Genomic DNA, 72089 nt, shown 5'->3' on the forward strand with positions numbered 1-72089 from the left:
TGAGTATCTTGTATTATAAAGACCCGGGCTGAATGAATCATGTAATCCATATCCCCGAACTATAGGGGATAAGTATCATGTATTATCAGGACCCGAGCTGAATGAATCTCGTAATCCATATCCTCGTAATATAAGAGATAATAAATGAGTGTCCTGTACTACAAAGACCCGGGCTGAATGAATCCCGTAATTAATATCCTCTTACAATAAGGGATAGTAAATAAAAATCCCTTACTAAAGGGGTGAGCTAAGTAAAGCTCGTAAAATTCAATTCCTTTACTAAAGGAGTGACGACCTGAGTAAAGTTTGTATAATTTATTCCCTTACCAAGGGAAGATTACTCAAGGGTACTAAAAATAGTACCCAGAGGCAGAGCACCCCAAGAGAAGATTACCCAAGGGTACCAAAAATAGTACCCATAGACAGAGTACCCAAGGATACCAAAAATAGTACCCAGAGGTAGAGTACCCAAGGGTACTATGAATAGTACCCAGGGCAGAGTACCCAAGGGAACAGTACAAAAAAAAAATGTTACTGTTCATATGAACAGTACCCGCGGGTACTATTCCCAGGACAGGGAAAAAAAAAAAAATTTTGTTACCGTTCATATGAACAGTACCCGCGGGTACTGTTCCCAGGGCCAAAAATATATATATATATAAAATTCTACTGTTCATATGAACAGTACCCACGGGAATAGTACCCGCGGGTACCGTTCCCAGGGCAAGGGAAATATATATATATATATATATATATATATATATATATATATACTCTACTATTCAATGAATAGTGTCGGGGGCAAAAAAAAAAAAAATCTTACATTCCCAAAGCTAGACGAGCAAACTTGGGGAGCAACTGATAGGGAAAAATAAACATATCTTGACCTAATGATAGAGGCAACCAAGTGTTGACCAACCCCCAGATCTTTTCGGTAATCAACGATCATATTTTGTTATTAGGGGTAACAATTTCCATGGATAAGAATGATGACAAATCTTATGCAGGATACGATTTCCATGGGGATGATGACAAATCTTATCAAAGATAAGATTTTCATGAGATAAGTTCCATGAGATAAGGATGATGAAATTCCCTTATTGAAAATAAGGGAAGCGACGATAAATAGGACGACGACTCGGGAATAAGATACGACGAAAAAACTATTATTAAATTCCTGACTTCTTTTTAGACCTCCGGTGACTAATTTGACAGTCGGAGAGCTCTTGGCAGGCATCACACCGGTGCCGTCAAGATTTATCGATCTTCTCCTCTCTTCTTTGCAAGAAAATAGTGTTATATCAGACTGCGTGAATTTCACCCTCAACAGAGATATTATCCTTTTTGACCAAGCATGACTTACTATTGCAAAGGCAAAAGTGAAAAAGGTGAAATGAGATAAAAATAGACCCTTTGAATAATTAACTGTATATATGCATGTGACAATTTTTGACAAAATGTCTCATTTCCTTTCTCTTCCTGCATTACTCTAATCTTGTTATTGATACAAATATTGTTTTTTTTTTTGACAAAGAACAATTATTGAATTCTATTTAAATAGAATTGTTAAAGAAAATAATAGTACATTTTAGTATTACTTTTTATAAATTATTTAGTTACAAAAAAAAGTTCCCTCTGTTTGCTGGTTAGAGACTGTTGCCTCTTGTTGTTTGTTCTTTGGTCTCCTGATCTTTGTTTTCTTGCCGACTTTTGTTGGGCTTGCCCTTTCTACATCTCTTTTTCGTTAATAAATTGATTTACCCGAAAAAAAAAATAATAATAAAAATAAAAATAAGTTCCCTCAGAAAAGAAAAGAAAAAAAAAAGTTAAAAAAAAAATAGGAGACTAACGTGAGACATGACGTAACCAAGCAAACATAATTACGTGATGTGATATGCAAGGACACCGTTTGGATCAGTACAAAAAGGTCAACCCCGTGGGCCTACAAGACCTTTGTTTTTTGTGGCCCGGTGAATTGGGTCCATATGGATATTCTCAAGCCTGTGACCTTTTAGATCATCATCCCGAATCACCACTTTATAAAATTTAAATTTTTCTTAACAATTGTGCTATATTATTATTTTCGAAAAAATTACATTTTAATGTTCAAATTTATTAAAAATATGTTATAAAGTATTTGAGAAAAATATCGAATACATTCGAAATATTTAAGAAATGTTTGAAACGTATCGGAAACGTGTTAGAAATTAAAAAATATATTTTAATATTATTGATACATTTAAAAAGTATCAAACACGTATCTGCGAGTATTCGTAAAATATCGGTATTCGACATATAATCAATTACATTTAATAAATAACATCCACCAAGGGTAGTAGTCCAACGATGTATTTTCTCTTTCACGTTTTAAAATGGAAGGAAAAATTTTACTAAGATGATAAACTCCAATTTTCCTTACAAATACGTATTCCCAATTAATTAAGTTCATAACTCTGTACTAATAATTTCTTTTTCAATTTCTCCCCTATTGAAATACATTTATGTTGCGTCTTGGAATCGAAATTAAAGGAAATTTAATTTAAATTTAGTCCATTCGAATTTTAAGGCGCCGATTTGATACTTCAAAAACATAACATTAGCTTCGCTTTTTTTTTTTTTTTTATCTATTTATTAAACAACTTTTCAACAAAAATCCGTACTCTCTTGATTCAATTTTTTTATATACCATAGTTTAAAATGTACACAAACAATTTGGAAAATTCATTGAATTTTCACAATATAGTACTGCATGAAATATATTATACACTTGAGAAACTTTTTAAATTATGAATAGTGTAACTCAAATAATTTGTTGCTTCTTTTTTTATTTTTTAATATTGCAAAGTCTGGTGGCAATTAAAAATAGAAAAAAATTACAAGTCAGTCCTCCTTTTTAATTGCAAGGACAAAAATCAGAATCAATGAATTCTTCCAATTGTTTTCAATATTTTCTACTTATGATTTTTTTTAAGAACACGGAAATTTCAAAAATTAATGGTAAATTTATGTTAATGTTATAATATATATATATATATATATATATATATATATATATATATATAATTTTTTAAACACTGCACATGCTAGTATTAATATTTTTTATGTGGTCCATTTAGTATTTATATTTTTACGTGGACATTACATTCTAGCATGGACCACATAAAATTATTGATACTACTACATACTAACATGTGTATTGTATGAAAATTTAGATCACTCAAAAGTGGTCGGTGAGAAAGTGAGAGGACATAACATGATAATTTAGAGATAAGGATGAAATGAAATAAAAAAATGGCCATCAACAATACCGTCCTTTGAATCAAACTAATTTAATGGTCATGATCAGTCTCTCATAAAAATAGATTTAATTATATGTTTCGTATATTAAGAAAGGAATAATGCAAAATTTTCTAGCCATCTATATCATGGTGATCTTTATACTAACATAGTTAGAAGGTATATGTAACAAAACACTTAATGTATTTTAAACTTACTCATAAATAATATATTAATTGTATTGGGTGAAAAAAAACCTTTAAGTTAGAGTCTTAAAATAACGACTTTGTAAATATAAAGTCCAAATTTAGGACTTGCATGCTTGGTCTGTGTTTTGCTTGGTCTGTGTTTTGTTTGGTCTGTGTTTTGTTTTAAGAGATTTGAACTTGCTTGGTCCGTGTTTTGTTTTAAGAGTTTTGAACAGTAATCGAAAGTATGTTAATTTGGCAACGTCTATTTGTTGCAAGATTTTTAGAAGTAAAAATATGAAAACATATTTGGTAAAAAAATATTATAAATTTGAAAAATATAATGATTAGTTTAAAAATATAATTTAAAAGTTTTTTTAAAAAAACAAAATTACTGTTCATCAATACTATATCAAACATTGTAGTGTGGAAACATATAAAAATATCAAATTGGTATTTTAATTTTTTGCCATTATTCACAAAACGTTTCGACACTGTGCAAAATAAAATAATTTTTATAAACATTTTTCACTGTTCACCACTATAGTATCTTACAAAATCAAAAACACCAAAACAAAACGCTACCAAACAAGTCCTCAGTCTTCAAAACTATAGAGAGGATAAATTTGAAACAATAACTCCAACAAAATTAAGATTTCAAATTTTAAGCGAAATAAGTGTGAATTATTCATCGGTAACCAGAGAGAAGTTCATTCACATGATAACTAATTTTTGAAATGAAACCTAATGACCATTTAGTTATTGCATTTGACCATTAAGAGTGCCATCCGCCATTCGTTAAAGTGTACCCTATCAATTTAATAAATTTGAGTAAATACTTGTTACAGTTTTTAAGACGGACGAGTATTCTGGAAGAGAAAAAGTAATAATAAGTAAGGTAATGGACACTCCTACCGTCCTCAATTATTTCTTAAATTTGATTCCTCTCTCTCTCTCTCTCTCTCTCTCTCACACACACACACACACACTTTCTCTCTCTCTCCACATTTCTATAAATAGTGGGAGTCAGGCTAGCTGCACTTCTCATCTATTCCTTGAGCAGAAGTACTTTTCTTACAGTGTAGTACTCTTCATTTCAAGGAGATGGCTTACTCCAAGACTTCTCTTTTTTTTCTTGGACTTGTATTTGCTATCATGCTTGTCATATCCTCCCAGGTTTCAGCTAGAGAACTAGGTGAGTTCATTCCTCACTTTTAATTTTAATATCACATAGATAGGTATTAAGGTATATATATAATATATATACACACACACACATTAAGCCGGACAATGAACCTACATTCATTGTATTAAAGAACATTTGGCCTAGCAGTATACTATAGTCTACCCATCATAAGAGAGGAGGAGAGGGGTTCAAGCCGAGCGTCTGACAAAAGAGTGCATATGTGCTTGTTTTACCATTAGAGATGTATTAAGTTTTCTCACAGATCAAATTCACACACAATCCCATCCACTTGTTGAAGTTCGTTACCATCCATGGTAACTCAACCCTTCGAAATATATTAATTTTTCTCATGGATCAAAATCACCCACACTCTCATCCACCTTCGAGATATATTTTCTCTTGGATCAATTCAATTTACCCACGCTCCATCCACTTGGTGAAGTTCGTTACCATCATTGATAACTCAACCCTTCCGACGATGATGTATCCTTAGGCTATTGTTAACATCAATAGTAACTCAAACCTTTCGATATATCAAGTTATTAAGTTTTCAAGTTTTCTCATGAATCAAAACCACCCGCGGTCCATTACTATCAACAGTAACTCAAGCCTTCCATTTTGGAAGACAAAGATGTATCGATAGACTACCTTGATAGTTACTATAATGGTGTAAAATACACTCGAAACGTAAATAGTTTGAAACTTCACTCATATCACACCATAAAAATAACATGAGTTGCTATTAATGGTGACAAATTTCACCAAGTGGAGGAGAAGATTTTGATCCTATTATCACCCTTTCCCAACAACTTTTATCTAAATTTATTTTTCTTACTTCAACCATTGAATATATACATACATATATACATGTTTGTTGTCTATACGTTTTTTTATTTTATTTTATGTATTTATGTTAGATACCAATATTCAATGTTATATGTACACATGTTACATAATATTGCAATCAAGTTAGTACCCTTTACTTTTAATTTAATACCATGCTCTCCAATCATACTGTGCCATGTCAAAAAAAACAACTCGAATATTATTGCTGGGTTTATTTCCTTTAAGTTAGGAATTTCAAATTGGGGCTGAATTTATACTATATAACTAAAATTTGAATATATAAACATGTATGATATTATTGTTGTTGGCCGTCTAAATAAATAAATACTCCTAGGACTCATGAATGGAGATTGGTATATTATCATAGATATTTTTTTTTGTAAACACCATTTTACAAATTAAAAAAAGTGTTTTATAAAAAAGTTTCATGTGTTTTTATTAAACATGAGAAAACATTAGTATTTTTTTAAAATGTTTGACAAAAAAGGTTCATGCAACAAGGTAGTAGATATTGTACATGAGTATATATAAATGGTATAACTGTGTGTTGCGGCAAGGACTATAATGGTAATGAACTTAAATTTTTGTTTCACAATTTGAGTTTTCAAGAGTATAACTAGAAGGGTGAACCTAAGTTAAAATTTTCTATAAGTTACAAGGAGAAACTAAATTTATTTTCAAACTCTCTATTTCGGGGTTATTATATAAATGTTTTGAAAAAAAATTAGTGAACCAATTGAATTTTTAATGAATTTTAGAAACACTATTTTGAGACTAATTATGCTTTACAGAGGAGAATGTGCAAATGGACGGTGTGGAGGAGGCCAAATATCACAGGCACGGGCACGGGCACGGGCACGGGCACGGACACGGCCAGGGCCAGGGCCACGGGCACGGGCACGGGCACGGGCACGGACACGGACACGGGCACGGACACGGACACCCCGGACATGGTGCTGATGAAACTGAATCCAACGAGAATTAGATAACTTCTGTGCCCAGTGGTACTTGTACGCGTGTACCGCGAAAACTAATTAATAAAGTATGCATGAGGGACAAAAATAAGAGGTTTGAACCCCTAACCTCCTTTTGGAAAGTAAATGTCTTGAACCGTAAAGCCACAGGCCGGTTGATAATAAGCCTAAAGTTGATGATAATAAAGTGAGAATGTAAAAAATAAAAATAAAAAAATTATTAAAAAGAACAATAAGGTCACTTGGATGTGAAAAAATAGATCTACTAAAACTTTCAAATGTGGGTCACATTAATCTGCCCAATTTTCTGGTGTGAGCCTAAGCAGATTTAACGTAAAACGACATCAATGAATCAATGATCGAACTACAAGACTACATGGAGAGTTGACATAAATCTTACTAATGCACCAATTTATGAAATCATGTACCATATCATTTTAATCATCGAATACAGCTATGTAAATGTATTAAGGACAACACCATGTTGTTTTAAGTGCGTTCAATACAGTTAAGGCCCTATTTGGCTGGGCTTTCTGAATCCCCAAAACGGACTTCTAAACTCAAAAAGCCCGTTTCACAATAAGCCTCTTTGTTTGAAAAAATTCGAAACCGACTTCCATAAAATTTGGCTCCTTAAAAGCCCGTTCAGCAAAAGTAACTCATAGTTGTTTTTACAACCCACTTCCCCAACGTGAATAATCGTAATTGTAAAATACAGTCTTATCAATTATCTCTGTGAATTTACCATTAACGGCTGATAACAAAATAAACTGGCCACCACCGAACGAACACCACCCGATCAGGTGGCCACCACCACCACTACCACTCCTTCCTCTGCCACCTTGTCGCTGGCGACGCGACTGCACAACCCTTGATATCACTTATGTACAATGTTATGCTTCTAATCTGTTATTCAAATATGCAACAGATCTGAAAAATTAGTACATAAGAGAAGAGGGTAATGAGAGAGTGGGAAGGGGCTTCAAATGGTGGTAAATTTTCGTAAACTTTTTATATAGACATGGTGGATCTATTTGCACACGTGTTAAAAGATAAAATTTATATATTGAGGGTTCTTTTAGAGATTGAAATAGAGATGAAAATTATGCGGATGAATGATGAAGACAATGAATTTTGCGTTTGGATAATTTCAACGCTGGTTACCGGAATTGTCTATTCTCAAACCACTTTAACAGTAGACTGCTTTGGAGCTTCCAATTGATAAAAAATAAAAATAAACACCCATCTATAATTTTATATATATATATATATATATGCATCGATTGGTCTTCTTGCCATTGTTGGCTTAGTGAGAGAGTGAGGAGGTTAATGGGCTTAAAGGGAGATGGAGGAGTACGATTTTCTTTTTTATTGTGTTTACTGCATTCTCATTTTGTTGGTCATAATAAATAAATATATATGTGTATATATATATATATATTGAGTAAAAAGGAGATGGGTATTCTTGTCAAATAAAAAATTATTTAATTGTTGAATGACTTGTAAGACTTGTAAAAAGTAGACTCACCAAACCTAAATTCCTTTGGACAAAATTCCTTATAGGAAGGAATTATCAACAAAAAGATTTTTAGTGTCGAGAAGCTCCCAAACAAGGCCTAAATCTAGTTTCAAAATACTATTACTTCTGTGAGCACCATTTGCGCTGCACATTTCATATTACACGGAACGACTCGCAAAATGTTTCTTGATTTGTCGCTTAAGAGTTCTCAAGAACCATATTTTTTAAGACCTATAAAAAACAATTCTTTAAAAACAAAGTATTTTTTTATAACTGAGTTTTCAAAAAACAGATTTTAAAATACTGAACCAAAGAGAATTTTTATAAAGTTTTCTAATTTTCAATTTTCTAAAAATATAGAACTGTATAAAATTATTTTTTGAGTGACAAACGAAGTAGGCCCGACTGTAATCAGCTATACAATATAAAATGTCATAACAAATTATTCGGAAGCAAAGATGACAGCCACGACAAATAATGTCTTAGCCGCAACATAATATTCACAAAAAATAGTAAACCTGTTACATCAAAAAGCATATGCTAGACAATCTACTCATTGAGCCAGCCTGATGAGTTCCGTTGTGAATAGGAGCCGTAAGGGCCAGGGGCGAAACCAAGTGTGTCAGCTCCATATCCTGGTCGGGGAGCTAGAGGGTCGTAGCTGCCATGCCTACGCATCATAGACAGATCAGGCGCTAAGGGGTTGGCCCTCGTGTGGTTTAATTCATCCAGTCGAGGTGCATATCGCTGCATTGTGGATGTGCCCATTGTACTGTAAGATGACTCAGTTGCCAAGCCTGGTTGCCCAAAGGAAGATTGAAACCCAGGATTCTGACCTGCTAAATAGCTGCTGCTTAGACTTAAAGGATCATGATCTTGTCGCCCATAAAATGGGACCTGTGACCGTATATCTGGCTCCATTCCATACCTACCATCCATCTCACCGATGTAAGAAGATCTGTAACCGTAGTTATCTGCACTCTCTCTCTGGTAACCGGGAATCCGTTCCTCTGAATTCCTAACCCCGTAATCAGGAACAGGACTAACACCGCTTGAATATCTATGGGTTACACCTGTATAACGCTCCTCGGTGTTCAAGCCATACCTCCTTCCCATGTCATCAGCCGAAGCCCCAGCGTATCCCGTCTGAAACTGTGAACTGGATCCAGCACCGATTTGGTTGTACTGCCTTTCGTTGCCAACCTCTGTATGCAAGGGTATTTCAAGAGGTTTGGATGGGTGCCCATCCAATGATTTAGCACCAGTCACCTTGGGTGGGGAAGGGCGAGCGGAAGGGCGACCGGAATGGCGAGGGGAACGGCGAGCAGAATGGTGTGGGGAATGGCGAGCCATTCCCTTAGACATCACACCCACAGATGAACTACTACTTTTTTGTCTGTCTTCTGGGGCAATCTCACCTGAACCTTTCCCATGCTTTCCTTTATCACGCTGTCTCTTTTTCGGATTCTCGTTAGATAGGTTCTTACTAAGGTCATGATTCTTCTGGGCTTCTCTGTCACCATTATTGCAAGGGCCTTCTTTATGATCTGTAGTCACACTTGCTCTTTCTTGAACCTGTTCTGGTTCTCCATTTTGAAAAGAATAATCATCTATCACTATTGAAGTTTCAGCAGTAAGATCATGATTCTCCACTGGATGAAAATCATTGGCCAGCATTTCGTGCTGATTTTCATTCAAACATGACTCCTCCCGTACCCTGGATGAGTGACCATGCTGTTGAGCAATTGCCTTGTGCTTAGCAGTCCAATCAGGGCGACTCCAAAGATAGAGTGGTGGTGGGCTCACATTCCATTGATCTATTTGTTTGTCATTTACGTCAACAGATCCAGGTAAATAAAAAGACTGGAAAGGAAGAAGACACCGGATAAGCCACCAAACAAACTTGAATTCTAATAATAATATAAAATAAAATAAAATAAAATATAGCCACAAGGATGCCTTATTTCACCTTGCCAGCAAGCAACTCATCATCCTCCCACACTAGATCATAGGGGGGTTCCTTCTTATCCAACCTGGGCAGGCAAAGAGCGATGCATCAGAGAGAGAGAGGTGAACAAGTATGCAAGCAACTACCTTTCTGCTCCCGTGGAGCAATAAGGATGACCAAGTTCTGGGTGAGAGAGAGAGAGACACAGAGAGAAAGAGAGAGAGAGATGAACACAAGTATGCAAGCAACTACCTTTCTGTCTCCTGTGGAACAATAAGGATGAGGAGTTTTGGCTTAAACTCAAGTGCCTTACTAATGAACTTGTTTGCTAGGGCTGCATTAACTCCAAAAGGAGGATTTAACCCCATGATCTAGTCAAGAAACAAGAAATATGGTGAAGCAATTGTGAGTTGACCAAGGACTTCAGATAACTGTGTATTATATGAATTCAATTTTTCTCACCAACTGTGACCCTGTAGGCAATTCCTTTGGACGGACACTCATCCAGTCTCTCTTCTCAAAGTTAAAATCATTCTACAAAAAAGAATCATGCAGCACCAAATATGAGAGAGAGAGAGAGAGGAAACAAACATTAGGAAGAAAAACCAACATTATTATACCGCTACCCAACTCAAATAAGGTCATTTTAGTAAATATTGCAAGGATTTGACATCCCCAATCATATCCACAAACAGTACACATTTACTCCTAACCATTCAAGCATATCAATATACAAAATAGAAAGGTTATGCTTCGGACAATATTTATATGAACACAAGCCGGGATCATCCAAAAAGAAGGGAAAACCAGAGCTACAACCCAAATGGCAATGGGTAGAAATGTACCAATATGGGAGAGCATATTGGACCTACCTAAGCCAAACATCATAGCCATCATGATAGTCTTAAAGCAAATCACACTCCAAGAACAAAAAGTCCAAATTCCCAATAAGAAATTATTTGAAGTCCAGCCGTTTTCATTTTGCTATAAACCTCTTGTATGTCATTGTATAACCATCATGGAATCAACACCACTTGATATAAAGAGGTATTCATCCAAATATAATAAATTGTATGATATAATATGCCATTTTATGCCTTAAAATTACAGGATAGCATTATTCCATGTAAAAAATCAGATCAAAAAACCTAAATAACTCTTCAACAAATTAATTGTGATGCACCAAGAACTCCTATATAACCACAGTTGGCAATTGTGACATGCCAAGAACTCCTATATAACCACAGTGGGAGCTTACGACACTTCTTGCCATGTGTCTGCCCATCTCCAACACTGATTAAAACACTCAAAAAATAATTGAGCTTTACCCGTTCAAGAACTCTCGTGCACCAGACATTTTATGCAGATGCATAGACATACAAACACTGATGTTTCAAACACGCGCATATAGAACTGTTTTCAAAGACCAGTTTGCCTTTGGGATATATTATCAACTTCTAATGACCCATATACATACCACAGTGCAACTCAACAACATCAAGAACAGTGACGGACCCAGAAAATTTGGTGAGGGGGGGCGAATTTTTAATTTGTGGGTACAAAATTATATGATAGGTTCATTTTTGTAATTTTAATAGGGTTTTTTTTTCATAAATTTTTAAAAAATTTAAGTATAAAATGAAAAAAAAAAATTCAGTGGGGCAAATTATAATTATAGTGGGGCATCTTCATAAATTATCAAAATTTGAAGTATAAAATGCTAAAAAAAAAAGAATCCAGTGGGGGCGAATTGTAATTTTAGAGGGGCATTTTCATAAATTTTAAAAACATTAAGGTATAAAATGAAAATATTAAAAATTCAGGGGGGGCAGATGCCCCCCCTAGTCCCCTGCTGGGTCCGTCCCTGATCAAGAACGTGTTATAAATAACAATAAAGAAAAACAGATCAGTTAAAAAAAAAAAAAAAAAAAAAATCATATAATTGGGAGATGACAAGCTGAAAAACTTATTATTAGGAAACTGGGGGTCACCTTTGTCTGTAAAACATCATAGTTTTTGTATGAGCACTTTTTTCCTGTCTCATCAAGCTTCTTTTTCATAAGGCAACTGAAATCGTTAGCACCGCAACAGAAGTCGACAATCTGTTAACAGGAAAAGTAAGCAGTCAGGTACTAAAAAATTAAATTAGTACCTATATATAATAATATACATGCAAACACACACATATCATAATAGAATTTACAATTTTAATATAACATATCTAGAAAATGAATTCTGAATAAATCAAGAGGAAGAAAATCCAAATGCAACATTTCAGTAGGGAGACATCTATTCAGGCCACCAACGTTATAGTAAACAAAGAAGAGTATCTTATGTTCAATTTCATATCTATAGAGAGGGAGGGATCAAGCAGAAGCCAGAAGGATTAGTGGCTCACAAAATAGAATGAAATGGAAAGGATGAAGAGAGTGTGGCAGAAGGGAGAAAACTTGGGCAGGACAATTGCTCAAGACGGCACTGAGTCCCCAGGCCAAAAGAGGTGCATCCTCATGTCGCCTTGGCTCTGGGATTTATAGGTCCAAGGCATGTGCCGTGGAAAAGATTATTCAAGGGAAGCAGCCACAGAAGCCTTATGCTCGTCGTACAAATACCAACCACAGCATAGACACTCCCCAGTCACCAGATCACGAGTAGTGGTCTACAAGTGCCCACCTACACCCCCACACAACAAGGTGCTCTCCAATCCTCCGTAGCACAACAAAAACAACCATCCCATTTGGGATCATGGTCCCTCACAACGAGCATCACACCATGTTGTGATACTTGCACGAGCCAACTTGTCCCTCGACTTATGAAAGTTTCCCATGGTACCGCAGTATACACTGGAGACACATCACTAATGAAACTAAAAGAGCCTCAATACTTGTGCTGTTGAATAGTGGATGTGCTTCCTTGAGCTGGGATCCTCTTCTGTGGTGCCCAGCCTTTGCATGTGTGAATGCTCATCATGTGTGTGCTGGGATCCGTCCAATGCGGTACAGCACCAGTGCACCACAGCACAAGATCCTTGTCAATGCTTCCTTACCCATTTCCCGAGTGGACAACCAATGTGGCTGTTGGGATGTGTTGATTAGCAAGGCGTGAGACCCACTATGGATGTTTTCGTATGCCTTAGCGAATCCCGATAAAATGCCTCCACCCTCATTTACGTTGAGGACCTCGCATTCTTGCATTTCATGTAACAATCACCCTTCTCTAGGGCTTATATCTTTTCCCTAGGCAAATGACTCAATAATATAACAGCCTTGATCATATCATTATCACAACTGAAAATTACAGAGAGGTTAGATGTCATTGCTTCAGAATCATAAAAAAATTCCTAAGATAAAGAAGGCAATAATAGCAGTGAAAATCAGAGTATATATAAAATAAAATAAAAATGAAGAAAGAAAAAGATGAGCACAAATTCTTACCATGTCACCATCTTGTACGTACAAATGGAGCATATTAACAATCTGCACATCCAAAATCAGACTTTCAGCATTCAAAAAGGAAAATAAAAAGAAATAAAATATAAAATAAAAAGGTTTGAGATAAGTGGTTAAAGATAATTCATGCTCAACAATTATAAAGAAAAAATACAATATGCATATCCAAATAAAAAGATGGAGAGAATATGATATAAAAAACTCAAAAAATGGTGCATTCTCTCACCAAGTGGGGGCTTTTAATCAATTCAAACAACTTGTCTCCCAAGTATAAATGACAAAAATTGAATCAAAATCACCATCCAGATTGAGAACTCGAGCAATCAATATACATTCTTTTTAAACTTTGATGTAATTAGAATCAGTGTTATTAAAGGCCCAAGGCGCACAGAGGCGCTAGAGGTCCTCTGAGCCTAGGCGCAAGCCGCACCTGAGTGAAGCAAGGCGCACAATTGAAAATTTAAACTACCATAAAAGCATTCATATCTCATAAGTCATTAATATTCTAAAAAAACCGCATAGACAGAAGAGGGAAGAGAGAAAGGTAGACGAGAAGAGAGAGAAGCTGTTTAAAGAAAGGGGGGGGGGGGGGGGGGGGGGGAGGGAGATAGAAAAGATAGAGAGAGAGAGTAGACGAGAAGACAATTGACCTGGCTTCGTCGTTCGTCTCTGCAACATAGGGCTTCGTCTCACTCTCTCCCGTCTTTCTCTGCTCGTCTCACAGCCTCACTCTCTCATGTCTTTCTCTGTTGGTATTTGACTCTTGACTTTCTTATTCGTTTAGTTCACTCTTGGCTTTCTTATTTGTTTATTCTTTTGAACAAAAGTTCCAGAAGTTGCCAAAAATTCCCTTTTTGGCTTATAAAAATATAATAATCATTTAAAATATATACACATCAGTCAGGCGTGCCTGACGCCCAGGATGAGGCACAGCCCAGCCATGCACCTAAAAGACATCGCTGCACCTGGGCTACCAACAGGCGCTGGACCTGCACCTGTGTTCGCCTCACGCCCAAGCACACCTTTAATAACACTAATTAATATCACATTTATTTCAACGAGTTGGACTAACATTCAACAAATCCATCTTCCTCCCCTGCCGCCAACGCTTCCCCAGCCTCCTTCTCTCACCTCCCTCCTTTTTCCCCTCTCCAATGGCTCTCTCTAATGGCAAATGCGAAGATCTCATTCTTTTTCTTCTTTTTTTTCTATTGAAATTCTTTAATATTTGAAATTATAGAATTAAAATACAACGATTTACTAAACGATCCTGGCAAGCTTAAAAACGAGCCTAAACTCATCTAAACACAAGCTCAGTTCATAAACGAGCTGAACCGACCACAAGATCAGTTTTTCAAGCGCAACACGATCCCAAGCCAAGTCTGAGCTGAGCCCATAAACGAACAAACCAAGCCTGAACAGTCTAAAACTCGGCTTGGTTCATTTGCAGCCCTACCTGAGGATGACCAAATCCTTGAGAATTCAACTTACCAATTCAGTGCTATTCTCAATTCAAGTGTACTGGTCATCTCATTTCATCCTTCCCAAAGCAGTTATTCACGGCATTGACCAAATTCACAGGAGATTCCTTTGGAAAGGCTTCACTCTGGATAAAGGTAGAGCTAAAAGGTCAAATGGAGTAAAAAAATTTACTAAGGAAGGTGGTCTGGGCATTAAGAATATTCATGCCTGGAATAAGGCAGCCATTGTAAGATATATAAAGCACAATCTTCAACAAACCTCAAGTTCTCTCTGGGCTCAATGGGTCAAGGGATTTCTCATCGAGAATAGGAACTTCTGGACTATTCCCATTCCAGCTGATTGCAGCTGGAGTTACAGAAATGCCTTAAATCTCATATCTGAAGTCAGAAGCTTCTTTGTCTGCAAGGCTGATGGCAGAAACATTTCTCTGTGGATAATTGGATACCTCAAGGATCTTTATGTTGTCTAAACAAAGCAGAATTATCCATCTCCCAAATCTTGGCTCTCAAGCTAAAGTTCCTGATATTATCCTCAATGGCTCTTGGTAATAGCCTGCAAGAACCTCTTCCAGATCCACAGCTGGTCAACCCCATCAAAACAGTGCAGATAAAATCCAATGGACACTAATTCTCTTTCATTCTTTGGCTTATGATCCTGAGCAATCTTATAACTTTGGAAGAGCTAAAGGAATGGAGAATTGTGAAACAAGATCCTTGCTTATTTTGTAGGACTGCTACTGAAACCCACTCGCCTTTTCTTTGAGTGCAGGTATAGTGCCTCCACTTGGAACTCTATCAAAGCCAAATGTGGCCTGAACTGGCCTGCTGGTAATTGGGACCAAACATTGCAGTGGGCTGCTTAAAACATCTCAGGCAAAAGTTTCTCCAAAATGCACAACAAAGTTGCTCTAGCTGCCATAGTCATGGCTTATGGAGGGGAGAGGAACGCCAGGGTTTATGAGAACTGCTACCATGATCATAACCACAACCTGGATCTGATATCTGAATACATAAGGTTGAAGTTGTTCTCTGCTATAAAGGTCAAGTGTTCAAGGTCTAACATTTGGTTAGCTCGTGAATGGAACCTCCCGGCCATTATCTTTGACTAAATTTTCTATGCTGCTCATTTTGCCCTATACATTATTAACCCTCATCTCACCTCTTGCTTTTGGTGTTGCTTTCCTTAACTGGGATTTAATGATTTTTTTTTCTGCCACTTAGTTTATCCCATGCTTGTTGCTCAGCTTAACCGCTCCGTCTTCCCTTGACACACCATTTGTTACACTCTCAATTTTGTTGCAGTTCTGTGAATAAAATCCCCCCTTTGCTCTATGTTAACCACCATCTACTCTAAAGCTTAGACATTTAGAGAGGGTGTAAATTTAATATTTAAATCCTTCAACACACCCCTCGTGTGTGGCTTTCTTTTTGGTCCAACACGTGTTCCAATTTAAAATTAGGGTGACGGTCAAATTTGAACTCAGAACCTTGCCTGCTCTAATATAATTTTTAACTACCATCTACTCTAAAAACTTAAGTTGTGGTAACCTTGTGGGCAGGTGTGCGTGGGCGGGTGCGAGGAACTGGTAGGCTACCATGCTGGCAGGCTACAGGTGCACAATCCAATATTGCCTGGGTAAGGTGAAGATGAAGTGCTTATATGTGCTGATGCTATCTCCAAATGGTATGAAGCCTTTTTGGGTAAAACCCAAGAACAAAACCGAACTCAAGCCCAAAGCGGACAATATCATACCTTGTGGTGGAATAGGCTACTACAAATGGTGTCAGAGTTAGAGCCCAGCCGGAAGTGTGGCCAACGACGACGTTGGGCCCCCTAAGGCGGGGTGATTGTGGCGATCTTGTGGGCAGGCGTGCGTGGGTGAGTGCGAGGAACTAGCAGGTTACAGGTTAACTTCCACATTGCCTGGGTAAGGTGAAGGTGAAACCCTTCTATGTGTTGGTGCCATCTCCAAATGCTACAAGGTCTTTTGGGGTAAAAATCAAGAACAAAACCATGCGAGCTCCAGCTCAAAGCGGACAATATCATACCTTGTGGAAGAGTGGGCCATTAAACAAGCCATTCAGAGAGGGTACAACTTTATTATTTAAATCCTTCAACACACTACATTGTTTGCTTTCCTCTATTTGAGGTTTTCTTTTTAGCTCTTTGGTTGCATAGTTGGATCTATGTTGACCGGTGGATGTAGGCTATTTTTTTTATCTTTTCCATGTGATTCCAGGGGCATGCCCCTTGTAATCGTTTATGCCTTAAGCTTGCTCGTATCAGTATTACACTCTCTTACTAATCACACAAACAAAAACATATTTCAACACCTTACTTAGTGCAAGAAAATCCTTTTGAACGCTTTCTAATACATATTTACTTATCAAAAAAAAAAAAAAAACTTAGTGCGAGAAAATGTCAAAACTTGAATTGCTAGTAATTATGAAGAAAAAGATAAGCATCAAAATGAGAAATCACCATCACGTTCAAGTTCAAACCTTCAACTAAATTTAAAGAACTTACTTTTTAACTAAAATCCCTTCATGGACAAAATATTTGGGAAGTTGGAATCAACACATATGTAGTTGCTTTAAGACGGGACAAAGTTTTCTACTTAATTGATTCCAGTATCTATTCTAACCATTATATCAAACAGAATAAAGAACTTTTTATAAACAACTAAAACTACGAAGTGTAAGATTTGGGATTTTTCGGCATTGTGATTCAACATGAAGCACAACCGGATGCAAAGGAAAACGGGAAAGAGAATTGACTGAATATTCAAAATTCTTCTTTGATAGGAATCCACTTTAATAGGAGCCATTAGTTTGGCAACATGATCTTCTAGTGTAAACGAAGGCTTCCAATCTCAAATATGATTTAAGATGATTGTTTCTCTGTATGCCTAGTATCTGATCCTTTTCTCATGGAAGAAAAAAAGACTAAGAAAGGGGCTAGCCACATGAATTCTATTCTATCATTTTATTCTATTACACGAAATGTCTCCTCTTTATTTAATTTTAAAGTCGTTTCAAAGTGTTTCATTCCAAGTTAGTTTTGGCCTGATTCCTAGTGCTATAACAGAAACTGCCCTTAACATGCAAATGAAAGCCCCCACAACACTCGGTACCTGCTTTGTTCATCTCTAATGATTTTCTTTTTCAATAGCCAAAAACTTGAGTTTCAGTTCTGTGAGAGGTCAATGTACTAGGGCACATGCCCAAATAGGAGCTTTCATATATGATTTAAGATGATTGTTTCTCTATATGCCTAGTATCTGATCATTTTCTCAAGGAAGCAAAAAAGACTAAGAAAGGGGTTGGCCACATGAATTCTATTTTATCATTTTATTCTATTCCACGCCATGTCTCCTCTTTATTTAATTTTAGTGTCATTTCTAAGTGTTTCATACCAAGTTAGTATTGGTTCGCCTCGTAGACTAATGCAAACTAATCTTCCTTGTCTCATTAGTGCATCTGTGAGGCTACGTTGTTTGTGTTCATACCAACTAAGGGCTTTCTCTAATTTTATCACTAATAGGGGCTAACTACTATTCCTAAACTCTCTCACACTTTGATTGGTACACTTATTTCTTCTAGTCACTCCCATCCATCTCAGCATTCTCATTTAAGAAGGAAAAGAAGGGGGGGGGGGGGGGGGGGGGGGGGGTGGGGTTTGGGGGAGAGAGACAAACACACACACACACACACACACTAAAAACTATTCATTTATAATAGAATGTTGGTGATTTGGAAGTTTATGCATAGATTCAACGCCCGCGGATTGTTACTTCTGTTTTCAGAATTCAATTCAAAGCATGCGGTGGTTAGAGAACTTCCAAATTTCGTTGAATTACCCAGGTTGATATGGAAGTATTTTATGCTTTAAGAAACCAATTGTAGTTTATGACAGTACAAATTTTAAAAACAATAATAATAACAATATATTTGATATTGTGATGTTTACAACAAAAATGTTAATTTAGTACTTCATATGATTGACACTAGGCAAAAGCCACATATTTCATTATCCACATAGCTAATTAAACTAATGTCCATCAATTCTTCTAAGCTGAGCTCAAACAATTGAACAATGAAATAGGCAAAAAGTTTTGAAAAATACAGTGTTCCAGGTGACCCTACTGCACAAGACAAGATGACTTTGATTGCATCTACTGAATTGAGTACATGCTTCCATGAAAAATGATTGTATGAAATTAACTCACCTCTTTCAGCTTGTCCACTTTTGTAAAATGGCGACCAAAAGATGTGTAGCGCATGCCAAAAAGAAATGGTGCAAGGTACACTTTTAGCTTGTTCTGTATCAATAAAGAGCAACAAAATCCATCAAACCATATGTAATGTCAAGTGCCGAAAAGGGAGTAAAATAATAAATAAATTAAGTAAAAATAAAAAACTACAAATATAAACAAGGATAAGTGGTCCTGGATGCAAGAATATTGCACACACTGGTGCAATGAACTTCTTCAGCATATGTCCAAAAAAATATTATACGAAGCAAGGACAAATTATTTCAACCAAGATACTTCTTCTTCCACAACAACTATATAATAAGCATCTAAAATATATCCACATAAATTAAAATGATAAAAATAACACCGCTAATATGTACAAAATTGACAATCACAATAATCTCTTTTGAAATTAATAATATTTTACTGACGATAGCCATCTAGAAGATAGTATAAAGGGCAAGGGCATTCACCAAGCAGAGAATAAATTATGATCTATCACAAATCATTCCCTAAGCAGGACGGCAATTGCCAAAACATACATCCACTTCTCTCCTATCATAAGATTCACAATAATTTTTGAGCTAACAGCATTCCCCAACAGCAGCATAATTTCATCCTATGATTGAATTTAGGAGTACTAACAAGGTGGAGAAGAGACGACTCAGACGAGAATCATTTTGGACAAAAAGCTATGCAGGAGGTGGATAGTGTACATCAAATCTTCAAAGTTGCAAGATAAGTCCAAAATCAAACCTACAACACCCACCCCTCCCCCACCCACACCCCCCCCCCCCCCCCCCAAAAAAAAAAAAAAAAAAAAAAAAAGATAGGAAAATAGTTCATTTGACAAGGTACCATACTTCACAGTCAAACTAAAAATTATAAACATATTTGTATCACCTATAGATCCAATAAACATCCATTCAAATGAACCATAGGTATTATGGGGATTTTTCTAAGCTCAGATGCATCAAATCTGAAAAACAGAGTCAAATCTGCAACGCACATTAACAAAAGAAAAAAATTAAAGTAAAATAGAAAAATAAACAGCTCCTCATTTAATTCTAACTACAACAAAGCGCATGCGACATGCGAGTATTCCATACCCCATCATATTTCTTCCTGTTTTTTTCCCATATTCTAATTTGACTTATTTACTCATCACTCATCAGAATTTCTCTCGTATTGCTAAGTGGTAGGATTTGTAAGAAAAACATACCAAAGCATACCAAACAGACTAAAAGGGGCCTTCCTCTTTATATAATAGAATAGATTAAATATGAATGTTTAAACATGACAAACAAATTTCAAAACAACTGGTCATGAATGAATAAATCAAGTTGAAAATCACCTTCCACTTAACGATCTGGTTCAGAAGCCCAGGCTCACAAACCGCCTTTGCATCTTCAATACTGCCCCCTTCTTCCAGCTTCTTTAGAGCTGCCCGCAGAGCCTGCATATGTATAGCCGACCATGTAAAACACTCACAACAAGAAACTTCAGATTGAAAATGATGCCATTTACAACCACGATGAGCACTACGAATTATAAAAAGATACCTCAATAGAGCCCTCCACTTTTCCCATGGTAATGGTCTTATCAACAACATATCTTGATGAGTATGCATGGGTTGTTGGCACCTTGTGCTTTTTTATGATCTGTTCCAGTGTTATTGACGATGAAGCATCTTTCCACACAGACATTATTCTGCATGCGAGATATAAATGTTAATATGGCACAATCTACTGTACGCACTACCAGTTGAGAACACTGACTTCAACTAAAGAGAAGCAACACCATAAATCACATTTAATCTAGAAATACACATACGCGTGCACACTGTGTGTGTGTGTGAGAGAGAGAGAGAGAGAGCAAAAAGGATGTGAGTGCAGTGATGAAAGAAATGGGTGACACCTTCTCTTGGTATCAGCATCTAGAGGCAGTGAACTGGTTGTTTCCTTTGCAACAGGCTTCAGAGTCACATTTTGGTTGGGTTCACTGTCAGGTGTGCCCTCCTTCTTCGACTTAACTGCCTCAGCACCCTTTTCAACCAAGGCAAACAACCTTTCACCCAAGGAGGGCCCACTGTCATTGGTGGAGACTTTACTGAACTTTGCAGAAGCACTCTTGTTCAAAGGCTTTCTGGAAGTATCCATCATTTTCTGTTTCTTCACGAAATCAGATCCGCTTGATCTTCGCTCACTCTTCTTGAAAAAATCACCCTCCTTATTAGCAGAAGACAGCTTTTCAAACCCTTTTAGTGTCTTCCCAACAGTTCTCTTCCTGGAAGCATCTTCCGAAGCCAGATTACTCTCCCTTGATGCAACTCTCTCTCTGGTCGAGAGCAAATCAGATGTACGTCTTTTCTTATTTTCTAAATCCTTAGGGAATTTTATGTGGTTTCTAATAGGAGTCCCAATTTCATCATTAATTTCATGTTTTCTGGTAACAAGAAAAAAATAAAATAAAACTAGTTAAGTTAATAGTTTGCAAGTTACTGATGGGCAAAAAACAAGAAGAAAAGCAAGACATGAAAAAACCAACGGGAAAAGCAAGACATGAAAAAACCAACAAGATAAGCAAGACATATGTAAACACTTACAAGCAATATATCAGAATACGGTTGGGCAGAAGATCTTCCCAAGCCCTCTGTATGATGTCCTCCTCCTCCAGGTCTTCAAAAGCAATCTTCCTGATAAAAGTTATCCAAACATCAACCATCAAAACTACTAGTCAAGTTTAAGCCATACAAGTTGATCAAAATATTTAAAAAGGAAAAATGTAGAAACAATTAAGGAATACCTAGGCAAACATTTTCTGTGGTACGATTTTGGACAACGTCTACAAACAGCAAATTGCAATTCAGGAACCATCTTATTTTCTCCCTGTTTACATACATGGCATTTATGGACAGGACAAGTGAAAGATTCCCCTGCAGAAATCTTTTTCTGAAGCTCCGCTGCATCAGTTTCACTCTCACGGTGGAGCAATTTTGCAACACAATGTGGATGGTAAAAATAACCACAGGTAGCAGAAACGCAAGGAAAGACCTGATAAAAATTTGCAAATCAGAAAGTTCGAATAGAACGGATGAAGATTGATTTATAACAAGTAACCTGAAGATACACCTTGACAGCACACTCTGGTAATATATAGCATTGCCATTCTTATAGTTGATCTCAGTTAGACAATTCTAATCAATTGTTTTCACAACAAACTATAGAAACCAGTGTTGGGACTATTGTTATTAATTGTAAAATTCAAATGCACCCATGAGAGGAATGACGAAAGTTCCTGATTGCCAACTAGTCATTACCAGATCTAGCAAAGCTATTGTATATCAACTAGGATTTTGTAAAGCTTAAATGGGGAACATGAACAACCAACATTATAATAGCACTAATGTTTTTTCGTACCTCAGCACCAGATGATTTATCAGAAGAGCCCAATTCCCCACAAGAGAAGCACTGGTGCTTCTTGTGCTGACAATTCTTGCAGAAAAAATTTTGTATTGCCTGCAAAAAGCATAATATAACTCGAAAGATACTAAAAATCTGACTGAAAACATGACCCCAACTAGAACAACCGCATATACCCAGAAAACAAAAAACAAAAAAAAGTGAAGAAGAAGAAAGAAGGGGAACAAAGTATATGAAAAAAAACTCATACTTCCACTTGTTCATCAGAAAAGCCGAGTGATTTACACATTGATTCAGAACCAGCTTCAACAGTTGCATGAAACGACCTCATGCATCTCCCTTCACAACTGTACAAGATCACAGATGACACCACGACTTTTTAAATGAAGTGATTCAAACTATAATGAATTTCTCCAATGACAAACCATTACGACAGACCTTCCGAACAAAGTCAAAAGAGAAAAGAAATATATAGTAACTCACATATTTCACATATATTTACAAGAATTATCCAATTTTAATACACTGCATAAGTAAACAAAGGCAGTAAACCATGTCAAGTTTATCTTTGAACAGACACATTTAGTTATCAGATAGTGGCACATAGAAAGGCAAACAAAATTTACCAGTTAAATATACAGCCTATTTTATATAAACACATAAATGATACTCAATCAGTCAATCCTATTGAACTTAATGATATCTAAATGCAGTAGTTTATAAGTCAAGGTAACACAAATCAAACCAAATTAACTGATTCAATCAAAAAAGTTGTGTTCACTTGCAATCCTAAAATGCTTTTCATTCAAAGAACTGCACTGAGAAAGCTGAGAAACGTTTCACAAGATTATCATCACCCCTTAAGATAAGATTATTATACCCCTTAATACTCTACTGTACATAGTTAGCACACAGTTTCCTCTTTGCTTTCTCAAAAAATGTTTCATTATTAGCACAAGTTCATAAATCTTTATCTGTACATCTCTTAGATGAGAAAAATAATTCCTCTTAATTATGCAACTATAAGCATGAAACAATATTTGTCATTTGAGGCCGAAGAAATTAACATTAAAAAATAGTTTTTAATAAATATTAATAGTGCCCAGAATAATTTTAATTTTTTTGATAAGTATAAACCAAAGAGGAAAAAGCATTTATAATTATAATTGTTATCATTTACAGTCATAGCCGCAGGAAAAGCAATTAAAATGAAGATGACATTAATGATGACACGCAAATCTTTAGAACTAGTGTAACTACTGATGATCTTGACTGATATGCAATACAAAAAAAGTCTTAAAAGATCATGTGTGAGGAGGGATAAAACAAAAAGTAGAAATTTGTACCACAAAATGTTGCCACCATTGTCGCAAATTGCACAAACAGAATCAAAAAGGTCTTCCTCTTCATCGGAACCATCTTCTTCATCTCTCTCAATCATATCATCATCTTTATCAATCATATCATCATCAACTATGAAACCAGACTTTACAGTATTTTCCACATCCTGCCAAACCAATAAACACACTCAAAATAAAATGATTGATTAATTTTGCTGTGAATATAGAGGAAAATAGACAGAGAGAGGAGCAGAATATAACCTCGTCAAAAAATTTCCTCTTCCCAGGCTTCTCCTCAAGAAATTCAACTAAAAACTGTTCAACACGGATTTTCATCAATAATTAAGCTAACTTAAACATTGAATATTTATAAGAAAATCATAGATCAATCCTAATATATTTTCAAGAAAGAAAATACTTCGAATATATGCTCCATTTGTTCAAAATTTACGTTTTACATAGGAATATCCTTTCAACGTAAAACTTATACACCATGGGAATCAATTAAATCTCATTCTCTAGTGTTTAGTTACCTATTTTTAGAAAAGCAGAACAAGCACACACTTAAAAACAGACACCTTTATTATTTAGTGTTTCATAATGACATTTCTACAGATCAATGCATATGCATCTATATGACCATAAGTTTATTGTGTGCAAGACACGTATTTAGTGTTTCATAATGATGTTTCTACAGTTATATGAGCATATGTTTATTGTGAGTAATTTGGCTGTTCAAAAAGAAAGTGATGCAATATTATGCCTATGGTGAACATGCATTAACTCTAGCGTTTCACAACTTATGGTGATCTGTTCAAATGAATTCAATTTATATATATATATATATATATATATATATATATATAATATATATCATGTTCATCTACAAGATAGTATATTTGAAGAGTAAACTTTCTACCAAATAATTCAAAATTGTACTAATTACATGATCTCCCAACTTTTACTTTCTTTTTTTTTCGGAAATTAACAAAGAAAGATGAGATAACTATAGATGCATAATATAAATTTATCATACATAACAGAAAATTAGGTAAAAGTTTCCAGAAACAACCACAAAAGAATCCTAAGAAGTCTTGTAATGTTTCTATTTTTATTTTAATGGGAAAGCAATTCAAACCTTGGATTTTGCTAAGGTATCATCCCTTTTGACAGCTTCACTGATTATATTTATGTGATCTACCAGATCATTCCCTGAAGGTCTGACTTCATACAAGCTGCAAAGGACGTAAAATGTAAATTGTGCACTTAAGATGAACCAAATGAAAGATGAATAGGTAGGGATATTCAAATGAAAACCTAAAAACTTTGGACAAGTGATCCCACAAAGATCTCCCGGACTTTTCAGGATTATTCTTCACAAAGTGTAGGCAATGGACAGTGATCAAGATGGTCCTAATTATTTCCTCAAAACTCTTTCTTGGCTTTTGAAGCTTGATCCAATTATTTTCTGTAGATAGCACCAATATCTCCAGCATTTCATCCGAAAGATCAAACTTCCATGCTGTGACCTGCTTATATATTTTCTGAAGCCCATTATCAGTACTTCCATGCAAAAATATATCTTTTCCCTTGTTGTCTGAGCTTTCACCCTCTTTCCATTGAACTGGCAATTCTGAAAAAGAAACTAGCTCATCCTTGTCATCAACAAAATGGTAATTCGAAACAGAATGTGGAACAGATTCACACTCATCGTCAAAAAATTCCATTTCTTTTCTTCAAGTCACGCTGTAGTTACTTAACAACCTAAAAGACATAATATACAAGAATACAAATTATTAGGAAAAAAGAAAGGTAAAATCAAAACCACAGTAAGCAGAAATTCAGACGCCCCATTAATATCTATCTACATTGGTGGTAGAAAAACCAATATCATTGTAAAGCCAAACGTTAATTTTCAAACTATGAAATAATTTCATGGAAATCCAAAATATGCTACTATAACATCAGTTGTGATAATCACCCTTCTTTGGGTCGCAGGAACTGCAGCAAAACAAAAAGAAAAGAAAATCTCCATTTTCAAACTTTGCATCGAGTGTAAGTTGGGACCCAAAATTACAAAACCTTCACTCGACTGTGCCTAACCCAACCATTTTTCATGGTTGAAGAGTCTTTTCATCCCATTTAGATAACCAAATGCGTCTGATATAGTAATTCGGCTTAGTTAAGGCTCGAAACAACACGTCTTCAAAATTCAATTTTCTTTTTCTTTCTCCCAAGTATTCTCAGCACCCAAACAAGTAACAGATAGCGAATTTCATATGTTGATTTGGTGCAACACATAGATATAATGAAGTCAGATGTAAAGTTAAATGTTTGAAAGATAAAATAATCTTCACCAACATCAAGTCCTGTGTTCAATTAACAAATTTGTATTAAAATAAAAAGGTAATAAAAAGAACAAAAATGAATCGAGTTGAAGCTTTACCCGATCGGCAAGCACCGGGATGTCACCGGAGAGCGGAAAGAGCAACGGCAAAACCCTAATTTTTGCCCTAAAGATTGAGCGACGCTTATCTGGGTTTTGCAACACAATGAAGTGAGCAAATAAACAAGCGCTAATTTCCGGTAAAATAAATAAATAAACAGAGCGCGAAAATACCGTAACTGGGCGTATGTGTATGTGTGCGTGTGCTTCTCTCTCTGTATTTATATTGCAGTTGATTGTTCAGCTCTATTACCCAATATTTGAGACGAGGGAAAAGGAGGGGAGGGGAAGGGAAAGGAATGGAGGGGAAATTTGGTGGGATGGAAATGGAAAAATAATTTTAGAACGACCACTTCTTTTATTATTTTGCTCTCCAAAATGAGGAATGTGATTCACTCCCTTCTGTGTTTTATAACTTTGGCTGATAACTAAAAAAGAAGAATTGTCACACTCTTCTTTTCTTCTTTTTTACATCTTTCTTTTCTCTTTTTTCCCAATGTTATTTACTTGTCCACCCATTTTTGTTTATAAAATTGCATTATTTCATCTTATTGTATATTATTAAAAGAAAAAAAACCAAGTTCTCATCACGTTATATTAGGGTTTTGAAGAAAAAAAAATACCCTATTATAGTATGATCTTGGAGAGAATATATGAATGATCTTTGATATTTTTCAAGGTGATGTTCCTGATATTCGAATTTGCACCGATAATATTAATGTTCAGAGTTAATATGTATAATTAATACCTTATAAACTATGCAATTTGAATGTATAATCAACTATTAAGACCAAAGGCAATGTATCTCACTTTGTTTCAATCACTAAGATCAGATCAAAGGCTGATGTTTAATTGGCAGGATTTGCTAGTTGTAAAAAAAATCACTCAGGTCTCATTTTTTGCTAGGGCATTGCAGCAAAATTGCAATTAGCAACATACTTGTGCAATATCTTTAAATCGAGTATACTGCAATTTGAAGATGTTGCACATATTACTAAAGTCGAACTAAAGATGTTACACCCTTTATCTCAAAGTTGCAAATATTTCAAGTGACAATGCCTTTAGTTCCAACGTGCAATATATACCTTTAAAATAAAGAGTATTGTTTACCTGATCTACTGAGAAAAAAAATAGAGTAAAGTTTAATGATTTGAACATATATTTGCAAGACCTAGAGACACGAAAATGGAACGAGAAATACTAATTGTAAAAGAAGAAAAGAGACGAAAAGAACGTCCAAAAATAATTGAAGTGAAATTATTAAAAATGACATTAAAAAGTCTAACACAATTAAAAAAATAACACGAAAAGATCATATTCATACAACAAAGAAAGACCCATTCATATAAAATAAAAACAATGATGATGATCCATCTAAAAGTACTGCATATCCATAGTAAGGGTATTGCTAACTCAGAAATAATAATATATTCCAAAGATTTTGACCAAAATTAACCATGAAAATGTGGACAATAATTTTCTGAACATGTGACTATAAAGAAATATAGTGAGGAGATAAAACTAAAACTTGTGGAAATCTCAGTCTTTACAACAAGAATTACCACCCCAAAACTTAAAAAGAAAGCATTATAAAAAATGTACAAGTATACCTAGTGATGGTAACGAGCGGAGTTAGGGCAGGTTTAGCGATGGCAACGGGGTAGAGCTGCAGCGGATTTAACTAAATTCTATTTTGCCGCATTAAAAATTTCGTCATACCAACTCCACCCTTATTCCGAGATAGGTTTGTAATTAGTATAACATCCCTGCCTCTACTCCAACAAACAAAGTATCAATTACGTCCTGCATACTCCTTCTAATTGCGAGGGCGGAACACGTTATGCCACTTCTATTAAAATAAAAAAAAATAAAAAAACTAGCCCAATGTGTTCAAATTGGATTGATAAATAAACTGACCCAACTTTTAAATTAGTAAAAGTGAATATGCAACAAAATAACAAGAGTCTTTTATATATATATATATATATATATATATATATATATATATATATATATATATTTCCTAATTGGTATTAAATATATATTATTTCCTAATTGGTATTAAATATATATTTTGTACATATATATATATATAAAAGAATTTAAAGCACATATATAACCGGGATAAATCAGCCTCCACCCCCCGAAACCATTTAGGGAACTACCAAATCCATAGCATTATGGATAGGGCGAAAAATCCAAAGAAATTGCCAATACACCCACCCCCACGTTCAAAATTTTGTAGTGGTGGAATATTATTTCACATGATCCATGTGAACAACCGTCCAATAAAATACATCTAAATTGCCAAAGTCTTCTTAAAATACAAGGAGAATTAAAGAAAAGGGGGCACTTATCAACAAAAAAATAAAAAATTAAAGAAAAAGGGAACAACTTTATCGAAAGCTATGAAACTTTACAAGAGTTATTCCCCCCCTCTCTCTTCATGCACCAGAGGCATTTTTTGTTTTTTTCAGGTTGTCTATTTGTTTCCGGTCGAAAAAACTACTCATGATTTCACCATCTAAGTAAAAACATGTTTTAATTTCTGTTCTGTTCTCATTTTCTTTTCCTTTTTATTTCCGCCCAGACCAAGTGACAAAATTCAACTCGTGTTCAATTCCGCTACACGAGTATCCTCATTTTCAACCTGTGAAGAGACTGTAGTGTCAGAGGCCGTGTCGTCAATAGTTAAGGTCGAGACTTCACCACTCAGGGAACTTTCGTCCTCATCATTTATGGACGGTGCTGGTGATGCATCAGGAGTGGTAGTAGCAGCAGGGGATGCCGATGGAGATGGAGATGGAGATGACTCTGACTCTTCCACTGGTTGCTGAAGACACCAATACATGATGCTGGCCGTGAGTGTAAGGATCATCTTCTGATTTACCTGCAGTAACATCACAATACAATCAACGTTTCTTCCATGAGAAAAGAAGTATCCTTTTCTCGAATCTTTCAACTCATAATTTTACTGAAAGCTAAAAATTGCAACATCTAAAACTAATAATTTTGACGGATTCATTGAAGGTAACCAATACAAATCCATTTACATACTATGTAGCATCTCCATGATAGATTCAAACTTTGCATAAGGCTAAAAATTGCAAACTCAAAAACTAATAATATTGATGTGTCCATTGAAGGCAACCAATACAATTCCACTTACGTACTCTGTAGCATGTCCCGAATATTTGTCATGCTTTGTATCTGAAATAATCATACATGAGTTTGTTCTTCTATTTTATATATACATTCATTTCTCCTTTGCAAAATGACACTAAAAAATGGCAATTCTAGAAGATTCAATATGCAAGTAGTATTCATGCTAGCTTGTCAAAGGACATGTAGACAGTTTTGAATTTATACGTAAAACAAATAAACAAACAAATATAAGAACTCCAACACAGTTGCATTCTTACCTCTATGATGTCCTCGGGCAACAAGAAAATGGAACACCCAAGCTTCCGTGCAACACTGATAATGTATGTAGCATTCAACTTCTTCTCCTCATCTGTCATATTAACACAAAACAAGGTCATTTGTCCCGATCATTATTTCTTCTCCATATGCGAAATTTAGTGCATAGGAACATTTATAGGAAAAATGCAGAAACTTTTTTAACCATGCAAGCTTAACCCTCCATTTGGAGGCTGAGAAATTGAAAAGGAAAAAAATGGAATCAACATTAGACATTCTGCTAAAGCACAAAACTATTTTCAACTACTTTCTGATGGCTGTACTTGCAGGAAATTTAAACCTGGACACAAAGTTTTCGCAGTCTTAGTTAAATCTGCTCCCATGGGTCCTTTAAAATCAAGAATTTAATTAATATCAAAAAAATAAAATAAAATCAATTCTTTTCCACTTCTTAGATTTTTTTTCTTTTTTAAATTTTTACTATCAATCAAAAAATCTGACAGCAGATTCAAAAAACTAACAGCTTTCTCAATACTTCATAGCTGCAAAAAGCATACCACTTTCACCCTTGGTAACTAGATTCCAATTCACAACCCTCGGCTCCACTGCACTGAGAAGTTCAAGGAAAAATAATCCGCTTGAAAGGCTCTTGTCCTGGATAAAAGTTCCGAAAAACATAACACCACCTGTCAATCAGAGTATATGTATATAATGACAATAAAAGAGAAGAAAAGAATGTCAAATTTGTAACCTTAAAACTCTCCATTTTAGAAGTTCTGCCTGTGCTCCTCACTTTTTTATTTGCCCAATTTAGGATATCAGCATCAGTAATCTCCTTTCCTTGGGTGCGAGACCTCAAGTTTTTTAGGAGTTGAAGTATATTAGACCTCATCAACTGCCATAGGAAAGCTGAAAAAGAGGTAAACCAGTTAAGGAAAATAAAGGAACTGTAATTTGGAATGTAGTACAGTAGTCGTACCGCAACATATAATATTACATAAGAGAACAAAATCAATCAGACTGATATACTACTGATAGTACAACATGATGGAAAATCAAGCATGAAAGTGATTTCAGCAAAATTAGGGACAGTAACTCAAATCGGGAAGAAATCCACAATATCGATGTGAATCCTGGGTAACAAAAATAGCTTGAGATGGAGCACATTACCGAGTATGAGCTTCTTATTCCCTTGTACAATATCATTTCCTGCTACATTTACTAGGGAAAACTTTAATAGCCTTCCAATTTTAATGACTTGGTTGCAATTCTCTACTTTTCTGAATGGCATTTTAATAGGAGGTTTTGTTGCATGCTTCCAGTTCACTGATCCCGGAGAAATTTTATCTAGCACTTCCAAAAGTATCCATCTGCATACATGAGGAGTACACATTAACTACGCTTAAAGAATCTTGTGATGTCATGGTAAAAATAAATAAAAAATTTGTACTGCATAGAAATTGAACACTTACCCGTTTCTTACATCCTCAAACATGTTATTAACATAAGTAGCAATTCCAAGACTATTAATCCACAGTCGGAAGCATCTCTCTTCTCTAGACATTTGCTCATCATCTGTCATCATCTCTGCAAAGGATATCTTTTTGCTGTCTGTAGACAGGCCATTCCTGCAATGGAAATCTGCATTCTTCAAAACATGATCTGCCTCCATAATAAATCCCATAAAAAAAATATAAAGCCAGAACCACCATATAACAAAAAGAAATTGACAGATCAACATTGGTAAACCGCCTAACTGTTATTGATCTCAAGTTAAAACAAAAGAGAAAAATCACAAGGAAAAAAATCCATATTACCATAAACATTTTAAAAGTGCAGGTGGGAAAATGTATCTTCCAACAGTTCCACAATACATTATAAATACTTTTTTTTTTTTTTGGGTGGGGGGGTTGAGAATAAAATATTCTAAATGCTTGGAAAAAATAAGACATCACTTATTTTGTTCATCGACCATGACTCGAGACAGAACTAATCTTCAAAGTGGTCACTTTGAGGCTCAAACTCACACCAATGGCACCATGAAGATCATATTGGCCCTAAAACCACTAATAACATGTGCCCATGTGCAAATGCCACAAGTGAGTCAAGTGACAACTCCTATAATTCACCATATGCCTACAGCTTATGAGGTCAAAATTATGAAAATTTTACAAAAATTGAATCAAGCTTATTACCAAAAAGAAGGATCATTTCCCACCTCTGATGGAATATTTGTGCAACAAATGCAAGATTCAAATTTGGTGAGCCTTCAACAATGTCCTTCGGACTAAGGTATCTTTTGCAGTCCATTTTCTCTGCATGCTCAAGTACCAAATTAGCCCTTTCAGTGGGATCCTTACTGTCCAAGGTGGATGGACTGCAATGTTCAGGTGCAAGAACATTAAGAAGGTATGCATAAGCTTCTCCATCCTGCAGTGATATGCATATGATATTGTTAGAAAGAGAATGGTATTAAAAAGTACTCCAGATATATTGGATTAGATATGTCAACCAGCAGAGTCAGATATTTTATCCGCACTAAGAAGTATTCCATATTTGATGATGATTGTAGGTCCCGAGTGAAAGAGGCACATGTTGTTGGTAGGCGGGAAAAATGGGCAATGGTAAGATTCTTGAGCAAGAATGTTGTTGATAATATGATTGCTTCATATGGGCTCCAACTCCAAGTCCAATATGTATATGCTTGTGTGTGTGTAAAATCAAGCCTTAAAATTTGTTAACTGCAACAGAAAGAAAACAGTGATGAGCAGATACCTTCAGGTCAGATGAGAAATTTGTTACAGGTTTCTTGTAGCCTGCTTTCTTGAGATGGAAATTCATCCACTTCAACAAGACCTTTTCCGGAGCTAATCCCATAAGCTCCTCAACATCCTGAAAAATGGCAATGCATAACCATATGATATGTCCCATAAATCAATAGCACATCTGGTGCTCTACTTGACATATGAAACGGTTAACATTTAATTACATTGTTGTCTTCCACCAATTCCACAAGTTGTGGTGTCTTCCTAAGGTTGAGATCAGCCAAGAGTTGGATCTGAAGTTTGGCACAATTAGCAAGTTAATACAAGAAACAAGAGGGAAAATATAAGCAAATCATCAATATTCATTACTGGAAGCTCTACTCTATGGTTATAATATGAACCCTACTTCATTCATTAGTTATAAGGGCTAAACGAGAGAAATATAGAAAGGATGAAGTTAAATGTTCACCTTTATGATTTGGCTTATCAACCCCACTACCAGATGAGGCTGCAAAATGAAAATATAACTAACAAATTTTCACTCCCAGAATATGACAATGAGTACTATGGGTAGCTTAATTAGCTCAACTTACTCTCCCTTCAACTAGGTCCTGGGTGCCAATGTTAACAACTGTGCAGCCAATAGCCTTTGCAGAGTTGAGGCAAAGGGTGTGATTTTCATTCCTTTCCCATGGGTTGAGAACCCTTTTGGTGTTAATAGCTCGTTCATCGATCGTATTTGGAACAGCAACATTGATAAGCTTACTGCATCAAGCCATGAGATACATTAAACCACAAGAACTCTCAGCTTTGACATAACAAAGTAGAGTAGCATAAAGCGGACCATGTTTAAATACCATAGAAGAACACCATCTTTTGCAAGATCAAACAGAGCATTTGTAGAAGGATCTATAGGAAGATATTGCTTCAAAAATGGATCATCCCGGAGATAGCTGTTGATGTGAGCAACATAAGATGCTTTCTCTGATTCACTGATGGTGTGAAGAAGGGTGGTAGTGGTCGATTTGAGGAAGGATGAAGTGTTCTTTGAACCACCCTTTTTTGGCGTAGCTCGAGTTTGCAAATTCAAATATGTCTGCCCATTCGATGCAATTAATCAACATGTCACCTACCATACCTCAAATGCCAGCACAAGTAAAATTAAAGTATACTGATTCCCATTTCCATACAATTGATCATGTCACCTTTCTAAATTCTACTGATTCCCATTTCAATGCAATTGATTAAAGTGGCAAAAGCCCATCAATTCCTACATCAGTTCTTTTCATACAGGCTACATCGATAATTCATAAGTCAAATATTAAAAGAAAATGCATCTAACATGCTATAGAAAAGCACAGGTAGCTCACCCTGAGGAAACCTTCAAAATCAATCTCGTTATTCATATCAGAATCTGGCACGCCCAATATCCCCCTAATCTCCTCTTCATTAAACATCTCACTGAAAGCTTTTAATTTCACCATAAAAGATGGCAAATCTCCAATTGTAACTTTACCATACTGTTTCTTTAGTGAAATAAACTATAAACAAAACAAAACAAGACAAAAACAAGAATCCAATGCATGCGTTAATAAACAGCCACGAGAAATCATTAAATAACTTCATCAAATCAATTCAAAAACAGAATTCAAGAATAACCCAACAGTCCAAACAAATAATACACGAGAAAGGCCAAGAAATAGTTACTTTCGATTTGAGGCTGCGAAGTTCAACCTGTGTGAACTGACTTTGAAGCCATTGATCAGAAACAAGAACACCCACAAAACTAGACATCTTCTTCTACCCGCAGTTATAAAAATTACAACAGCGGGGAAGAAAATGAATCGCCCACTAAATCTCTACACCCAATTTGCACTAAACTAACAAAACCCAACAAGAATTGGAAGGAAATGGATCGCCCCACTAAATTTCTATTCCCAATTTGCACTAAACTGACAAAACCCAACAAGAATCTTCAAACCCAGAATTCAATAACCGATATAAAGATCAAAACCGCATATTCAGATGAATATATACATATACATAACAATAACCAGCTGTCAAACCATTCATGTAGCCAGCAACTTCTCTCTTAATCCCTGATTCCCCTGATAAATAAAATCACAAAAAAGGAACTCTTACAAGACTAAAATCATAGAAATGCACACGTAATTAATAACGTTTAGTATATATGTGCTAATGATAATACGAAAATGAATCGAAACCCATAAAAGAAAACTTGAGATTAAAGAAAACCCGAAAACACACACATACCAGGAGAGAACAGAGATTGACGTTCAGATCAAAGGGTTTTCTTTCTGTTTCAAGGTTTGACTAAATTGTGAAAATGCAAATACACAGAGAGGATCAAATATTTGCTTCGCGAGAAGGCAAAGTGTGTGCGAGAGAGAGAAGGGCGGTTTTGGGCTACGGACACGCTAAGACCATGAGGCATGGGGGCCATTTAAGATCGTACTGGCTTTGGGGACTCATCTGCTAAATAATAATCATACGCGCAGGTATGTGGTAGTGAACATAAACGCGCTTTCTTTGTCGAACAACTCATCGAATGAGGATATGAATGTAAGCCACCTCTCGAGTTACTTTGTCCCTTTTGTACCCACCTCACCTCAAGCAAAATTAGATCTCAATTTTTGTGTGTGTGTGTGTGTATATATATATATATATATATATATATATAATGTTTTGCACAAAGTCACGTAAAGGGGAGTGGGAATGAGAATGAATTTGACAACAAAAGCGTAAAATCGGTAGTAATAAGTTATAAACAGTGAAAATTTGAATGAAAGTGCACCCAGAGTGTGAGAACGATAGAATTAAGTTATAAATAGTAAGAATTTGAGTGAAAGTGCGCGCAGAGCGTGAGAACTAAAATGTGTTCCAAGTGTAAGAGTAACATCTGTTAAAAAAAAAATTGTGTAATTTAGGTTTTACACTTTATATAAAAATAAAATTACAAAGAAATCTTATATTACCAAAAATAATTCATTACTATTTCCATATGAACCTATGAAGGGTGTCATTTCCACCTATAATATTTAACTTTTAAAAATAATTATTAATAATTAAATTTCACCATAATTTTGCTTGCTTTGCTCTTCTATATAATCTAATCTACGCATTCTTATTGGTTCAATTTATAGGTCTTTGTAATTTTATCATATAGATACTAATTAAGCCAAATAAATGACAAGTCTCTTAGTCATTGGTCGAACTGAGATTAAAAACAAGATAATGCCTAATTGTTGTCCAAATGAATGATAAAATTGTCAATTCTTACCAAACCATTCTTAGTTTTGTCCCTTCATATTCATTATTCACTAATGCCATGTTCGATTATATAGAATTGGTCCAGAGAACAAGATTGAATTCAAGCCAAACTTAGATTAATTAAGAAGAGAGCTTTATATAGCTTAATTGTGATATTACCGATATACTGTTTAGATTTATTTGAGTTCAAAGTTGATTCATTCTTAATAAGATGTGGAATGAGTGAGAGTTGGGTCCAATTTATACAGTTTGAGCTACATATTCTAGGATGATTATGCACGATATCTTCTCCCATTTAAAAATGAAAGTAGAGGATTTGAATATTTTTGAATTAAATAATAAAAATAAATAGAAACACAATTAGGACGTGACTAGTTTTTACCATAAAATAATAATAATGATAAGTACCATTTGCTAGTAAACTAATAAGGTGCTGAAAAGAGCATGTTGAAACATTGATTTGCCTAATTTACAGCCTTATACATCTATAGATGTCCAAATATTAGTATTCGTTGGTTCTAAAAATAAGTGTCACGTTTAAAAAGTCAAATATACTATTTTTTATAATATTATCTATTTAACCTTCTTGTATTGAACTTATAAAATATAAACTATTACATCACTATGGACCCACTAAGAATAAATTTAGTAATACATCCACTATTAATATAATAAAATAATACTCCATTAGTCTCAAATTAAATGTTCGCATTTTTATTTTTGGCGGTCTCAAAATAAACGTCTCATTTGAAAAGTTATAACGTTACTAATTTAACGTTTTTAAATTAAACTTATAAAAAGTAAACCATCACATCATGAACTCACTGTAGATATATTTGGTAACTCATTCATTACCAATACAATAAAATAAAAAAAAATAATGCTCCGTATTAAAAACTCATCCTCTTAAAAAATTAGGACTTAATTGGTTTGAAACTCTTCGTAACAAAGACAGCTTTTTGAAAATAAGTATTTCTATAACTGAGTTTTTAGAAAATAGTTTTACAAAATTGTTCTCGAAATTACAAACTAAGCAAGCCCTTAGATTACCGAAAAATGACATTTAATTTGAATTAAATTCTAAAAAATTGACACTTATTTTGGTAGAGTATTAATCCGTCTACTAAGCACAGTCTCCATAAATTTTTCCATATTATTTTAAAAATTTACAACAGACTCAACATCGTGACATTGAAAACCCATCAATTGCAAAGAATATTTTGTTCAATATGAACTGTGAAGGCTAGAACAAAACAATTTTTAGCCCAAGACATGTGAGAAAAGGAAAAGAAAAAAAGACACTGGCAAAGTCAAGGGTCTGTTGCGGATGCTAATTTCAGCTCAGATTGAATTATTGACAATTGTTATTACACCATTTTCTTCGTTGAAAAAATGTGTTTTAAGATGTAGTTTGATTCAATTTTGAACAAACTTTTTTTTTTCCATTAACTTATTATTCATTTATATTTAAAAATTTTAAATGGGATTTGTTACCATGCAACCAACGACCCTCCCGTTATATATCACATTTTTTCACTAGCTATTTTTCACATTCTTTCATCTCTTTCTTCCATCCACATCTAAACTCTCCTTAACAGTCATTCTGCTTTCAAATGTCTTTATATTTCCATACTAAGTCACTGAGGGTTTTTTTTAAAATTTTAGTGGGGGTAATTTTAAAATTTTATGGACATAAATGTAAAAAAGTATAAATTTAGAAATGTAAAATACAATAACAAAAAAATTTAATTCTCAATCTCTTCTTCTATTTACATCTAAAGTCTCCTTAAAAGTCATTCTGCTTTCAAATTTGTTTATATATCCATATTAAGTTACATGGGTGTGAACAAAAATAGGAACTGATAAAATTTAAGCCATATAAAATGAAAGTGAGAAGTAGAATCCATCTGAGAGCTCGCAGAGAGAGCGATACCAATTCAAAAGAATTTTGTAATGCAGTTCTCATAACAATTGCATTGCATGTGAAGGATTGAAATAAATCCAAATGTTGTCATAGGCATTAGTTTGCGAACTGCATTTTATTAATATTTGCCTAATCAGACTTTGTTATAAGTTATAACATTACAGTAATTTGACGATCATTTGAATGACTTCAAATCTAAACTTTTAAAAATAAATTAGGAAAATATTTCCATCCTGTGCAGGGAGGATGAAGCTGTCGTGGCCACTTGTTACACCACGTGTCCAATACTAAAAATGGGCAATTGTGGGTTAAACCCGCTTCCCCCTGTCAGTCTCTTATCTTTCTCCTCTCTTTCTGTTAATCCTATCATTGAAACCTTGCATTTAGAATGTGATGTTGATTTTGATTTTGTTTTGTTAAAATTGAGTGTCCGGTGGCGAAGGTGGAGGCGACGTTCTATCACTCTGCGGTGGCGGTGGCGGTGGCGGTGGCAAACCCTCATCCTCCACATCTCGTCTTCGTTATTTACTTCTATTATTGGATCCGAATGCTTGAGATCGGATTTGGAGATGAATTCGGGCATGGTGGTGGCGCATTGGAGAGGAGAGAGGGGAAGATGAGGGGAGGCGGAGGGAGGGTGGTGCAACGGAGGCGATGAGAGGGGAACCAATGGCGAAGGCTAGGAATTGGGAGGGTTGGACCTCGCTATGGGCGTAGTCGGAGAGGGCGGCGACAATGTTCTTGAGAGTCATGGTGTAACCGGAGTGTGCCGCCACGAAGGCGTTGAGGATGATGGTGGTGATGTGGCGGGAGAAGGAGTGAAAAGGTGGAGGCTGAGGCCGATGAAAAATTGGGTTTTTTGCCTTTATAGGGAGAGAGAGAAGAGACTGACAAGGGGAAGCGATTTAACCCACAAAAATATTTATTGCTTATTTTTTAAATTAGACACATGGCGTAACAAGTCAACAGGGAGGATGAACCTCCCTGCGCGGGATGGAAGTATTGCTCAATAAAAGCTCACAAGCTAGTCAACTACATACAATGCAACACACGACCAAAAATAATAATAATAATAATAAAAATACAAAGCCACACAATGAAGCTATGTAAATAGGCGAAGGAATAGGGAATAAGGAATAAAAGTTATCGATCAATATTTACATTTCTAGCGTATATTTTTGACAATTTCTTCGCGGTTCATATTGTATTTATATTAATATTGTATATATTTATAATAAGATAATTCAACAAAAACAATCATGCAGTTTTGAGATTTTTAAATGTAAGGACATCATATTTGTATAAATCCAAGTTTTGTCAGTTGTTGTGCACCATGATGTTATTGTGTCACTCCCTTTGACCAAGAGTCACCGGCCACCGACCCAACCCTCACTACAAATTCCAATTATTTAGTTTTGATTGGGTAAACAACAAAAATATGGATAAACGGCAAAGTAGTCAGTCATAGGATGTTCATCTTGCAACAAAAGGTTATACATAGAGATGTAACAATAATCATATGGTGATGTTGATGTGTGCATTTTAAATAATAATAATAAATAAATAAATGGAAACTATATTTCATTTTACACACCAGTTTAAAGATGTCAAACTTACAAAAATGAAAACTATTATAAAAAAAATATATGAACAATTCATTTTACACTCTTAATGACAATTTGAAATGCCAATTTACACTCTTAAATATGTCAATTTGATATGTCCCACTCTTAATAAAAAAAAATTAAATTTTAATCTAATCAGGTTAAAAGTGAGTTTGAAAATGATAGTCAAAATTCTTTATACTCTCAACCCATCATCTTTAGTTTTAAAAATATATATATTATTTCACTTTTTATTTATTTATTATTTTTCATCATGATTTGGAAAGTAATTTTATTTATTTATTTATTTTTAATTTTTAATTTTTTTTTTGTTATGTGGTTACTTTTTTTCCCCTAAAAAAAAAAAAAACTATCTTGAATTTGTTTAGGATTATATTTAGCTATTTAAATTATCCATACAATAATACTAACTCGCAATGTTTTTGAAGATGGTGGCTTCGGTGCAATTAGGCAAACTTGGCCCACTTGGTAACGGAACTCGCAACGCTCTCGTTGCGGTTGGGCCACCTGTCTATCCGGGGTGGCACACCCAGACGCCTTCCGGGCTGGGCGCTTGGCGTGGCACCGGATCAAGGACTGGGTCTGGCTCTGATACCAACTGTAACGGGTGGGCACTTGCTCATTTACCCAAAAGTTTAAACTGTTGAATAGTGCTGCATACCTACCCATTTATACCCATATTATTTTCCATCCGGATCCGATGTGGGACAAGTTTTCCTCGTAAGACTAACCTATCAGCAAAGTTCTTCTCAAATTATTTTTTCTGGACTTAACTCGAATTCAACCTGATATATTTTTTTTTATTTGGACAATTATTTTTAGGGTCATGTCAGAAGGATCAATTATTTTCACCGATTGTTTTGGCAGAATCCACATGACAGTCCACCTGGCAACCAACTTACAAAAAAAACCACTCTATCTTGCTTCTTCCCTCCTCAGTTAAGGCCGATTTCACTGTCTCTACAAACCATTTACCGATCTCTGCAAGGGCATCCCACAACCTCCCATCACCACACCACAATCACCTTATGGACCAAGCCAATTTTCGTCGTACAAATCTCAACCAATCAAACAAAACCCAAAACCATCACCACACATCATCGAAATCAACCCAAAACCTGATCCGAAGAACTGCAAATCCATCACCACTGATTTTTGTTTTCAGGTTTCTTATTTTTACTCATCAATGTTTGAAGAAAAAAAAAAAATCGATGCAGCAGTTTTGAAAAAACAAAAAAAAAAAACCATCAAACTACAGTGAACAACCGCTGAAATCATCTTTGGTCGTCATCATCCAAAGCCGCAGTTCACAGCCATGATATTAGGGATGATATCACCGCCGAGCTTCTCCTTGCTTGCCGGCCGCAGTTCTTCATCACGGCGAGCCCTCGACCGTCCTCGCCGTCGCCATCTCTACACCATCCGAGCTCTCTACCATTGCTCCATCACAGCCAGCCCATCGCCACCGCCGATTAGATCATCCTCAGCCAACCCAACAGATACGGAGAAAGAGAGAGAGAGAGAGGAGAGAAATTGTGAGGCATGTACAACTGGACAACCACGTGAAGAGGTACGCGTTTCTACTTAACAAATCTGCCAAAGTCATCGGCGCAAATATCATTTTCATTATTTTTATCATTAGAGTTGGGTTTGAATTAAAAAATCTTAACCCGAATTTAATTAGGGTGATTTTAAAATTAGATGTCAGCAACCCGAATTTGAATTCTAATAATAATATTATTATATATATATTCTCCAAATTATAATAATTTATTTCCAATTTGTTAAAAACTGTAGTATTATGTTACGTGCAAACATTTTTCTGGAGGAGGTGTGAGTACCAACTAGAAAAATATATATTACAATAAATTTAAAATTATGATTTTTATTTATGAGTAATTTAACTTGACATTAACTCGAGATTATATTAAAATTTCAGTGTGAATTTCGGTCATATGTATAATCCAAATTAATCGATTGGACTCACCCCTTGAGTAAGTGTGCATGTGTTTGAGTTCTCCGATTGATTCTCTAACTTGAATTTTTAGTTTAACTTGCAAACTTGAGTCTTAGAATAGATGAATAGATTACACTCAGGTTGAGTAGTTAGAGTTGAAAGTCAAGTTATAATTGAGTTATGGTTAAATATTTCATATGTAGAGTTGGGCTCGAAATGTACCTCTAACTACTTAAAGTTGCAACCCTAGATGAAGTCTAACTAGTAGGAACACTTTACACCATAATGATAGAGTTCATACCCATCCCCTTGACTACAGTGCACATTGTTCGAATTGAATTTTTTTAAAACTAATTCGTTCCTAACAATTTTATAAAAATTAGAATCAAATCGGACCGTAAAATCAATACAACTGTAAAAGGATTAGTTAGGTTCTAGATATTTATTATTATCCAATCCAATAGACAGGGCAGACCCAATAATTCAGTCCTATTAATTTAGTTAATCCAATTATTTTTGTTTAAAGCACAACTTCACTAATGAAAATGAAACATCCACATTAGTACAGTCTATACATTCTCATAATTTCTATTATTTATATAATATTATATAATAATTCGATTGGGATTGATTTTAAAGACCCCAAGAACCAAACCATTTACAAAGGCACATGTAATAAAAATTAGGGTCAAAATTATAAAATCATCAGTACTTGCAAATTTTAATTATAAAATCTCAACTTATTTTAGAAAATTTTTACACTTTTAAAAATTTATCACATTGTCCTAATATCCGTATTCGACCCGTTAACCAAATTATGAAATGACAAATTTAACATTATTATTTGATGTTAAAATAAAAACTAAAAATTATTTTTTAAAATTACAAAAATACCTTTTAAAATTACAAAAATTATGTTTGAGATGGGTGAGAGCTTGAAAGAGAGGCTGGAGAAGAAGATTAAAGAGTATTTTCTGTAATTTTTAAAAATAAATTTAAAATTTTAATTTAACATTAAATAGTAAAGTTAAATTTGTTATCTCATAACGAGGTTAACGGATTATATATGAATATTGGGACAATTTGATCATTTAAAAAAAAATTAAAGGAATTTTTTTAAAACAAGTTAAAGTTTTATGATCAAAATTTGAAAGTAACGATAGGAAAGTTAAATTTGTCATTTCATAGTCTGATTAATGGGTCGGTTATAAATATTGAAACAATCTAATCACTTTAAAAAAAAAAAAAAATATTTTTTAAAACAAATTAAAATTTTATGATCAAAAGTGACATAAAAATATGATTTTAACCATAAAAGTTGCATAGTTGTCTGATATGACACATAACAAATAGTAAGAGGCGTAAGTTTTTATTCAACTATTTGTTATGTCACATGGTGTTTGGCTAAAACCATGTACAGCTACGTAATAATTTATCCAGCTCAGTCCCAGGTGTTCCTAAACAATCACTACAAGACGTGGCTATCAATCATTGGTTTGTTAGATTAATCTTAAGCTTCTACTGTTTACATATCCGATTTTGTTAAGGGCAGTTATGTCATTTCAGTTTCTACAAAGAAAGAGAAGGGGGGGGGAGAGAGAGAGAGAGAGAAGCAAGAGAGAGACAGAGAGAGGCACATAGAGAGATAGGAGAGAGAAAGGGAACGACAGAGATAGAGAGAGAGTCCGTTAATTTCTGTTAGTATATATGAATGAGAGAGGGGCAACAATGGTGTCCGACCAGGACATAGCCGAAGCATTGGAGTCTCTCCTTCGCGAAGCAAACCCTAACACCACCTTAACCTCCCTAAACGGTGTCGTTCAGCAGTTGGAGTCGAAGCTAGGGTTAGTCCTAACCCACAAGGTCGACTTCATCCGTAACCAGATCCAGCTCCTCCTCCGTCCTCAACCCACGCCGCCGCCACCGCCACAACACCACCACCTCCACCACCACCTCCACCCCCACCCTTCAAAAGACCATTTTGCCCTCCAACAGAACCCTAATTTCCACGCCGCTTCGTCCCAGCTGCCTCCCAATTTCGCCCTCCAACGCCCCGACGAGTTCGGTTTCCGGCCACCGCAACCACAAGTGGTGTCGAAAACTGAAGCCTTCGTCACTGATGTCGCCACCCCGGCCACCGCTGCACCCGACGCCCCTGCTGAAGCCCCCAAAGAGAGGTGTGTTTTCTTTGAGCAGTCGCTTTGGTTGGTAAGAAATAGAGGAAATGAACCAGAAAATGACATTTTCTTAGATTTTACGTACATTTTGTCACCAACCAAACGGAGAATTTTGTTTGTCTATGATCTAAATTTCACCCAAAATATTGCACTTTAATTCTATTATTTTGATCCTTTGATGTCTAATTCAGAGAAATTCACCGTTTAGCACGCATTAATATTATGGGTTTAGAATAAATTGTGTAGATTGTGGATTATTTTTCATGCATAACGGGTTTTCCTAAGAATATGCTTTCTTTATACAAATATATGATGATTGATGAACAAAATTGAGCACCTGGATAGAGAGATTTGGTGTTTTGTCGAGGTGGATCAGTCTTAATTGGAAACATTGTTTTGCCAAGAGTCGGTGTGTCCTGACTATAGTAGTAAGTGAAAGTAGTTTTTCTTTATAAAAGAATTTTTGTTAGTCTATTACACTATTTCTCACTATAAACGCATGGAAAGAAGGCACTAGTTGACTCTTTGTCACCCATTTGCTTCTTGTCATTTGAATGATAACATCCCGCCAAGAACTCATCCGAGAACCCAGAAGTACCCGACTCTCTAGTTCACACTTCCCAAAAAAATCAAAATAACCTTTCTACCCTCTTTAAATATGGACCATGGTCCTTAAGAAGGCCAAACAAACAATCCTCCAACATTCCTTAATTAGCACTTTGGTAACCTGATCCACCACTTCGTGCAGTGTGGAGCTACCAGTCTACATGGCATCTTTAGCTAGTTACATGGCATCTATATAAAAGCTCACTCACAACTTTGTAGTGCAACATGTTACAATGGTTTCTAACAAGTAGACAAATGGATTCGTTTGATCTTTAGAAGGCTCAAAATATTATTCTAATCTTGTTTATCAAAATTGGGGTTTTTGATAAAATGATTTTCAAAACAGGATTTTTTTACACTACTTGGTGTGTTTGATTTTAATAAGATATGAGCTTAATGCACACAACACTATATGGGTTTAATGGACCTAACATATTTAAACAAAATAGAGGCTATTTGATGGGCTAATATTAATGGGCTCTCTCTCTCTCTCTCTCTCTCTCTATATATATATATATATATATATTCACAAGCTCAAAATGTGCCCGTTCACAAACTTTTTACATACAAACCAGCTGAACAGAGGGATGTTTGAGCTTGGTTTGTATGAGAAATGAGCCTGAGAATTTTTTTCAAGCTTGGTCCCTTTACTAACAAACGAACATGAACTGAGCCTGAGCTATTCACGAATAGCTCGCTTAATTTGTTGTCCTAGTTGTAAGTCTTTTTGCATCAAAATACTGCAGATATTTTTTATTGATTCTTTACCCAATATATTACTTATCAAAGAATAAGAAATATAAAATAAAATTATTTACTTTGTATGTAATTGTGGCAATAAGAACACTGTTATCTACAAACAAAAACTAAATATAGTACTGATCCTCTCCTTAGAATAGTTAATCAACTGGAATTCACTGGTGAAATCTGATCTCCTTGGAAACACTAGGAGGGAACTTGGATAAGCCCATTTAGACAAATTCATTAAATTACTTTCATAGCATATAAACACTAAAAGAACACTTAATAAGGGGGTACTTTATATTTTTTGGAAGAAAACCTAAATTAGAACTTAGGTTGTTTATTGAAATACAAATAGGTCCTTATCAAGCCAAGTTTAACAAATACAGATAGATTTCTAAGGTTGATTTTATAACGGTTGATTTTCCGATAGGTAGCATTCTATTTCTTGGGGATTCCAGTTAATGGTACTGATATGCTAAGATTATGACATTGATAATTTGTGTTCTGTTATGTTGTCATGGTATCTTATAGGTTTGTATGAAAACTAGACCAATAATCCACTGTGAGAGGAGTTTCCATTCCTTTTTTTTTTTTTTTTACTAGCTGATACTCAACCCATATTCATGTCATGCCATGTTGACATGCGTATCTTGAAGGAATAGGATAGTCCAATTACCCAGAATAATGTGGCAAAACTATGACTTAAGCTGGAAGACCTCACTTTTTTAAACAATGGCTGCAGCTTGCAGTCAAAATGGGGTAAATTCTTTCTAAGGTGGTCGGTTGTAATTAGATGGCATGTAGGGCTTTGTTTCAGTGATACATTTAACTGATGGTAATGGCTGCTGCAGCATCGTTGTCTACACCTAATTGAAGCACATATTTATAGGTTACAAGCCTCATCAATTACACCTTTCCAATTCCTTTAACCCCTGCAAGTTTGTCAGACACCCAACTTTCTCCTGGCTTCGGCTCTCTCAGCCTGGGTGTCTTCCCCCTCCCTTTCACCCAGGTTCCTTGGCAGATCCTGTTGTTGTCAATCCTTTTGTTCTAATCCCAAAATTCTGTTCTTCTGGGGGTGCTTTCACATCATTGATTGCTCTACTGGATATCATCCTTTCACAACCTAAGATGCCTATGTGGCATTTGGCATAATGTCTCTAACAAGTTATTAGTTTCATGATGAGTTGTCCTGCTTTTCTAAACTTTGTTACTTTTGCCCGTTACATTTGAAATAGATTGTGCAGTTTGATGCTTGGCCTGATGTGACTTGTAATTTTGTGGTGGTATTATTTCTTTGCAGTGTTAAAACAGGAAAGAAAAGGAGAGGTGGACCAGGGGGTTTGAACAAACTTTGTGGTGTTTCACCAGAACTTCAGGCCATTGTTGGCCAACCAGAAATGCCAAGGACTGAGGTTCAAACTTGTAGACAAGATTTTCAATATTTTTTTGAACTGCTGTCATTTTGGATATTGTTCTTTTTAATATGCATTTCTATGGTTCAGATTGTGAAGCAGCTGTGGGCGTACATAAGGAAAAACAATCTTCAGGATCCAAGTAATAAAAGGAAGATAATTTGCAATGATGAGCTTCGTTTGGTATTTGAGACTGACTGTACTGATATGTTCAAGATGAATAAGTTGCTAGCTAAACACATTATCCCTCTTGAGCCTACAAGTATGTAATTTATACACACACACACAAATATATATTTGTCTGATTGAGATAACCGTGTTGATTGAATTATGAAAAAGAATTGCACAGATTGATAATAATACATGTTTTGATTCTTGCAGAACAAGTAGGTCAAAATTCTAAGAAATTGAAGGTAAATGTGGAATCTGGAACTGAAACTACTGAATCTGTTCCAGTTGTGATAATATCTGAAGCACTAGCAACTTTTTTTGGTACTGATGGAAGGGAGATGCTGCAATCGGAAGTTCTAAGGCATGTTTGGGAGTACATAAAGGTCAATCAACTGGAGGTGGGTAGTAACCAGATGCATGACTGTTTAATATTTCTAGTTTGGAATTTAGCCTGACAAAGTAAAATTTTCTGTTCTTAGCTAACTTGACATTGAATCAATGAAAATATATTCCATTGAAGATGCCTGGTTTAGTTGAATTTGGTTTAATTTTGTATTTCATCTCAAGGTTAGTAATTAGTGATTGGTTTGATAATTTTTTTTGTCTTGCTACTTGTGAGGTTAAATAAGTAGATTGAATTTCTAGGACAAGAATCTTAATAAAGGTGTTTGAATAGCAAACCCCTATCACATGTTCATGGAATTGCTGGGACATCTAATGATCATGACAGCATTATTAAGCATCTGTGTGTGTGTGTTTGTTTGTGTCTTGGGGGGGGGGGGGGGGGGGGGGGGGATTGGGGGGTGATTAATGCAAAAGACTTGCAGGAACTTGGACTTCAATACTTATGCAGCTTATTACTTAACCCAAATGGCACTGCTTACTAAAAGAAAATTTAGTTCCAACAAATGGTTGGCTGCCATCAAACTGAAGAATTTGAAGCGATCGTGATCCATTGATGAGGGGAACAAATGAGCTCTGTTATTTAAACTCTTCAACAATGTGTGAAGTACTTGTGTTGGACACACAAAAGTTGGACATGGGCACGGGATATGTGTCAGTCTCATATGGCAGGACATGCACCTAACGGGCGTATCTATTTAATAAATTTAGTATATAATTGAAAATAAAACTCTCTTATATGATCTTTCTGCTACATTATTCCTTCAAAACAAGTGAAAACATTATTTTTTATACCTAACAGTATGAATACTTAACCGTCTGTCTTTAGATTTGGGAATTTGATAAATCGATGCTTTGATACATAACCACACCCTACGCATGTACTCTAGTCCAAGTAACATATATGATGAATTAGCTTCCAATTTGAATCTTCTTTTCTGATTGCCATGTTTAGGATGATCTTTGATTTCTTAGATGATATTATTCACAAGGTAGAGTGTTGAGGAAGTGCTTTCCTTTTAAAAGGATTAATTGCACTTCTGTTGTTTGTTTATTTATTTATATTGATAAGTACATCCACTGGCCTTTTTGTCATGTTGGTTTTCCTCTTCATTTTTGTCCTTGTTCTCGTTGTTGATTGTTGGTTACTAAAATCAAAATAATTATTTATTTTCCAGTACACAAGGTTTTTACATGTTTAAATGTAAGTAAACTATGGCCAAGTTGTCACTATTGGCTTGTGATCATTAAAGGGTTTGTTATTTAAGTGGCTGAATGAGTAGCATTAGAACATTTGTGATAAGCTAGAGATAGCACCGTTTTAAGAACATGGTGAGAGAGTGCTATTGTTATCAATTTAGTGTACCAGAAAGAAAGCCTCATTAAATCAAGTTGAAGGTGTCATGTGATCAAGAGTAAGGTCAAATAGAATTTATGTTGATGCAGCGAGAAAAAAACACGACCAGTGATTTTTGAAAGTAAGTCTCTAAATGGAGCTCAATGGCAAGAAACTACATATCTAGAATACATAATTAGCTATGTTACATGGAATTTTTAGAAGCACGTTAATACCTATGTAGAACACAGGACAATCAGATAAGTTTATGGGATATGTGGTTGACACATTTGGTTGGTCATATACCTAAAATACATGTCCAATAATTCATTTTTATTTGATTGATACTTTAAGACAAGCTAAATGCCTATTTTGAACACTATGTTACATGAAAATGTTATTCTACTCTAAAAATAATAGAAAAATATTAAATAAAATGAATACTCAGCAGTCCTCTCTTTATCCTTCTATTAGGAGATTTGGTACATACAACGGTCTGACACGTGCATGTACCTGACATATACATGTATCTGACACACACATCCAAGCACAAGTAACATAAGTAATAAGTTGGGCTTGTTCAGTTGAGCATGTGGACCAGTTTTCTCAAAACTTGGCTAATTAATATTTGCTTCTTTATGATTAAGGACTTAATTAATCTCAAATATTTGTTTAGTTGATTACATTAAATACTAGGGACAAAATTTACCGAAATATGCCCTAATCTTTTGTCCTCCTTTTGAGATTATGTTGAGATTTAGTTCTGATTCCCACATCAATGTTACTGTAAATTTTTGGTCATTGACTGTCAAATGATTGGTGAGAAAAAATGTGGTGGTTGAGATTTAAATTGTATTGACCTTTTTTTTTGGTCACTGCTCACAGGATCCTCTAAATGCTATGGTAATACAATGTGATGCAAAACTTCAAGAGCTGTTTGGATGCCAAAGCATTTCTGCACTGGGGATATCTGAGATGTTAGCACGTCATCATCTATTTAAGAGATCGTGACAACTGATCATGCTGACTGGTTAGTCTATACTATAAAGTCATAATTGGTTATTGTTATTAACATAATATTTTCAAGGTATCTTTTTCTTGGCTTTTACTTATTTATTTATTTTAAATTATTATTATGTGCTTGATCTCAATGCCCTTTGCAAACAACTCAAGTGTTCATTCATGTAAATTGCTAAGTTCAGAGTATCAGCATGAAGTTTAACACTTCACCGGTCCCTTAAATTTTTAGCATCAGTTCTATGGCTTTGGAATAATAATTAAGGGCAGGGGGCTTGCTTGAATAGGAGGCGTGTTAGGATAAATTGAATCAACTCTATTTCTATTTTGGCTATGACTCCTATGTAGTATTTAATGGGAAACAATGTACATCTGACCCTCTCCAGAGTCCAGACCCCACAGTGGTGGGAGCCTAGCCCTTTTTATATATTCAATTTATCTCTATATGTTTCCTTTGCTTCACTACTTTCTCTAATATAAGTTATAAATGTAACTTTTTTTAGAAAAGAATTTCTTCTGGGTGCTCAGCAATGACTCAATTCTCTAGAATTATTATTATTATTTTCCCTGTAGTTCAGAAATTTTCATGTTGCTTGAACATTTTGGCATTTTCATCTGACACTCTGTCATGCAATTATTAATGGGATATGTCACTTGCAGATATATGGTGTTCATGCTAACTTTGTTTCGACGTTGTATCAAATACTTTCTGGGGGCAGTTCATTTGGCTTCTCTGCTGTGATTGCTTAGATGTCATGTTCTCTGCTTAACTGGGTAAGTTATGACTAGAATGAAAATGTATCATGGATACTGTGGAGTCTTATGCTGTAGTTGACACCACAGTCCAAGGTCTATGGTTATCTTATTTCGCATCGTAGGATACATTTTCTGTTGGGAGTTTATATAACACTTGTAAAATGCAGACCATAGGAGAACAAGGGAAATGTAAGAGATAATTAACTTTTTTGCTGGTCGCAAAAGACTATATTGACTTGAGATCAGAAGATTTGCAGCCTATAAGTTGTATGTCAATTTTTAGGGTATTGTTGATGTGTTGCAGTTTTTCACAGAAGGCCCATTTCCATTTTCTTTGTAAATAGATGTATCTATGGCATGACAGTGAATTTCAATGGATGTGGCACAGATATGTTTCCATGGGCAAAAGGGGTAATTGCAGTTTCTTAACCCTATCTTGGATTTGTTAGTATGTTTGGATGATGTTTGCATGACAGAGATATTAGCTGCATCTAACAGCCACTAAAATGATTCCTTGAATTTCCTGTAGTTTAGAATCATTTATATTGCTTGAACATTTTTGCTTTCATTTTCATGTGACACTTTAATTACCCAACATCAAATGGGATGTTATTGTCTGCAAATATAAAGTTTAGATTTGGAAGGTTAGTTTAGATTTTAAAAAAGTGATTAGGTTTGATGGGAGTTTTGAAAACATGATATGTGGGACACCATGATGATGTATTCTTATTTCTTAATATCTAGTTCCAATTAGGATCAACATGCTACCCTTGGTTAGGGTTGAGTATGAAAAGCAGATATTGAAAACAAGAGTTCAATTTGTTACATGTTCATACCGTCATCAATGAGAAAAACTTAATTGCTCCGGTTATAGTGTTATATGCTAATTATACACTGACACACAAATAAAAAACATCTATTTTAGTGGGTCCACTGTGTGGTAGTGTATAATTAGTGCATGACGCCATATCATTACTACAACCGGAGCAATTAAGTTTTTCTTGTGATCAAGATTTTGCAAAGAGGCCATGTTACAAGCATTGCATGAATGCTGAGTATAAAATTGGAGAATTTCAGTATGTTCTCTTCCTTTTCCCCCTTTCTCCTTTACACACAACAAAGGTGTCACCTATTTGAGCAGGAAGTCAACATATATATAAATTTCAAACAGTAAAAACTCGAAAGCTTTTTCTAAGTGCTGGTGTCAAAACACCTTTCCTACTTTTCTGTGTGTTTATGAGTGTTCTTGATGCATTTTTGCTCAAATGATTTCAATTGTGTACTGGAATTATAAGTAGTAGTCAATTTAGACTTACTTTTTGGTTCTGTTTGGAAGCGTAGCTTGTTATTAATCCTACATTTTGGTGATTGAAGAAGACTAGATGAGAGAGAATGTTATTAGTAGACTATATATATATATATAATTATGTATATAGGCTGGCCCTAAACTCTTTTGTCAACAAGCATGCTTGGAGACTTGATCACTTGAACTCCCAAAGGTGAGGCACCATGATTTCACCGACCCCTACAAGAATTTGGCAGCTTAAATTGACAGGTGGGTTTTTAATTGTATAAACAAATATATTATATGCATTTGTATATAAGTTAGCGTTTTAGCATCTCTAATGATTTGTTGTGTATACCTGTCTTTAAGTACTAATGCGTGTGTGTATGTAGTAAGGTGGTGGGATCATTTTTATATCCCACATTTTGCTGGTGAATATAATGGGTGAGACACTTGTTATTTAATTTAAAAAGTTTAAATTATTAGATGGTGTTACATATATGACATTATAAGTCTAAGAGCTTCCTCATCTAAATCTGATGTGGGATCAAAACACCTTTAACATTTTGGGTCATCTAAATTTGATGTGAGATCAAAACACCTCTAACATTTTGGGTCGGATAGACAAGCGTCCAATCTGTTATCCATCAACGCGTCCAATGCACCCGGAGTTGCACCCCAGCAATCAACGCGTCCAATGCACACGGAGTTGCACTCCAACAATAATTGCAGACGTCAGTAAGATTTTGTCACATTATTTGTTGTGTGGAAAGAAAATGAAAAGAAACAAAAGTTTGTCGAGTAATTTAACCTTTAAACACATAAATAGTGAAAAGAAAAATATATTATTTGGTTGATTGAAAGAAAATGAGAAGAAAAGTGATTTAACCCTAAATCACATAAATGGTAAAAAGATAATTCAACTTTTGAGAGGCAAAAAGTTTTTTTCACAAGGGAGGGAAACGTAGGTCTGTCGCCCTCTTTCTACTCCCATTTCCTTATTCTTTCTTTTCCCAAACAAGCAATTTGTATTTTTTATTATTATTATTTTTTTGGTTGGGGGGGGGGGGGGTAGGGAATGATTTGCTTCTAAAAAAAAGTAGTTATGTAAATAAATGGGAGTTTGTCCCATCGGATGAGAGAGTGATTGGATTACTAGGTATATTTGAACAAGGTGTTAGTCTCATTTAATAACTTAAGTTTTTGAGTCGTATCACGAAATATTTTGAGTCGTATCACGAAACACTCACTCGTTACCGTTGATTTCAGAATATGACTCGCACCTTGATCCAATATCACGCAAAGTCCTCTTAGCCTTGTAGTTTTAAAGTTTCTTACCATATAAATTAATTAACTATATTTTAAAATTAATAGATTACTTGCAAATAATTTTTTTTTTTGGATCCTCATTATTGAGAGGGTGGTGAAAAGAAAAATAGAAAAGGGTAAATAATAATGTGCATTTGCATTGCATCATCATTCATCATCATTCACAAATCCGAAATCATCATCACATAAACGTGGATCCATCTGTCTAATCTTTTTTGTAAGATTTGAAAAGTCTTGGTAACAATTATTTGTTTATTTATTACGACTACAATCTTAGTTCTCTCCAGATTTGGAGTATTTGACTTTCGCTCATTTTATTCTAATCCAACGGCTGTCATCGCGTCATGCTTATGTCTTGGTGACCTCAGTTCCTCGAGTGACCCAACCCCTATTGCATGCTGACGTCCACCCAACACGTTTACTATATATTCTCTTGAACGTTCAACGTTGATTTTCTCATTGATTGGACGGTTTTGATTTTAACTTGACTCCTCTTCTTTGCATTGGATTGTCAAAACACAATACATAATATAAATAACGGTCGCCAAAAGCAAGGATGACAATCCATCCAGCCTTGTTCCGACATATTTTTTTGCGATTTTGGGTGATCATTTAATTTATTTAAACGGGGATGATTTAATGTATTGAAAATTTATGTAGATTTGGTACAGGAGTGAATAGTTTAAATAGGTAAATTATTTAAATATTCTTAGTTGATTAGTGTATATATTTCGCATAAGTATTCTTATTTCATTAGTGTATATATTTTATTAGTGTATATATTAGGATGATTTGTTTTGCAACAAAACTTTAAAATATGGAACAAGTAGTTTACTTGACCATTTAGAATGCTTTTAATGTTGAATTTTATATTAAACTATTTATTTTTCATTTTTTTTAATGAATCTTTTCAATAATTATATAATTTTAGTTGATAAAAAAAATTAAATTGAAGAGAATTTTTGATCTTAAACAGGACGTGACGGATACCCGCGAGAGTAAAGATGTTAAACGGGAACGGAAATGGGGTGAAATGTCTCCCCGTTTTTGCCACTTTGGACGGAGACTTAGGTGAATTTTTTTAACAATTACGAGGGTGAGGAAAGATACACCCGTCCAAACCCGCCTTTTACCATCCTTAGCCGCCAACAATAAACACCCCTGTAACTTTTGCATAGACACAATAAATAATATACTCAACTATGAGTGACGCAAAACCTTAAATTTATCTATTAAATTCATAAGAGGCCTGATGTCCACCTTCTTTAGTACACTCATCCTTGAGTGTGAATAAAATAGACTATCTCTTACCTAAATTTTTTCCAATTAGTCTTTTCCATTTCTAGATCCAAAACCACCGTGTATAAATTAGGACATTAAAGGGAATAGATTTGATTTTATAAGTTAATGAGTCAATGTGATATTTAGAATTTGAGTAATAATGATAGGGAGGTCGAACAAATTGAATTATTTTATGTAAATAGAGATTGATATCATTGTGATACTAGGAATATTAATGACATTATGTTGATGTATGCCCATACTCATATGAATGAGTTCTATTTCTCGATGAAAAATGATACGAAGAGATAAACTGATTTCTCTGACCTAATTCATGTGACTGTCTATGTGGACATGCATGTCACAATATTTAAATTGAGTCTAATACTTCTCTTTTATTTTATTTTTCTCTCTCTCATTCTCTCTCTTCAGTTTTTATTTAATCATACCTTCATCTAATTGCATAGAGAGATTTGATTAATTATTAGTGATGATGCCTACTTATAAAATTTTAATAAAATCAAATTATATCATAGAAAATGAATGTTAATGTAGTCCAAAGTGATTGTTGAGACTATTTGTATAATTTTTTTATGGTTAAATCATCTTAATAAAATTAATTTGTATTTTAGAGAATGAATGTTAATAAAATCATCTCCATATATTTGTATTACCTTTGCCTTTCGGATATTGTCTCTTATTTTACTATCAATTAAACCTATCAAATCAATAATTTATTATTATTATTTATTTATTATTAATTTTGTTTAACCTTTTTAAGTCTGTCTACACGTACAAAATAGAGATTAGAAATATTTATGGAGAAAAAATTAGAGATAATTAAAGAAGGAACTAAATTCCTAATAAAAGATGAATGGTTATTGCATAGATATTTATGGAAAATTTTTAATAGAAGACGAACAGCTAGGGGATGGGAAATAAAATTAGATGTTAAATTTTTAATAGAAGACGAACATATAGGGGATGGGAAATAAAATTAGATGTTCAATATTTTGTAAAGAGTCATCATTAATCTTTTTGTGCCATATAAATTTTGCCTAGCAAATCGGTCTAAATTTTTTACCCACGTATCACCGACTCTTTTCCAATTCCACTTCAAATCATTATCCTTGGAACTTAACAAAAGTTGAAAAAGAAAATGTGATCATTAAATCTTATTATTATTATTATTATTATTATTATTATTTTTCTTCTTCTTCTTCTTCTTAGAGTACGTGTATTAGTTCCATAACACAAGTATTATTTAAGTCAGGAGTATGGTTCGAAAATGAGATCTCAAGTACTTATCTCTCAAATTCCTGCTAACACCACAATACTCCTAAGCGGGTGATGATTAAAATTTGATGAATCTCATAGACAAAATTCATATCCAATACATTATTTAATATAACCTAGCTTGATTTGTAATTATAGTCCAAACCCATTAAAAGAAATTTCAAAATCGAATTCAGAGTGAACTCGACCCATTTGTACCATATTATATGTTATTAATCTATTAATTTCATAGGAACAGCCATTATTATCAAATTAACAATAATTGTTATAAATTAAGGTTTTTTTTTTTTAACTGATTCTACATTTGTACATTGCTATGAAAGAGTAATTGTTTTCTAGCTTATAGAATATTGTGGTGACAATGTACGTAGTGTCGTATGATTCACATATTATTGTAATGGGACCAAAAAGGTCAAGTGACCTTAATGCGGACAAAGAAATATGGACAACCCCATTAACTACCCACTTCTTATATTCATCCAGTCATGTCTTATTAATTGAAAATCATGTATGGTTGGGCAGGAAAAAAAATAAAATAAAATAAAATTGAAAATCACGTAAGAAAATGTTTTATTGGGAAGGTTTAATGAATATTATTACTCCTATTGTGATTTTATAGTTCTATGGATCTTCGGGGTAAATTGGTAATGAAATCATTGAAATAATTGTTACATACATTCTTTCAAATTGGTATTTGACTTTGAAATTGAAAAAAAACTATTTCAGATTCTATTTTAAATTTTTTTCAATTTCAAATTTTAAGTGTCAAATCGATACTACTAAATACAACATTAAAGTATTTATAAATTTTATTTACTCGGAACAATATTTTCTCCTCAAATGCTAGGGGAAAAAAATAGAGAAATAAAAGCAAAATTGAATAAGAGAAAGAAGTTTAAAATGAAATGGTGCAAATTTTGAGAATATGAATTCACACAAGCCAAAAGTAAGAGTATATTTTGTATCATAAAAACAAAATCCAATAGCAATTAGGTCAAATCAAAACTTAACTTTACTGAAATTAAAAATTATGTGTGTAGATTAATGTAAAATGTAAAAGCATTTTCAACGGTTGTGTATATATATATTTTTTGTGTAAATATGATGTGTCATAATGAATTTATATAAAAAAATTAAATTATTTATTTTTAGCTCGAGTGGTTGTTTTATATCTTTTGTGTAAAAATATATCCACTAATAACAGCCAACCAGTGTCATGGACCCCATATAATTTTTACAAACCGCTTAATATTGGGTTGATTGATTAATGAAATGAGAAAGATGGAAGAGAAAGAAAATATGTTAATGTGATTACGTAAAAAAGTTGTGTAAAATACAAAATAATGTTACACATTGGTGGCCTGATAGTATATCTTAATAGACTACTGGAGATTAAAAAAAAAAAAAAATTACACATCATGCGTGACAGTATATATTTTACACAAAAAATTATTTTAACATAGTGCTATGCTCTAATATTAGCAAATACCAATCAATTATATATATATACATATATATATATATCTTTCTATTCAAATTAGTTCAAAATTTTAAATTCTTATATCGAAATTAAACTCAACTTATAGAATTAAGATTAATTGAGGATCGATCTCTTAAAATGGACTATTTAATCTTATTCAGAATAGATTGTGGAATTGAATTGAATCACCATTGTTGTCTTAAGTAAGATCTATGTTATTTGTAATTCCTTCATTGAGAAAGATACAATGAATCTCTCGTTTGAACCAATTTAAGTATAAAAAAATGATGTTTAAATCAAAAAATCTGATCGATTTGTTAGCCAATGCATTTAAGGCCATTAATTACATACTAGTGACCCCCTGTGATCTCAATCGCATGTAATAATCAAAAACTTTTAAAACCATCAAACCAAAAAATGGGTCAGTTCTGTGGGCCTAAATATTATAATTCTTAAACTAATGAGCAAGTGGTTCGGAGTTTGGACATTAATGAGAAAAACAAAAACAAAAACAAAAACAAAATCTTAAGCATGTTTCGTTAGTGTATGAACAATGCTTAAGAAGATTTACATTGCTCACCTCATCATCTTTAATTATTAATAAAAAACATTAAAAAATATAAAATATAAAAAAATAAAAAAATAAAAGTCAAGTGGTCCATTTAATCTTTGACAATTATTATTATTATTATTTTTTAATGTGTTGTAACAAAATTGAATCACAGCGAGGATGATGCCAAGTGTCGTTAGTGAGGATGATGTTAAGTGTCGTCAAAATTATTCTGTTGCATTCTACTACTGACTCTCAAACCCGACCTCTCTTTGAAGAGGTGGGTTTATACTGGGGGTGGCAATTCGTGTTGACGAGTCGTGTTCGTGCCAACACGATTAGAGTCAACATGAATACGACACGATTATTAATTATGTCAAAACTCCTTAACACGAACACGATATAATTATTATACGTATAACACGACACGACCCACGTAACCCATTTAATAAATGGATCAAGACACGAAATGATACGAAAAGACACGTTTAAATAATTTTTGACACAAACACGACACATTTATTCTACATTTTTAATTAAATAAGTCATTTTTTATACGAATACGACACATTTAGTTAATTAGATTAATCGTATTAGTAGGGTTAAAGTGTCAAATACGAACACGACACGTTTAATTAACGGATCAATTCATATCAATATGATTATGATACGAACACGAGTGGCCTAAATCCAAACTTTTTTATCTCGGGTTGTTGCCACCACTAAATTTTATACCAATGTCAACAATCCTATCTCGGCTCATTTGGTTATCATCAACCAATGTTGTATTCTCATATGACCATAGTCAACAATCCTACGGCTACTAGTTCAATGATTAACAGATGCGGTCCGTTTGGTGGACACGTGGCGCTCAAAAGAACCGCCAGATTAAAAGAACCCAAGGGCACATCATCATAACGCTATGCTGACATCATTAACTAAAAATAAAGAAGTCGTCCTCCCTTAATCTCAAGGAAACTCCCCACATGTGGGTCCTCTTTCCACTGTTGCATTTCCCCCTTTGACCCTCCTCGTAAAGGAGATCTTATACACTAACCCAAAAACCATCCCTTTCTCTCCCTATAAATACACGCACAAATTTCACTCTCCTTCTCACAATTCAAATTCAAACTCATTTATACAAACCCACAAACAAACACTATGTCCGATATTGTTCTTAACGAACCTCGTTCTGTGGTCAGAAAGTTCCAGGCCAGGCCTCAACATGAAGGTGTCGGAGCCATTGTTAGAAGAAGTATAGGAAGGTAATTATATATATATATATAGAGAGAGAGAGAGAGAGAGAGAGAGAGGAAGTTATTAATTCCATTGATGAAATGGAAAATGAGGATTTTAATCTGTTTGGCTAAGTGGGTGTTTGGATTTTTCAGGTATGAGCTAAAGTACTTTGATCCTTTCCTCGCTTTGGATGAATTCTCAGGCGGGTTTTTCTGTTTTCCTCTGTTTTTGTGATATGTAATGGACTGTATATGCATATGTTTAATAATACCTCATATATATATATATATATATATATTGATTAAGAATTTAAATTTTTAATATTGCAGTATCTGCTCCTTCTGGATTTCCTGATCATCCACATAGAGGTTTGATTCTTGAATCCCAATTTATATTTTTTTCTTGAGAAAAGCTATGCTTATTGAGAATTTGGCATTGGATTGATTTTGATTCTTCTTTTTTCTCTTGACAGGGTTTGAAACTGTCACCTACATGTTACAGGTAATTCAATTACTTATCTATCAATAAGCATTACCTCAAACGGTATGATCTCTCCTCTCCGGAAGGGTTCGGAGAAGTTGAGTGTTCGAGCTCGGTTTGGTATTAAACAATATTGTGGGTGCATTTACATGAATTTGTAGGGAGAAAAAAAAATGCAATTACTTATCAAAGGGAGTGGACTTCTCATAATGCTCCTCAATTTTTGCCACAAAAAAAAGGATGAAACAGCCTCTATTGTTTTCTTTTTTCATTTTCATTACATGCAAGTGTCATTACCCAGTATCGCTAATTTGAGTGTTGTAATGGGTACTAGCAATATTAATGATTTTTGAAGAAATTTATATTTGTTTTGACAAAAAATAATGCTGATATGGTAATATCATCAAATTGGAAGACTCAAAATTGTCTGACCAGATTAGGGAAGTTTCAATTTTGGCCAGGTACAATCTTACTATATACTTAGTATTTCATAAAGAATATAAATGACTAGAATAAGACATGAAAATGTTACAATGAAAATAATTTCTCTATCATCATCCTATGCATATTAGATATATAGATTATAGTTTTCTTGTAGTTATATGGGGTTTTCTGAGGTGAAAATATAGCCACTAGCAGTGTTTTTCGTCTTAGTTGAAAGAAAATGTCAATGTTTTTTTTTTTTGAGTGACCAGGGAGCTGTAACACATGAAGATTTTGGGGGTCACAAGGGGACCATAGGAGCTGGTGACTTACAGTGGATGACCGCGGGAAGAGGGATTGTTCACTCGGAGATGCCTGCAGCCCAGGGAATACAAAAGGGCTTGCAGTTGTGGATCAACCTGTCCTCCAAAAACAAAATGTTAGTTTTTTTGTGCCTTCAGTTGTTTTGGATCCCACATTTAAAAAAGACATCACTGATAGTAACTTGCCTAGAGCTTTGCTCTTCGGCCTACTTGATTCAGTTTTCTAAAACTATAAATTATTTTGTCGACAATTTTCTAAAAATTGTTTTTAGAAACCGAGTTAAAAATGCCTAATTTTAGATAACAATTTTATGTAGTTTCCTTAAAATACTACTTTTTTTTTGTTTTAAAAAAATATAGAAAACTGTTTTTGCAATCTAATAAGCCATAGTTTCACACTTCCACAAGGTAGTAGTATCTTTGCAGAGGCATTCAAACATCATTTTTAATTACTAGTTTTGCTTAATGATATAGGATTGAGCCAAGTTTATAATCTCAGTATCAAAAACTGATTTTACAATCTAATAAACCATAGTTTCACATTTTCACAATATATTCTAGAATTTATATTGATGGGATTGAACTTTTATGTACTTGATCTTTGCAGAGACATTCAAATATCAATTATAATCACTACTTATTTTGCTTAATGATAGGATTGAGCCAAGGTATCAAGAAATGATGAGCAAGGACATAGCAGAGGCTGCGAAAGATGGGGTGAAGGTCAGAGTTATAGCCGGTGAGGCCTTGGGAACAAAATCACCTATATACACAAAGACCCCTACCATGTACTTGGACTTCACTCTGAAACCAGGAGCTCAAATTCAGCAGCCAATACCGACATTGTGGAACTCGTTTGTGTACGTTTTAGAAGGCGATGGTATCTTTGGAAACTCAAGATCTTCGCCTGTAACAGCACACCACCTTCTTCTTCTAGGCACCGGAGATGGCCTTGAGGCATGGAACAAGTCCTCCAAACCCCTCAGGTTTATTCTGGTTGGAGGTGAACCATTGGGGGAACCTGTGGTGCAACTTGGGCCTTTTGTGATGAACACTCAAGAAGAGATTGACCAAACAATTGAAGATTTTGAGAATTGCATTAATGGATTTGAGAAAGCCAAGCATTGGAGATCTGAAGCCACAGTTGGCCTTGATTATTAGTATATTTTAGTTTTTTCCTCCTTTTTTTCATGTTAATTGTTTGATTTCAAATTGAGTGGGAAATAGGAGTACTTGTCATTGTGTCTCAGAATGTATCTTTCACTTAAGGAATGATTAAGATTAATTATACATGTGAATGTGTTCAATTTTCCATGAGAGCAGGACCAAACATCAATTGTCAACTTTTCAATTGAGAGTAGGTTATAATCTTAAAATGTCTAGCTCTCTCTAAACACTCACACACACACACACACACACACACACACACACACATTATATTAGGGATACAACTAATAACAAAACATTGCACCATCCACTTTGGATATGACCCAACGGTTTATTCACTGGACTTTGGAGCTTAGCAAGCCCTTCGGGGTCTTCAGGAATTAGTCGGGTTGTTGAGGGGCCATAAGAGTTCGTGCCTTCCCGAACACCCGGTTAACTTAAAAAAATAAAAAAAATTGTCCCCTTGAGAATGCCAAATGGTTATATTAGCTTAAAACTTATCTACCTTTAGATATGTTTCAAGTGGGGCCTATGTTTATCGCTTAAAACGTATGTAAGGGATAAAAGTTCTTGTGCAAGTGTTTTAGAACTTATGGGCTACAATGGCTTTGTTCATGTACCAGTTGACCAACTATAGGATTTTTATCTAGGGTTTGAGTTTTATAAAACTCCAACTTAGAAGATTAGGATCTTATGATCTAGAGAACCTATTTAATATACATCAATGCTGTGTTTGGTATGCAGGAATGGAATGGAATGAGAATGAGAATGGTAATGGAATGGAATGGCATTCTCATTCTATTATTTGGGTGTAAATATGAAATGTGTAGGACTAGAATGATAATAACCATTCTAGTGTTTGGTTGGATCAATTTTTAATTTAGAATGAAATATATTTCAAATTGAGTTTTCCAAAATATCCCTGTTAATAAAAAATAAATTAAAATAACAAAATGACATTCTTCTATAATTTTTTAAAAATAAATGGTGGTAGTGGAGGTGGAAAGCGGTAATGGTGTAGGTGGTGGTGTTGGAAGGCGGTGGTGATGGCAATGGTGGAAGGTGGCTGTATTGGTGAAAGGCAGCAGTGGTGGAAGGCGGTGGCAAGAGTGTTGGTGCTAGTGGAAGGAGATAGTGGTGTAGGTGGCGGTGGTGGAAGCCAAAGGAGGTAACTTTGGTGGTGGTGGAAGGTGGTGGAGGTGGTGGAAGGCAGTAGCGATGGTGGTGATGGAAGGTGGTGAAAGGCGATGGCGATGGTGGTGGTGGAAGAAGGTGGTGGTGGAAGGTGGTGGCGGTGTTGGTGGTGGTAATGGAAGGTAGTGAAAGGTGGTGGCGGTAGAAGGCGATGGCAGCGGTGGTGGTAGCGGCGGTGGTGGAAGGTAGTGATGGTGGATGGCGGCGGCAGTGGTGGTGGTGGTGTAAGACGCTGGTGCTGGAGGTGGCGGTAAAAGGTGGAGGAAGGCGATGGCGGCGGCGGTGGTAGTGGTAGCAGTGATGGTGAAAAGTGGTGGTGGTGCTGGTGTAAGACTGTTGTGGCGGTGGCGGTGGTGAAAGGCAATAGCGGCAGTGGTGGTGGAAGGTGGTGGCGGTAGTGAAAGAAGGTGGTGGCAGTGGAAGGCGGTAGTGGTGGTGGTGGAAGGTGGTAGCAGTGACGGTGGCGGCGGTAGCGGTGGTGAAAGGCGATGGCGACGGCGATGGCTGGGGCAAACGAAGGCGATGTCGGTGGTGAAAGGTGGTGGCAGTAGTGGAAAGCGGTGGGTGGTGGTGAAAGTCAGTGGTGGTGGTGGAAGGTGGCGGTGGGGGTAGTGGTGGTGGTGGTAAAAGGTGGAGGTGGTTATGGTGGAAGATGGTGGTGATTTTTGGATTTAGAACATGAGGGTATTTTGGGAAGTTGGGTTTTTTTTTTTTTTTTAAAAATTATTTGGAAATGGAATGGTCATTCCATAGGTTTAGTTATGGAATGGATTTTCATTCCAATGGAATGGTCATTCCTACTTTAAATTGTATACCAAACAAATGCAGTACAAGTGTATTCACCCCAAAAAAGATTTATGTTGTGTTTGCTAAGAATGAAAAAAGAGATGTGGAGAGAAAATAGGAAAGAAAGGACGAATTTCGTTTGTTTGTTATATAAAGAAGGAAAGGATAATAGGAAGGATAACTCATTTACAAATTTTCATCCGCCAAAAAATAGGTGAAAGAAAGGAAGAAAGACAAATGAGTATTATAAAAGTTTTAAATTAAATACTATCTTAATTTATACAAGTTTTAAATTACAATATTGTCCTCTATAAATTACAATATTATAAATATTATTAGATATAATGGTAAAAACAATTAAAATTTTCTCTTTGTTCTCTCCTAACGAATATAGTAAATTATTAGGTTATTCTCTTCTCTTCTATTCAAACTAACAAAAAAAATGAAATACATAATCTCTTTCCTAATAATGTCTCATCCATCCCCTCTTTTCTCTCTTCCATCTAATTTTTTTCTTTCCTAACTAACCCAACATTAAGGAAAAGAGTAGGATTGAGTTTGGGTATATGAATCATTACTGAAATCACATTTATAATTATAGTTTGTGCAAAATGATGGATGGATGCTGATTTCAGGAGAAATTTATTTTTTTATACACAGGCGCGCAAACACACACACACATTTATATATAGTGGTCAAATGTTTTAATCCTGTGTGTAACCCCCACTCCCACCCCACAACACCCTCCACTTTCTTCAATTTTTTTTTTCTTCTGCCTTTTTCCTCATTTTATTTTACTCGCACATTAAAAATATACATCCTCACACATATGCACCATACCCTTAATTCTACACTTTTACTTGGTTAACACTATTTTTAGGTTGTTGACATGCATGAAGTTGTGTGTGTGTGTGTGAAAGAAAGAGAGAGAGAGTTGTTAAAAGTTTTTTTAATCATTTACATCCTATTTTGATTGTATTGACCTTTGCAACTGGCAATTTTGAGAGAGAAAAAATCAAGCGATTCTCCTATTAATTTTAAATTTAATGGATAAAATTGCAAGAAATAATTGTATTACTTATCAAATTATAATGAATAAACAGAAAGACGTCTTTTAAATAACAAACACATTTAGTGGTGAAAATTTAAAATAACAGAGCTTTAAAATGGTTCAACAGCAATCCCAAATGAAATCTTTCTTGAACAAATCTCCATTGCCTTATTACATCATCTGCGGCCCTTACCAGTGGTCCCCAAGGTCGTCATCTTGAGTCCCATTGCACCCAACTTTCCCCTATGCCTTGAAGAAGATGCATGGAGAGAGTTGTGATTAGCGGGTTTAAAACGAGGTCAACTCAATTGATTAATGGGTATCTTTATAGGATTTGGGCTGGGCTCTGACATTGCTGACCCAATGGCTGCTTTTTCAGCTGAATTCCACTTCCTTCGGATTGGGCCTTAGGCTTGACCCAATTAAAGTCCTTCAAACAGTACCCATCTTCTTTTTATTCTGTCTTGGGTCATTTTTCAAAGACCTATATCACCTAACGGGAATTGTATTGGGCTTAATTCCTTTTCTTTGTAACCCACTGACAATTTGGCCCGACAGATAACAAGATACCCCATTCCTTTTGTTTTTAGTTGGGCCTGAACTGAGAGGCTCAAATCCGTTTCTTGAAACGCAACCTACCCGTTTGAAATGCGTAATCAAGAATTAGTAATCACTAATCTACATAGGTCTAGTTGAGAAAAAAAAATAATAAATTATAATTATTTATTTCTGACCATGGATAAATAGTTGTTTTTTTATGAATTTATGTCTAACCAATGATAGAACATCTATGAGTTTAAAAAAATATTATAAGGCTCAGTTTGGTTAGACAGAAAATTTTATAAAAAGTGAAAGTGAAATAAAGTGAAGTGAAAGAAAGGAAAATTAAGTTTCCATCATCCATTTGGTTAGGAAGAAAAATTTTGAAGAAAATTGTGGGAAAATTTTATTTTGTTAGTTTATATAGCATGAAAAGGAAAATAAAATGATTCTATTTACCAAAAATACCCTTATAAATTCAAATCGTAAAATAAATAAATAAATTTATGTTAGATGATTATTATTTATACTTAATTATTTATTTTAGTAAGAAAATAGTGAAATATGGAATAGAATAATGTGTATATATATATATATATATATATTCACTTGTCCTACGTGGATTAAAATATTAGTTTTCTCATGTTAGCTTTATTTTTATTATTTATTTCTCTTTATTATTATTATTTTTTAAAAATTGAGAAAAATAATCTTTTTGATAAACCGAATTTTTTATGTCACGGGTCGATGGGCCAAAAAAGGAGAAGATGAAGAAGATTTATTTGTTTAAATTCTTATATTGCTTTTACTTTTAAAAATGCTTCATCAATATAAAAACTAACACATATTCTTAGAAAGGCAGAACTATAGTTTCTGCTTGTACAAAAAAAAATGTGAGCTTTGGAGTATTTGTATAGTTAGAGTTTTGGCACTGGTTTGAACACACACAGAAGACTATGATACCACGTACATGAATAGGCGTCGATCAACTATATGTGAGTTTTAAATCGTTGATCAAGAATCTCAACACTAACTCAGTTTTCACCTAACACTCTTATCAACAAATAGTTACGTAAATATATAACAACTCTCAATCATTATCAATTATGAGAAAAAATGTTTTACTAATTTAAGACCTTTCGAAAAAGGAAAAAAAAAAGTGAAAAAAATATCAAAAATAAATTAAATTTGGATGCACACATAAAAATACAAATAATTAAATTAGTAATATATGATTGTATAAACAAGCAATTTATATAAGAATGAAACTTATATTTTAAATGATGTTTAGAGAGGAAGAATGAAAAGAGACAACTGACATGGGTATAATAGGTATTTAAAGTATCAAATCTTTTGTTGAATTAGTTAAATAATAATTTTAGATTTAATTTGTCCTTGTGGCATCGACCTCGATTTTTTTTTTTTGAAAGGTAAATTGAATTTATAGATAACAGGACTGTTCAGCCCCAAAAAGAAGGCTCAAGAAAAGCCCAAAGGAAAATACAAAGGCAATCCAAAAGGAGACAAGCCCAAAGGCGACAACCCAAACACAAATAGGAACAATCCGGTCAGCACATGGAAGGAACCTCCACAATTAGATGTCCGGCGGCTTCGCCGGCTGACGCAAAACAGAGCTCGGCAGATTCCATTCTTCAACAATCTGTCTTCTAGTGGTAGAGTCCTTGATGGAGGTAGATAGGAGTTTAGCTCTTACCGAGTCCAATGTGAGATGAAGGAGTGAGTTCTGAGTCAATTTTCTCCCCGTGAAGATCCTCCGATTATGCTCTGCCCAAACATTGTAGACCAAGGAAGCCAATGCCAATCTCGAGAATGAGCTACTGTGAGAAGAACCTTCCCCTCTCCAATGGTAAGCCGCCCATGAGATCAAACTTGCCCAATTTGTCGGTTGGATATAGAACCCACAAGGTATTTGTATAAATGTCCACAAAGGCTTAACAAATGGACACATGTAAAAAAGGTGGTCATGAGATTCCAGAGCATTGTTACAGAGGACACATGTGACCGAGTCAATGTGTGAAGTACATTTTCTGTCCAGGGTTGAAAGTTTTTGCTTGATAGCAATCCACAGTGTAAACGCATGCTTAGGAATTAATGGTTTCCCCCAAGCTAAGTGAGTCCATGGTAAAGTCGCCAACTGCCTGTTAAGAAACTTCATGGTTAGTGCAATTGAGAACTCTCCAGTTGAGGACAGAATCCATGTGAGCTTGTCCTTGTTATGGGAGTTTGGTGATGGCAGCCTATTTGTAAGGTGTAATTGTGGAAGGATATTTGTGATAGAGAAGGGAAAAACCCATGATGTGTTAGTGATGAAGGAGCCAAGTTTAGTTGTGGTGTCATGGGAGGTGGCAGTAAGCTGTTGAGGAAAGATGAGTTGATGAAGAGGGCCAAAGTAACACCAATTGTCAAACCAGAAATTGATGCTTTGTCCATCCCCAATTTCTAGGTTGACAAGGGGTTGAAAGGCTGGTCTGAGTTAGAGAAGCTTCCTCTAAGTCCAAGAACACTGACTAGTGGTGACTTCCCAAAGGCTTCTTCCTCTAAGGAGGTAAGTGTTAACCCATTGAACCTATAGCATATCTTTAGACTTAAACAAGTGCCAAATGTGCTTCTTTATTGCAACCTTAATAATCATTCTCTAGTTAAATTTTCTTTTATTAAAAAACTCATAATAAATAGATAAATAGGTAATTTGTATTAGAGTTTTATAGAAACTCTTTTAAAAACTCTTTTTTTTATTAATTAATAATAATTTTTTTTATATTAATAATAATTTTCTAATTAGATTTCCTTTTATTAAAAAACTCATAATAAATAGATAATTTGTGTTAAAATTATTTTATTTTTTATATCAATTAATAAATATTTTTTATATTAATAATTATTGTCTAATTAGATTTTCTTTAATTAAAAAACTCATAATAAATAGATAAATAGGTAATTTGTGTTAGACTTTTATAGAAACTCTTTAAATATATCCTTATCTAATGTGATAAAATTTTATTAAAAATAAAATAGGTAATTTATGATAGAGTTTTATAGAAATTATTTAGTTTTCTTTAAATATATTCATAGTAAATAGATAAATACATTTTATATGTGATAGACATTATAAATAAATAAATAGATAATTTGTGTTAAAATTATTTTAATTTTTATATCAATTAATAAATATTTTTTACATTAATAATTATTGTCTAATTAGATTTTCTTTTATTAAAAAACTCATAATAAATAGATAAACAAGTAATTTGTGTTAATGTTTTTTAGAAACACTTTACATATATCATTATCTAATGTGATAGAATTTTATTGAAAATTAAATAGGTAATTCTTGGTAGAATTTTATAGAATGTATTTAATTTTCTTTAAATATATTCATAGTAAATAGATAAATACATGTTATATGTGACAGAGTTTTAAAAAAAATAAAATAGCTAATTTGTGGTAGAGTTTTATAGAAATTATTGATTTTCTTTAAATATATTCTTGTTTTATTAGATTTTATTTTATTAAAAAACTCAAAATAAATAGATAAAGTGATAAAAGTTTTATAGAAAATAAAATAGCTAAATATTTGTGGTAGATTTTATAAAAATTAGATTTTCTTTAAATATATTCTTGCCTAATTAGATTTTCTTTTATTTAAAAACCGTGTTAGAGTTTTATAAAAACTTTTTAAAAAACTCTTTTTATAAGAATTAATAAATATTTTTTATATTAATAATTCTTGTCTAATTAGATTTCTTTTATTAAAAAACTCATAATAAAAAGTAATTTGTGGTAGAATTTTAGAAAAATTATTTTATTTTTTATATCAATTAAGAAATATTTTTTATATTAATAATTGTTGTCAAATTAAATTTTCTTTGATTAGAAAGCTCATAATAAATATATAAATAGGTAATTTGTGTTAGAGTTTTATAGAAACTCTATTAAAAACTCTTTTTATAGTAATTAATAAATATATTTTTATATTAATAATTCTTGTCTAATTAGATTTCCTTTTATTAAAAAACGCATAACAAATAGATAAATAGATACAAATGGATAAATAGGTAATTTGTGTTAATAAATAGATAAATGGGTAATTTGTGTTAGAATTTTATAGAAACTCTTTAAATATATCCTTAGTCTAATACAAAAGAGTTTTATTTAAAATAAAACTGATAATTTATGATAGAGTTTTATAAAAATTATTTTATTTTCTTAAAATATATATTGTCTAATTAGATTTCCTCATATTAATAATTATTGTTTAATTATATTTCATTTTATTAAAAAACTCATAATAAATAGATAAATAAATAATTTGTGTTAGAGTTTTATAGAAATTTTTTAAATATATCCTTGTCTAATGTGATTGAGATTATTGTCTAATTAGATTTCATTTTACGAAAAAACTCATAATAAATAGATAAATAGGTAATTTGTTTTTTATTGAAAATAAAATAGGTAATTTGTGGTAGACTTTTATAGAAATTATTTTATTTTCTTTAAATATATCCTTATATTTTCTTTAATTAAAAAATTCATAATAAGAGGTAATTTGTAGTAGAGTTTTAGAGAAATTATTTTATTTTTATATCAGTTAATAAATATTTTTTACATTAATAATTATAGTCTTATTATATTTTCTTTATTTAAAAAATCATAATAAATAGGAAATTTGTGTTAAAGTTTTATAAAAACTGTTTTTATAACAATTAATAAATATATTTTTTGTAATAATAATTATTGTCTAATTATATTTTCTTAATTGAAAAAATCCTAATAGATAGATAAATAAGTAATTTGTGTCAAAATTTTATAGATACTCTTTTAAAAACTATTTTTATATCAATTAATAAATATTTTTTTATATTAATAAATAAATACTGAAATAGTAAAAGTCTTTAGACTTTTAATAATAGTATATATAGATATAGAATTACAGAACTCGTCGTGACTTCTGATTTTCTCATTAAATTGCATATTTTGAATAATTCAGGAAACACACTTAATTTGGAGAGTTTAATGATTTTTAAAAAAAGTTAGGAGTTTTTTTTGCACTTTATTCTAAAAAAAATACAATTTTAAAAATTTATGTACCCAAGACAAGAAAGAGTGAATAATGGAATTGATTAGCATTCAAAAAATTTAGAATAAATCAGAGAAAAAAGAAAAAGAAAATAAAGAGATAGCTAGACCCAAGTGGTGCAATATATGAGATCGAAGTTGGTGGCGGAGGAGCTAAATTTATTGATCCTCCGGTGAAATTCTTTACTTGCCCTGAAGAAAGATATTATTCACCGGTTACTTGTGATATGATAGGTTCAGAGATATGCTTGATGGGTTCGTATAGTCCAACGAGTAAGCACAAATTAACCCATTTCCAACCCCTTCTTTTCAATACAAATACCAAAGAGTTCGCTGAGTTGCCAAAGCCTAAAGTTAAAAACCTTATCCCAGAGTGATGGCGGTGCATGAAAGAGGTTTTTATGTGCTTTGCGCAGATACCATGCGTTCGTGCTCTTACATAAAATCTCCGACATTTGAACGTCTTGATCATCTTAAGCGGGTGTGGGATGATTCTGCTATCCTACCTGACAACCTTCTGCCGCAAGAGACTAACTTGACTGTCTCCGGCCACGCAGTCGTGGAGGACAATATTCTCATTTCAGTTGAAGATGCAAGTACTGGTAAGTTAGCTAAGTTCTTCTGTTACAAAGTCGGGAGTTCAATGAAGGAGTGGCGGGCCGTCGAAAAGGAAAACGAGGGGGTGACATATTACTCCTTTGATGGAAAAGCTGAATATGTTGATGGTTTAGTATACACTTTGGTACAGAGTTATTGCTTGATTGCACATGGTTTCAGCCTTTCTGCTGATGGTATCTTCAAACTCTTAGCGCTCCACAAGTAATTACGTGTCTTTTGGATCCACCCGTGGATCCGTATGGGTTCAACACTTCGAGTTTTGTTTATTTGGGAAATAGAACATTTTGTGTGGCCAGGACTGAATTCTGTGAAAGAACTCCCAAAGTTCAAGATGTGGCCATCATCACCGTCGATATTGATAAGAAGGTCACGACGAGTATATCTGTCTGCACCTTGAATAGGGAGGACCTCGGTCAGGCACAGGCACAAATAAGAGCACTTTGTTTTGACTCCCAGTAAGTATTTTTTGCCATTCTTTGTGTTGCTTATGCTTCCCTTGTTTTCATGGCTTGTTTGTCATATTCTATCACGGATGCTATGGTGAGTTTTTCAAACCTAACAAAGAGGTGGCTTTTTACTATCGTCCAGTTTATGCAGAGTAAAGAGAGTTAAAAATAGAGAGTTATTAAATGATTTTTTTAACCATTTACATCCTATTGTGAATGTATTGACCTTTGTCAACTACAAATTTACCTGATCTCAATGAGAGAAAAAAAAAAAAAATCAAGCTTGAAGCATCTAGACCTTCATTCAAGTCCTCCTTAAACTCGAGCATCAATATCGTATAAGCCCATTGATTAGACTATAGTGAACTGAAGCTTTATCCATTTTGACAAGCCAACTTCATCTTAGGACAACTTTTATACAGTATGCGAAAATATGATTGCTCTATTCGATCAAGGAGCAATATTCTTAAATGATAGAAGAATGATGTTTTAAGGGATAAGGAACTTACGGTTGAGGACAACAGTCTTGGATGTTTGAACAAATTGAGCGATTCTCCAATCAATTTATGTTTAATACCATCTAAAAAGATAAAGTTTCAATTTAAAAAAGGTTGAAAGGAAAAATTTATTACTGATTGCTGAAGATGTTCAGCTGGAAGAGTCCAAAAGTTTTTATTGAAATGTTAATATACCCTAAAATTGTTGTAATCTTATATTTCTCTCCTTCTTATACATCTGCTCCTAGAGTTCTTTCCTGGCAACTGTTTCTCTCTGTGCCTAATGCCGTCACAGTGCCATTATATTCGAATGGATCATTTTCGTCGTGGTCAGATCTGAGATTGTTCAAGACTCATTGAAGAGGCCCTTAGCAAAGTGACTATTAATGGTCTCATTCTTAAAGTACTGCAAAGGTTCAATCCTGATCAAGAATGTCTTTCAAAGTTTCCCATTTTTGAACAACGGATTGAGGCCAGCAGTAATATCAAGTGGAGAGAATTTTTTTGATAAGTCAAGTAGAGAAGAATTTTGAGAGGAACTTCAATTCAAATGTCTCTAAACCATACCTAAAGACCCAAATACCATACATTTCGATAAGAATGCTAAACCATACACAAAAACCCCCCTTTTCAGCTGCATTCATTGACAGTGCGACAGTGCTCTTGACCCTGCTCAAAATCCTCGCTGAGTGATGTCTTAGTTGACTCAATGGCAATGACAACTGCAGCTTTAAATGAAGAAAGGTGCTCGAGTGGGGAGTGTGTCCCATAATGAAAAAGCAGTATATCCTCATGTTATTCACAAAAACCAATGGGAACCTCCACTGATTTACAATATCTACCATGAATCCAAAAAAATAAGGATCTAAATAAAAAGCCCAATCAAAAGGATTTCCTATTCCTTTTCTGCCAAAGGCTCCACCACAAACAAAGAGGGGCCACCCTCCAAGCATCTTGAGCTTGCTTCCCCACTATACAACCTTGGCAATCTTTGAGCAAATCTTTTGTGGGAAAAGGTATGACTCAACAAACACCAATCACGGTAAGAAGCAAATCCTAGACCTCTCGAG

At 34.2% G+C, this 72089-nt stretch overlaps 6 protein-coding genes across 7 annotated transcripts; 3 read left to right on the forward strand and 3 right to left on the reverse strand.

Annotated features, from left to right (window-relative positions):
• The first annotated feature begins 4500 nt into the window (after window positions 1-4500).
• LOC132312218 (metal tolerance protein 1-like) lies at window positions 4501-6597 on the forward strand. The gene is made up of 2 exons (XM_059810497.1): window positions 4501-4659; window positions 6288-6597. The coding sequence occupies exons 1-2, from the start codon at window positions 4569-4571 to the stop codon at window positions 6479-6481; spliced, it is 285 nt and encodes a 94-aa protein (XP_059666480.1). The 5' UTR covers window positions 4501-4568; the 3' UTR covers window positions 6482-6597.
• A 1788-nt stretch (window positions 6598-8385) lies between these two features.
• LOC132312219 (protein ENHANCED DOWNY MILDEW 2) lies at window positions 8386-26693 on the reverse strand. Of its 2 annotated transcripts, none has more exons than XM_059810499.1 (20): window positions 26512-26693; window positions 26332-26420; window positions 25203-25649; window positions 25024-25120; window positions 24147-24200; window positions 23892-24052; window positions 22796-22892; window positions 22543-22641; window positions 21929-22176; window positions 21729-21818; window positions 21041-21568; window positions 20686-20833; window positions 20478-20579; window positions 19097-19189; window positions 13372-13413; window positions 11929-12039; window positions 10400-10471; window positions 10190-10308; window positions 9959-10022; window positions 8386-9852 (listed from the first exon to the last, which is right to left on the reverse strand). In XM_059810499.1, the coding sequence occupies exons 3-20, from the start codon at window positions 25610-25612 to the stop codon at window positions 8539-8541; spliced, it is 3849 nt and encodes a 1282-aa protein (XP_059666482.1). In that variant the 5' UTR covers window positions 25613-25649; window positions 26332-26420; window positions 26512-26693; the 3' UTR covers window positions 8386-8538. The 2 variants fall into 2 exon arrangements, with proteins under 2 accessions (XP_059666482.1, XP_059666481.1); XM_059810498.1 differs by having other exon boundaries at window positions 26506-26693.
• Window positions 26694-28538: 1845 nt separating this feature from the next.
• LOC132312220 (fimbrin-1-like) lies at window positions 28539-34968 on the reverse strand. Its single transcript, XM_059810500.1, has 15 exons — window positions 34791-34968; window positions 34224-34624; window positions 33887-34057; window positions 33374-33612; window positions 33110-33281; window positions 32986-33024; window positions 32741-32809; window positions 32527-32643; window positions 31970-32181; window positions 31224-31379; window positions 30922-31121; window positions 30503-30660; window positions 30309-30405; window positions 29754-29845; window positions 28539-29221 (listed from the first exon to the last, which is right to left on the reverse strand). The coding sequence occupies exons 2-15, from the start codon at window positions 34308-34310 to the stop codon at window positions 28937-28939; spliced, it is 2094 nt and encodes a 697-aa protein (XP_059666483.1). The 5' UTR covers window positions 34311-34624; window positions 34791-34968; the 3' UTR covers window positions 28539-28936.
• Window positions 34969-42911: 7943 nt separating this feature from the next.
• Window positions 42912-50224, forward strand: LOC132312222 (formin-like protein 18). Its single transcript, XM_059810501.1, has 6 exons — window positions 42912-43490; window positions 46144-46255; window positions 46346-46517; window positions 46637-46824; window positions 49050-49194; window positions 49842-50224. The coding sequence occupies exons 1-5, from the start codon at window positions 43021-43023 to the stop codon at window positions 49173-49175; spliced, it is 1068 nt and encodes a 355-aa protein (XP_059666484.1). The 5' UTR covers window positions 42912-43020; the 3' UTR covers window positions 49176-49194; window positions 49842-50224.
• Window positions 50225-58255: 8031 nt separating this feature from the next.
• LOC132312223 (pirin-like protein) lies at window positions 58256-60915 on the forward strand. Its single transcript, XM_059810502.1, has 6 exons — window positions 58256-58423; window positions 58550-58599; window positions 58727-58765; window positions 58870-58898; window positions 59573-59739; window positions 60280-60915. The coding sequence occupies exons 1-6, from the start codon at window positions 58320-58322 to the stop codon at window positions 60782-60784; spliced, it is 894 nt and encodes a 297-aa protein (XP_059666485.1). The 5' UTR covers window positions 58256-58319; the 3' UTR covers window positions 60785-60915.
• A 5040-nt stretch (window positions 60916-65955) lies between these two features.
• LOC132314389 (uncharacterized) lies at window positions 65956-66537 on the reverse strand. The gene has a single exon (XM_059813263.1). It carries the CDS (start codon window positions 66535-66537, stop codon window positions 65956-65958), a length of 582 nt encoding a protein of 193 aa, XP_059669246.1.
• Window positions 66538-72089: the final 5552 nt, after the last annotated feature.

Source organism: Cornus florida, unplaced genomic scaffold, assembly GCF_030987335.1.
Source record: "Cornus florida cultivar Cherokee Brave unplaced genomic scaffold, ASM3098733v1 CherokeeBrave_3.0.0_Hap2_Chr06, whole genome shotgun sequence".
Classification (NCBI taxonomy): Eukaryota; Viridiplantae; Streptophyta; class Magnoliopsida; order Cornales; family Cornaceae; genus Cornus; species Cornus florida.

What these genes read in the sequence shown, in the direction of transcription:
- LOC132312219 (XM_059810499.1), bottom strand. Translation starts at nt 25,612, where the DNA reads ATGGAATTTTTTGACGATGAGTGTGAATCTGTTCCACATTCTGTTTCG. An exon ending in TTTCTGATGAACAAGTGGAA is followed by an intron (nt 22,642 to 22,795) that starts GTATGAGTTTTT and finishes TGCTTTTTGCAG; the next exon opens with GCAATACAAAATTTTTTCTG. An exon ending in ATAAATCATCTGGTGCTGAG is followed by an intron (nt 22,177 to 22,542) that starts GTACGAAAAAAC and finishes AATTTTTATCAG; the next exon opens with GTCTTTCCTTGCGTTTCTGC.
- LOC132312218 (XM_059810497.1), top strand. Translation starts at nt 4,569, where the DNA reads ATGGCTTACTCCAAGACTTCTCTTTTTTTTCTTGGACTTGTATTTGCT. An exon ending in GGTTTCAGCTAGAGAACTAG is followed by an intron (nt 4,660 to 6,287) that starts GTGAGTTCATTC and finishes TATGCTTTACAG; the next exon opens with AGGAGAATGTGCAAATGGAC.
- LOC132314389 (XM_059813263.1), bottom strand. Translation starts at nt 66,537, where the DNA reads ATGAAGTTTCTTAACAGGCAGTTGGCGACTTTACCATGGACTCACTTA.
- LOC132312220 (XM_059810500.1), bottom strand. Translation starts at nt 34,310, where the DNA reads ATGTCTAGTTTTGTGGGTGTTCTTGTTTCTGATCAATGGCTTCAAAGT. An exon ending in AGGACCTAGTTGAAGGGAGA is followed by an intron (nt 33,025 to 33,109) that starts GTAAGTTGAGCT and finishes TTCATTTTGCAG; the next exon opens with CCTCATCTGGTAGTGGGGTT. An exon ending in TGCCCGAGGACATCATAGAG is followed by an intron (nt 29,222 to 29,753) that starts GTAAGAATGCAA and finishes ATGTTACTGCAG; the next exon opens with GTAAATCAGAAGATGATCCT.
- LOC132312222 (XM_059810501.1), top strand. Translation starts at nt 43,021, where the DNA reads ATGAATGAGAGAGGGGCAACAATGGTGTCCGACCAGGACATAGCCGAA. An exon ending in TATCCCTCTTGAGCCTACAA is followed by an intron (nt 46,518 to 46,636) that starts GTATGTAATTTA and finishes TGATTCTTGCAG; the next exon opens with AACAAGTAGGTCAAAATTCT. An exon ending in TAAAGGTCAATCAACTGGAG is followed by an intron (nt 46,825 to 49,049) that starts GTGGGTAGTAAC and finishes CACTGCTCACAG; the next exon opens with GATCCTCTAAATGCTATGGT.
- LOC132312223 (XM_059810502.1), top strand. Translation starts at nt 58,320, where the DNA reads ATGTCCGATATTGTTCTTAACGAACCTCGTTCTGTGGTCAGAAAGTTC. An exon ending in TCCTGATCATCCACATAGAG is followed by an intron (nt 58,766 to 58,869) that starts GTTTGATTCTTG and finishes TTCTCTTGACAG; the next exon opens with GGTTTGAAACTGTCACCTAC. An exon ending in CTGTCACCTACATGTTACAG is followed by an intron (nt 58,899 to 59,572) that starts GTAATTCAATTA and finishes TTGAGTGACCAG; the next exon opens with GGAGCTGTAACACATGAAGA.